The sequence below is a fragment of the Aquarana catesbeiana genome, linkage group LG13, assembly GCF_042186555.1.
Source record: "Aquarana catesbeiana isolate 2022-GZ linkage group LG13, ASM4218655v1, whole genome shotgun sequence".
NCBI classification, from domain to species: domain Eukaryota; kingdom Metazoa; phylum Chordata; class Amphibia; order Anura; family Ranidae; genus Aquarana; species Aquarana catesbeiana.
The window spans coordinates 237,929,569-238,001,657 of NC_133336.1; the positions used below are offsets into that span (position 1 = coordinate 237,929,569).

The 72,089-nt window shown below is 44.3% G+C and overlaps 1 protein-coding gene across 1 annotated transcript; it reads left to right on the top strand.

The window, feature by feature from the left end:
- The first annotated feature begins 1,923 nt into the window (after positions 1-1,923).
- On the top strand, positions 1,924-56,398 carry LOC141117036 (transgelin-2-like). The gene is made up of 5 exons (XM_073609617.1): positions 1,924-2,021; positions 50,217-50,425; positions 52,059-52,224; positions 54,572-54,674; positions 55,550-56,398. Exons 2-5 carry the CDS (start codon positions 50,243-50,245, stop codon positions 55,689-55,691), a joined length of 594 nt encoding a protein of 197 aa, XP_073465718.1. The 5' UTR covers positions 1,924-2,021; positions 50,217-50,242; the 3' UTR covers positions 55,692-56,398.
- Positions 56,399-72,089: the final 15,691 nt, after the last annotated feature.

The window sequence follows — 72,089 nt, forward strand, 5'->3', positions numbered from 1 at the left end:
AGACCTGTATCTTCTTCTTTAAGAGGCTCCTCTGTCCTCCACTCATTACCTGTATTAATGGCACCTGTGTGAACTTGTTATCAGTATAAAAGACACCTGTCCACAACCTCAAACAGTCACACTCCAAACTCCACTATGGTGAAGACCAAAGAGCTGTCGAAGGACACCAGAAACAAAATTGTAGACCTGCACCAGGCTGGGAAGACTGAATCTGCAATAGGCAAGCAGCTTGGTGTGAAGAAATCAACTGTGGGAGCAATAATTAGAAAATGGAAGACATACAAGGCCACTGATAATCTCCCTCGATCTGGGGCTCCATGCAAGATCTCACCCTGTGGGGTCAAAATGATCACAAGAATGGTGAGCAAAAATCCCAGAACCACACGGGGGGACCTAGTGAATGACCTGCAGAGAGCTGGGACCAACGTAACAAAGGCTACTATCAGTAACACACTATGCCGCCAGGGACTCAGATCCCGCAGTGCCAGATGTGTCCCCCTGCTTAAGCCAGTACATGTCTGGGCCCGTCTGAGGTTTGCTAGAGAGCATTTTGATGATCCAGAAGAGGATTGGGACAATGTCATATGGTCATATTAAACCAAAGTAGAACGGTTTGGTAGAAACACAACTCATTGTGTTTGGAGGAGAGAGAATGCTGAGTTGCAACCAAAGAACACCATACCTACTGTGAAGCATGGGGGTGGCAACATCATGCTTTGGGGCCGTTTCTCTGCAAAGGGAACAGGACGACTGATCCGTGTACATGAAAGAATGAATGGGGCCATGTATCGTGAGATTTTGAGTGCAAACCTCCTCCCATCAGCAAGGCCATTGAACATCAAACGTGGCTGGGACTTTCAGCATGACAATGATCCCAAACTCACCGCCCGGGCAACGAAGGAGTGGCTTCATAAGAAGCATTTCAAGGTTCTGGAGTGGCCTATCAGTCTCCAGATCTCAACCCCATAGAAAACCTTTGGAGGGAGTTGAACGTCCGTGTTGCCCAGCGACAGCCCCAAAACATCACTGCTCTAGAGGAGATCTGCATGGAGGAATGGGCCAACATGCCAGCAACAGTGTGTGACAACCTTGTGAAGACTTACAGAAAACGTTTGACCTCTGTCATTGCCAACAAAGGATCTATAACAAAGTATTGAGATGAACTTTTAAAAATTGACCAAAAACTTTTTTTCCACCATAATTTGCAAATAAATTCTTTCAAAAATCAGACAATGTGATTGTCTGGATTTGTTTCCACATTTTGTTTCTCATAGTTGAGATATACCTATGATGACAATTACAGGCCTCTCTCATCTTTTAAAGTGGGAGAACTTCCACAATTGGTGGCTGACTAAATACTTTTTTGCCCCACTGTATATATATATATATATATATATATATATATATATAATTTGTTTTAAAAAAATCCCCCTTAAAAGAAAAAAAACAAAACAAAAAAATGTAAAATAAATTTGTGTGTTTGAGTTCAGCCTAGAGTTGCAGCTTTAACTATTATCTACTGTAGCCAAAATGAAAAAAAAAAAAAAAAGGAAATAAAGTTTTAGCTTTAAGTATACTTTAACGGTTGCATCCAAAATCTGCTAATGATAAAATTGTATAAAGTTATAAAAAAAAAAAAAGTGGTTAAAAAAAAAAACAACAAAATCCCTCCCCGCAAAGAAAAACCCACAAAAAAAACAAAATTGAAAAAGCACATCCTCAATCTGCATGCAGTTTGGTGGACAGATGTGCGAGTGGCCCCTTGGCGTGAAACGTTCGACATTGATTATTTTATCAGGTTGCATGACATTTAGTGATTCATACAGCAGCCTTGGAATCACAGGCAGGATTGTAGTACAGTACTCATTCTCTACACACACACACCCTTTTTTCTTTGATTAGGGCTGATGTCATTGCTTTCTTTTTTTTTTTTTTTTTTTGGGGCAGGGCTGAGCTCTAGAGAGAGACTCAGACACACAGTCACTCCAGTGCTGTTTCCTGCTGCCTGGGATCGAGTCAAGGTAAGGCGTGTTGTCGCAGATGTCGTTGTACGCAGACGAACCATTTAGCATTGTGTCGTGTATAGACTGCCCCAGGGGTGCTTTATTAGCTGTCCCTTATTGTAGCCGCATTAGTCCACTTGCAACAACACAGTTGAGTACTGTCTGTGATACTTTTTTTATTTGCACTAACAGATAAATTATTAGGACAAGCTTTCAGGGATCTACCACTACAAGTATCAGCACGCCGTCTAAAACTGCGTGTTACGGTCTTTTTTTTATGATGTGACAATGTAATATATGGGGCGGTGATGTAATCACAGTTTCAGATTGGATGGAATAGAGTGTTGAATGGGATGGGGTGGGAAAATGTCTGAGTATCAGCAAGTATCAGCATGGTTTTGTAGGCTCCTGAAGCTCCAGAGCTGACCACTTGTGGTTGCTGAGCTTCTGATATACTACAAGTATCAGAATGCCTTTGCTGCTTTACCAAGCTGGGGGGCATGGAAGTTCCTCTGGGACTACAAGTATCAGCACTGCCCTGTAGGTTCCTGGAGCTCCAGAGCTGACCACTCATGGTTGCCGAGCTGCTACTGAACTACAAGCATTAGAATGCCCTTGCTGGTTTACCCATCTGGGGGCTTGGAAGTTCTTCTAAACTGCAAATATCAGCATTTTCTGGTAGGCTCCTGAGGCTCCAGAGCCAACCGCTTGTGGTTGCTGAGCTTCTGGTGAACTGCAAGCATCAGAATGCCCTAGCTGGTAAACCCAACCAAGGGCTTGGAAGTTCTTCTGAACTACAGGTTTCAGCATCATCTTGTAGGCTCTTGAAGCCTCAGAGGTGACCACTTGTAGTCGCTGAGCTTCTGATGAACTACAAGCATCAGATAGCTTTTGCTTGTCTACCTAACTGGGAGTTTGGATGCCCTACTGAAATAAGTGTCAGCATTGTCTTGTAGGCTCCTGAAGCTCCTACGGTGAGCACTTGTGGTCACTGAGCTGCTGAAGAACTACAAGAATCAGCATGCCTTTTCACCCCTGCTGAGGTTCCTGGTGGTTTTATGGGTTTTGTGGAAGTATGGGTTACTCTACTGGCTTCTGACGCTCTGGGAATACTGACCTACTAGTTGTGGGACTAGAGGTCCCAGCAAGCCTTATCCATCTACTTTAGCAAAATCCTTCATAATTGGTGGCTGTCTGGCTCTGGTTTTAAGATGACTAATAGCAAATATCTCAAGCTTTTGGATCTCCAGTCATCTGGTGGTCTTCCAATTATTGTATGACTACCGCAACAATCTCAGTTGGTGGCTGTCTGGCTCTGGTGACCTAGGCGTAACACCAAATTTCTCAAGCTTCTGGATCACTGGCTGAGTCATCCATTTGCTGTACGACTACCAGCATGGCCTACTGGGAGCTGGCTGCATAAGTTAGGGGCGCTGCTTTACAGAAGTCTCAGCATGCTTTGTGGAATTTCAGGTGGCCAGCTGTGACTGTCTCTGGGCATCAAGATGCTCTAGAGCTTTGTTAATTCATGGATGTCTACTTCTTATTGAACTACAAGTATCAGCATTGCCGAGCTGCCAGAGCTAGAGTTGTATGCCCTTGTAGTAATCTAGTGCTTATAGAACTAAAAGAAACAATATGTTCTCAGCACGTGTAGCTGGCATTATTTCTAGTTCCATGGTTGTTATTCAACCACAATCATCAGCATGCATTATGTAAGCCTTGACTATCTTGTCCAGCAATCATCAAGATCTTGTGGGACTACAAGTCCCAGCATTCTTGAGGAACCTTGGTTTTTCTTGCTTGTGTGGAACCACGAGTTTTACCATAACTTGCCTGGCGTCTGGTGTTCCACCTATCTCAGTGTGCTGCTATCTGTTAGAGAACAATACGTTCCAGTATGGCTTACCAAGGTGGAACCATCAGATCCACCATGGACAAGAAGGCCTACAGCTCTCATGGTCTTCATGGTTGTCTACTTCTTATTGAACTACATGTATCAGCAGCTAGAGTTGTATGCCTTTGTAGTCATCTAGTGCTTATAAATCTAAAAGAAACAGCATGTCCTCAGCACGTGTGGCTGGGATAATTTCTAGTTCCCTGGTTGTTAATATTTAAGCAAACATCAGCATGCATTTTCTAAGCCTTGACTATCTTGGCCAGCAATCACTAAGATCAGCATTCTTGAGGAACCTTGGTTTGCTGGCTCATGTGGAACCATATGTTTTACCATAACTTGCCTGGCATCTAGGGTTTCACCAATTTCAGTGTGCAGCTATCTGTTCGAGAACGATACAATCAATTATGGCTTACCATGGTGGAACCATCATATCCACCATGTACCAGAAGGCTTACAGCTTTCATGGTCTTGAGGAAATACGAGTTCCATCATGGCCTTTGGAAATTGGGTATCATTAGAGAAGGTGAACCTTTCAATACTTATTATCACATAATGCTCCGGTGGGCCTTCCAATGCAAGTTATCACATAGTCCTCTGGTGGACCTTCCAACGCTGATTATCACATAGTCTTCAGATGCACTTGCGTAATCAAGTAATCAAATTTCCCTGGACTATAAAAGCCTCCTTCAATTTAGATTTCCAATAGAATTGCCTACATTACTTGGTTGCTATCCTTTTAAAATAAGTACCAACGATAGTTTGTTGCTCAACCATCTCTGGCACCTCTTCCACTGGCTTATAGAGTAAGGTTGTGTATTGAGAACACTCATCTTGGATAATTATTACTTTAAAAGCCCCAAGGATACTACAAAAAAAACAAAAAAAAATATCATTGCCTATCTATACTTTCTGCTGCCCTAGGCCAACTGTGTCATCCCTTCCCCCACCCACTCAATTGATTGTTCTCCTGTGACCCCCCCCTGCTTGTTTTTTTAAAGGTCAGTTGTGAGGGGGGGAGGGGGATCTGGGGGAGTGGGGGTGGCCATCCAAACATAAAATATTCATGCATAAACCTGGTTGTTCGACTTTGCATGGAATTGTTTGAGAAGGGTAGGTCTACTGGGGGTAGCATTGTTGAAGATGTGGCCAGATGATGATGGGCAGGGCAGCAAGCAGGAACCTTTTATTACACCTAAGGATGCATCACTTTCTGTCCATGGCATGATGCTCAAATAAATGGGTGTTGCCTCTGAAGGCTATGATGCCCTAAGCCACTGTCTATGTTGCCTTTTGAGAAATTCTGCTCTGAACAGATTGTAACATACAGGAAAAGGGGGACTTTATTATACCACTGGTCATAATGGAAAAATAGGGAGGTCTCCAGGGACAAAGTGGAAAAATCCTGGAACAATCCCCGGAAATTAAGAATAGTTGGAAAAAGTCTGAATTTAAAGGATACTTTTACTGAGGGGGAATATGTCAAATTGTCATCAGAGACCTAATGGTCCGATTGTGTCTGGCTTCCGAATTTACTGACTTTTCTTGAACACGCCCATATGTGATGTTCACAAAGCAATACGCCACTAGGGGCGGTTGAATATGAAAATTGTCTTGCAACATCATTTGCTGTTCCTGACTTGTTCTGATGTTGCATTTGGCCTAAGCAAAGGAAATAGTATATAGTATAGTATAAAAGTAAATAGTCAAGAATCAGTCGTTGATACTTTACTGTGCCGAAGCTGAATGCAACGTTAGAATGAATGGGGAACAAGGACTGATTGTTTCGACAATGGTCAATGAGTGTGCCATCTACAGCTTTCCAAGACTACCAAATGGCAGCTGCTTGACTGTACAACAGACAGATACACTTCAAGACAGAAGATACTGATAGGACAGATTTTTGAAAAGGTGGCCAAAGGTCGAGCTCATCTATAGCTTCCCAAGACCACTAAATGGAAAATTTTTTAATGTAGGACAGACAGGTATGCTTTAAGACAATGGGTACTGATAGGACAGATTTTTTCTATGGCGGTCAATAGTTACGCCAATCTGTAACTTCCCAAAACAACTAATTGGTAGCTTCTTGATATGCTTTATACCCAGAGGGTGTGGATAGAAGAGATTGTTTCAATTGTGGTCAATTGTGGTCAAAGATTACGCATCTATAGCTTCCCAAGACAACTCAATAGAGGCTTCCACCACAGGACAGACAGGTATACTTTATTGGTAGTAGTCAATGGTCATGGCTATCTATAGATTCCCAAGACCATTAAATGTCAGCTTCTTGACCGTACGCAAGACAGGTACATATCACGTTAGCTGGTATGGAAAGGACAGACTGCTTTAATGGTATTTAATGGCCATGCCCATCTATAGCTTCCCAAGGCCACTAAAAGTCAGCTTCTTGACTGTACATAAGACAGGCACACTTTAAGCCAGTGGATATGGATAGGACCTATTGCTTCAGTTAGGTCAATGGTCACACCAATCTATAGCTTCCCAAGACCACTAATTGGCAGCTTCTTGACTGTATGACCAACAGGTACATGTCAAGCCAACAGGTAAAGATAGGACAGATTGTTTCAATGTTGGTCAATGGTCACCCCCCATCTATAGCTTTCACAAGTCAGGTACACTTCAAGCCATTGTGGGTAGGGAAAAATTCTACTGTGTACAAGTAAAGGAATGAAACGTTCTTTTTTTTTTGTTATACACATATGAACCGGATATTACTCAAAAAATGATGTTTAACTATCTCTTGAGGCATATGCAATTCAAACCGTTATCTGGCCCCCTGGCTGCTTTAGGGACAGTCTCTATCTGGAGTCTAGTTGTTGTGGTTTCCCTGTTTCGGCTTCTGTGCTTTAGGAACTGACGTGTCTGCATTTCTTTCTTTTGTGTGAATGTTTCAGTAAGAAAATTCTCAGGCGCTGAGCTATCCATAGGTCCTCTGACATATTTTTGGGTTGAGGAAAGCATTTTTGGTATGTGACTGGACCGCGGTTATTCTTCCTCCCTCCCAAGGCAGGACACGATCCCCTCCTTTAGGCTGTGTGATTAATAATTTAAAGCTGAAATCCTGGCAGATATAAAGACCCAAATGAATGTAGGCCTGTATTCACTCATACATCATTAAATGCATTTTTAATTGGAGTATTCGATCAAGGTCATTGACTGAAGTTGGCCAATAGATTTTCTTTTTAACATTCTACCCAAAATCCTAAGAAAAAACAGTTCTTTAGAGCAGCTATTCTCAATTAGGGTTATCTATATTGTAAAGTGGTGCATAAACTGTTGGCGCTATATAAATCCTGTATAATAATAATATAATAAGGTGGAACTCTGGGCTTCCTTCAGAGATTGCTAGGGGTTCCTTGAGTCATGGCTGATTGACCTCCCATCTGATGGTACTTGCATAGTTCTGGGTCTGATTCCCCTTGAGAAGGCCAGCAGCATGACCTCAATGGTCTTTTTAACTGTCTATAAGGGTGGCAATTGTAAGGGAGCCATTCTTCCTACTGACCAGTGCAAGGGGTATTCTTCACATAGAATCCAAGGATTCCTCCAGAGATTGCTAGGGGCCCCTTGAGCCATGGTTTATAGACCTCCCATCTGATGGCACCTGCATAGTTCTGGGCCCAGATCCACTTGGCAAGCAGCATGACATCAATGATCTTTGTTAGCTGTCTGTGAGGGTGGCATTGTGGCCACCCCTGTAAGGAGGCCATTCTTCCTACTGACCACCATTACAAGGGGCATTCTTCGCCTAGAACCCTAGGGTTCCTCCTGATGTTTCTAGGGGATTACTTGAGGTGTGGCTTCCCGATGGACCTTCCCATTTTTTGGGGCTGGCATAGTTACAGGGCCAATGCCACTTGGAAGTGTCAGCTGCATTAACCCAGTGACCATATTAGCTGTCCAAAGTAGGGGCATTTTCTCAGAGACCCCAAAGAACTGGTTTTATCAAGGGCTCTGAAAATTATTTCAAGGGTTTCTCTGGGGTAAAAAGGTTGAGAAATGCTGCTTTAGAGCATTCAACCTTGCCTTAATCAAGTCAACTAATTTTGTTTGAAAGCCTTTAACATTTTGCCCAGACCCGCTACTTGAATGGGATCCCAGATGTATAAAGCAGATTTATTTTGTGCCTTACAACATGTATGATTGTCACCGAACGAAAACCAAATTCGCAGTTAGAATTTTATTCATACGAGAAAAGAAATCCATCTTGCTCCTTCAAACTTGCTCGTCACTTACCCTTAAAAAAACAAAACAAATGAACATTCCCAAAAGGAACATTTTTCCAACATATGGCCAGCTAAAGAAGAGTTTAAACTACCAGAACTTCTGTTCATGCTTAAAAATCTGATGAACTATGAACCCTCATGAACTATCTCCTGCAATCATCTTGATCAATTACTAGTTAAAATTCTTGCAGTGCATGGCAAGGCCAATTGGGAAGGTAAGCTCGTGGGTGTGGCAGTGTGATAAAGAATACAATGGAGCATAATAGAGATAGATGTGGGTGTGGTCAGAAGATAAGGGTTGTCAACAGAGGAGAAGAAAAAGATGGCTCCATTCCAAGGTTTTCTCTAATCCCTGTACACCTAAATCCCCAAAACTACTCAGAGGACACATTCTTATGTGCTGGACACAACAAAGGCAGGAAAACATTCTGGAGCGTAGTGTTCCTTTAAGGTCGGGCTGACATGTGTGATTGGTGTTGCAGATAATGAGGTAATCAGGATGTGCAGACAAGCATGCTGGGACTTATTGCACAATCTCCGCAGGAATTCGTCTCTGCCTGTCAAATTTCCTTTCTTCCAGGCTGCGATTACACGCTGGACAAATATTAAGCTACCCAGCAGCTATTCTACAGGTCTTATTGTCCAATAACAAAGCCAAACCTGGGGCCTTCTCTGCTCCCTAGTTGGGAGTTGGCTACCTAAACCCTGCTCGTCAGATTTGTAGCAAATTCTTTAGTTGCACAGAGTTGTGTAAGAACAATTCTTAAGCAACAAGGAGAGGAAATCGTCTACATATTACGTACGATTGTGCGATAATCTAAAGATGGGGGGAAAAAATGGCAGCTTAAAGTGGTTTTACTATGAAAAGTAAGGCAACAGGTTCACTTTATTGCGAGTCCTGGAGCTTCTTATTCCGGTTGCCTGCACGGTGCCAGGAAAAGAAGCCCTGTGCAAGCTCCAAGTTGGAATTAGAAAACACATGGGCTGAATATTTTTTTTTTCTGCCCCCATCCAACAGTGATGGGCAGCCATCTCCAAAGAACAAATTGGCCCACTCCAATGACATCACTTTATTTAGTCCAAACAGTCATTTACCAAGTACCAGTGCTGCCACGTGGGAGAAAAAGTAGTCACTACATGCTCCCCCATACCCAGAAGTATGGGGTAGGTCACTTTACTCCCACAAACGCAGATCGAAGAGAAGTATAAGAAGCCGACATTAAAGTTAAGTGTTGCTTTGCCTGCATGGGAAGACCACTTTAACTTAGAATGATGGTCGGTGGTGAGGAAAATTTTACCACAATTTTTTGTTTTCCCACACATATGGTGGCAGAAAATCAATAGCTTTTAGCAAGGGTGTCATTAGAAATCACAGGGCCCTGTACAGCCTACCCGACAGGGCCCCCCTCCAGTGCTTTGTGTGATGGGAGGTGCCAGTGTGTGCAATGCGCAGGGTGTAGAAGCAGCATTAGCGACATTGGTGTGGGCGTGATGTGAGAAGATCATCGGCCATGGCAGCACCATTGCCCCAATAAGCTTCTGACTCCTGCACAGTGCTTACAGGGAGGATCAATCACATAGGGGTTGATTTACTAAAACTGGGAGTGCAAAATCTGGTGCAGCTCTGCATAGAAACCAATCAGCTTCCAGGTTTTAGTTGTTAAAGCTTAACTGAACAAGCTGAAGTTAGCAGCTTATTGGCTGCCAGGCGCAGCTGCACCGGATTTTGCACTCTCCAGTTTTAGTAAATCAGCCTTATAGAGTCTATTAGACTGACTGTTGGTAGCAGGTACAACCACCAAAAAGGTAGCTCCTGCTGGACCCTGCCCCCACCCGTTGACCTGATAGAGCCTGGGTTTTTTACTGGAGTACTGCCTGTTCCACCCTATTGGTAGCCCTGGCTTTTAGGACCGGTGCTTAGGGACCAGTGTGAAAGTGTAAGCCAGAACTTTATTGCAAGAAGGAACTAAGGAACCAAAAAGACCTCCAGTGAACCATTGCGAAGCACAGTAGAGCCTCCCTAGAACTGAGAGTATTTGCAGGTCTCGTTGTGGGTTACAAAGAACATTTGCCCTTGTCTTTTCTTGGAATAAGAAGGTGAGGCATGGCAAAAGAAAAGGCATTTAACAGCAGGGAGGACACCCCCAGGAGGCCCCTGCAGGACCTAGCCCCCCCGCTGTTGACCTGATGGGGCCCAGGCCTGGTAGTGGAGTACTGCCTGTACCTACCTATCAGCAGTCTTGGCTTTTAGGAGTGGGGCTTAGGGACCAATAAGAAAGTATAATCCAGGAGTTTTTTATGAGAAGGAACTACAAAGCCCTCCTCTGAACCAGTGTGTAGCACAGTAGAGCCTTCCTAGAACAGAAGGTATTCACATGTCTCGTTGTGGGTTACCCCAAATGAAGAACATCTGCTCCTTGCTTGAAATTTAGCATTTAGCAGTAGGGAGGACACCCAACGGCAGCCCCTGCTGGGTCCAGGCCCCCCTACTGACCTGATAAGGCATTGGGCCTGGTAGAATCTATTAGACTGACTGTTGGTAGCAGGTAGGACACCCACAGGTAGTGGACCCTGCCTCCCATGTTGACCCGATAGGGCCTGGGTTCTGTACTGGAGTGCTACCTGTACCACTCTATCTTGGCTTTTAGGCATGGGGCTTAAGGACCAATGAGAAAGTATAACCCAGAAGTCTATTGTAAGAAGGATTTAAAAAGGAACCAAAAAGCCCTCTACAAAATCAGTGCATAGCACAGTAGAACCTTCCTAGTACAGAAGGTCTTTACATGTCTTGTTCCTCACACCACCTTTGTGGGTTACACCAAACAAAAAACATTAGCTCCTTGATTGCAATAAGGTGAGGCGTGGCAAAAGAAACGGCATTTAGCAACAGTGAGGGCACCCACAGGCAGCCCTTGCCGGGCCCCCCTGCTGACCTGATGGGACCTGGGCCTGGTAGTACAGTACTGCCTGTATCACCCTATCGACAGCCTTGGCTTTTAGGACCAGGGCTTGGGGACCAATGATAAAAAGTGTAACCAAGTGGTATATTGTGGGAAAGAACTAAAAGGAACCAAAAAGCCCTCCACAGAACCAGTCCTGAATAACAAAAAAAGATGACCTCAGGTGTGAAAATTTGCCAAACAATTTTTGTTAGATAGGAAACTACAGGTGTTACTGATGATTTTTTTGAAGGCTGGTCAGTGTGTTTTCCATTAAAAATGATTGACCCTGCCTACCCTGTGGCTTTTCAAGGTCTGCTGGAGCACAGATAAAACTTCTAGAAGAACTCGTTTTAAATGCTAGGTATTCAAATTCCTTGTATTTGTCTGTCTCAATGGCAGATCATTTATGACGGTCAGGAAATAGCAGTCGACATTCTTTACAAGGCTCCATCTCCAGGGTGCGGCAGGAAAGTTCCTTCGAGCGTTTCCGACACAACCATCTTTCCATCTACAGCTATGCCAGCGCTGGATTATCTGCCCTCATAGGCCAACGTGTTACGATAAGCGCACGATCCAGCTAGGCTGCAGTCTAATTCAAAAGCCATGTAGTTTTTAAAAAGTGACTGCTGAAATCATGAAAGGGTTAATTTATAGAGGAGTTGGTCTTGGATTTGCAGAAGATTCACTAATGAATCTTTTGTCTGTTTAAAACACATACACTGCATCATAATTTGCCAAGCCAGGATGGCAAATGAGTTGCCAAACTAGACTGGCGAATGCGCCAGGATAGAAATAGAGGCTCAGCTTTTAGAAGGGAGGTAGAGCTTTTTTGTATCATATTTTTCTCTGAGGGCTTGTCCTCACTGGCTGCAAACAGAGCAGATTTTAGGGGTCTTTTCTGTCCCTGAAATGCCCCAAAACCGCCTTGTACAACCTTGACAATGCAATTCATAGGCACAGTACCCATGGAAGTGGCAATGTTGCGGCACCTCAAAAAAAACATACCAAGTGCACCATGGTTAGGACTGGAGACGGTGCTGGACTGACTAGATCAGTATCTAGTCGTAGGTAGGTGGCTATGTGGACAAAGAGGAGGAAATCACAGCCAGTGGGTTGAGTCCAATCAGTGCCGGGTCATCCAGTGCCCAGGGCAAAGATGTCAAACTGTGCCCCCACCCCATTTAAGATGTGCAAGCTTAGGGGATCCTACGCCCAGTACTCACTCGCTTGTTAAAATCACTGCCGCTATCACTACTCCTGTCAGCCTTGTAACAGAAGGCAACCCCATCCCTACAGTAAAACATTGCCCCCAGGGCAAAAATTGAACAAAAAGCTCTGGATGGCCGCACTCCAATAAAAACAATTTCTTTATTGTTATAATAAATCCATGCAGCAAGGATAAAACCACTTAGTGGTTTTATCCTTGCTGCATGAATTTATTATAACAATAAAGAAATTGTTTTTATTGGAGTGCGGCCATCCAGAGCTTTTTGTTCAATTTTTGCATATGGTTGCATATTGAGCCGCACCCACACCTGGAGAGGGGAGAGATCATTAGGAAGTGGACACCTGGAGCGGGTTCTTCTGTTTGTTTCAACTGCCCCCAGGGCAGCCGCCACTCCCGCCTACCCCTTGTCCCGGCCCTAAGCCCAGTGGTGGGTCGTGGTTGTGGGCTTGGGCTGCTGCCTTTCTGGTGCAACATTATGGTTGTTCCATTGAGGAGACTTGGGTGGGAGCAAAGACATCAGGCACTCCTTCCCTCTCACCCAAGTGCAGCACGGGCAACCTTCCAACTTTCCAAGCCATGGATGGTGACACATGTTCAAAGTCCTGTTGCAAACACTTAAACACTAGGCGCGGTTTCAAAGTGTTTGCGAGCGTTGAGGGACCAGGCACATGGATATATTGTATAATATTCCCAGTTGGTATCAATATTTCCGTGAAGTAGCAATAGAAACCTTTCCACATTCTATCCAAAGCAAGCCTACACACACAAACACACTTTAAAGCTGAACTCCAGGAAAAGGAAAAGTCTTGGTCAACTGCTCTATTGTGTCTAGGGGGCTGGGTATAGAAGTTTTACCTGATCCCCTGCTCCCATAGGCTCCTTTATGCTGATAGACCGGTCCCTGCAGCCTCTTATCTAGGATCCTCGGACCTCATTAATACCAAAGCAGAACCCATAGCCCTGCAATGGGCATTGGGAGATCAAGGGACAGTCCAGAGTCCGGAGTGTAGGGAAGCACCATTGGCGAGGGAGAACGAAGGACCAGGTAAGTGAATTGTGTTTCCTACCAAGACAATGAAGGGGTCTTGACCGGGACCATGACACCAGCCTTTGGCTTTGTGGTGGCCCCAATTAACAAGTCCCTGAGATATATAAAAAATGAAATGGTTGGTTTTAGCTGGAGATATCCTTTAACCCCACAATACACGACCATTTATTAAACCTCTGCAATAGCTGTCATGGTTGGATGTATTTAGTCTACAGCAGGCTCTTTGCTGCTCGGAGAATGAATCTTGACAGCACAAGCCCAGAGGTCTTCTCTTCACACGGTCACATGATATATCTGTTGAACTGAAGGAGGATGCATGGGTTATGTCAAGGAGAGGGCAATTGAGTAAGTATGACATTTGATTATCCATGGTTTTAAAGCAGACCTGTCTGGCCCCCCCCTTCCTTCCCTCTGCAGTAAAGCCAAGAATCAACACAGTGTGCATGCTAGGACTGCAAAACTTTCAAGACTTTAGCAAAGTAGAATTGAGTAGGACGGGGTTGTGGGAAAGAGTGGAAGAATAACTGTGATTGTAACCAGGTAGCTTTGTGTGCAGATTTATTTTACCGGTCTGCTTTCCCGAAAATACTGGCTGGTTTTAGGACCCCCAATTGTCAGTGCGTCATTGTTTTAGGACCCCCAATTGTCAGTGCGTCATTGTTTTAGGACCCCCAATTGTCAGTGCGTCATTGTTTTAGGACCCCCAATTGTCAGTGCGTCATTGTTTTAGGACCCCCAATTGTCAGTGTGTCATTGTTTTAGGACCCCCAAGTGTCAGTGTGTCCTTGTTCTGGGACCCCCAAGTGTGTCATTTCACTTGAACCACCAAGTGGTCAGTGTGTCATTCTTCTGGGACCCCCAAGTGTTACAACATTGTTCTGGGGCCTCAAAGATTTAAGAGAGTGGGGGCAAGGTTAGTCTTCCTGCAGGTATCACCCTTGGTTGCTGGGTCCAGCTCAACCCAAGCATTCATTGTGTTTATTGCTGTAAAAAAAAAAAAAAGAAAAAAAGAAGAAAAGGAAGGGGTCAGAGTTGACGCTTATCACAGCCATTTATCACAGAGTGGAACAATAGGAATCAAAACTTGTTTGCCAACTTGTCGCTCAGTCCTTGCTGTGCACAAGGCCCGCAGAGACACAGACAGTAAACGGTTATGTCAGCGCTCTGTGTACACTGAATAGAAGACGTGGTGAACGGGGGCACTTCAGGGGGGGAATCTGGAAGATTGCTCAATCACGTATCAAGCAGCAGAAGAATGTAGACGTTGGGTGAAATCTCTGAGCGGTAGGATGTGTGCCAATTGTGCGGTGCCATATCCTGGTTGGGTGTGTGTTTTTCACACATAGAAAATACCTGTGTACATGGGCAGTCACTAGAATATCATCACCGGGTGACCACACATTAATGACCGGATGTATTTGCACTGACACCTTTGTAAGATGCCTCCCCGTTGCTGTGGGACCAAAATCATGCACTGCATGGCAACCAAAAAAAAAAAAAAGGGTTCTCCAGAAATGCTGTTCACATCAGCGCGTTGCGTTTAATTTTCTCAGCACCAAAAAAAGTACGGCGTGCATTACTTTTTATGGCGCAGTTCAAATGCGCGCAAACATGCAATAATCACAACACACTGCAAGGCAAACAACGCAAAAAAACCCAAAACAATTGCAACGCATGTAAAATGCACGCCATCGCATTATAACACATTACAAAAAAAGGCAGCTCAAGCGTTAGTGGATGAGTTGTGGTGTGAATGAGCCCTAAATAGTTCTATGAGATCAGGTTTACCCAACAAAGGCTTTACAATTCTGTTCTGACGGTTTTATGATCCAACAAGAGGAATGGAAGCGCCACGCCGCTGTTCAATAGTCAACATACAATTGTCGGGGTCAAGAAACAATAAAAAGGGATAAATAATGTGTTTTCGGCTTCTAAAACTGTTGACTTCATAGGAGCTTGATAAAACAAATTTGATTATAAAAAAATAAATAAATATATCATTATAAATGGTTTATATTATAAATATATATTTTAATTATAAATATTATAAAAAAAGATTTGTGTGTGTTTATATGTGTATACATATATACACACACACACATAAATCTTTTTTTTATAATATTTGACAGAGAAAATTGAGTACTGTCCGTGATACTTTTTTTATTTGCACTAACATACAATTTTTCAGGACAAGCTTTCGGGGTATGTCCCCTTCTTCAAGGTCCAAGCAGTACCGCTTGAGTACTGCTTGGACCTTGAAGAAGGGGACATACCCCGAAAGCTTGTCCTGAAAAATTGTATGTTAGTGCAAATAAAAAAAGTATCACGGACAGTACTCAATTTTCTCTGTCACAATTGCACTAATACGGCTACAATCAAATCAAGTATTTTTATAATATTTATAATTAAAATATATATTTATAATATAAATCATTATAAATGTATATATACACATACACAAACACACACACACACATACATATATATTTTTTTAAATCAGATTTATAATTAAAATATATATATTTTTATATTTATAATATAAACTATCATAATAAGAAGAGTTAAATAACAAATAGCAAGTATATAAGGCCCTAGGGATAAAGAAAAATATATATAAGAACATTATTTATTTATTTTTTTTAACTTTGACCCTTATATACACAATATTACCTAAAGTATTGGGACGCCTGCCTTTACACGCACATAAACTTTAATGGCATCCCAGTCTTAGTCTGTAGGGTTCAATATTGAGTTGGCCCACCCTTTGGAGCTATAACAGCTCCAACTCTTCTGAGAAGGTTGTCCTCAAGGTTTAGGAGTGTGTCTATGGGAATGTTTGACCATTCTTCCAGAAGCGCATTTGTGAGGTCAGGCGCTGATGTTGGACGAGAAGGCTTGGCTCGCAGTCTCCCCTCTAATTCATCCCAAAGATGTTCTATCGGTTTGAGGTCAGGACTTTGTGCAGGCCAGTCAAGTTCCTCCACCCCAAACTCACTTCATCCATGTCTCTATGAACCTTGTTTTGGGCACTGGTACACATTTGGTGGAGGGGGCGATTATGGTGTGGGGTCGTTTTTCAGGGGTTGGGCTTGGCCCCTTAGTTCCAGTGAAGGGAACTCTTAAGGCGTCAGCATACCAAGACATTTTAGACAATTTTATGCTCCCAACCTTCTGGCAACAGTTTGGGGATGGCCCCTTCCTGTTCCAACATGACTGCACACCAGTGCACAAAGCAAGGTCCATAAAGACATAGGTGAGCGAGTTTGAAGTGGAGGAACTTGACTGGCCTGCACAGAGTCCTGACCTCAATCCGACGTTGCTATATATAGTGGCATGTCAGGATTTATTTATGCACATTTGTATAGTTACTGAGAGGTCCACTTAAATAGGATACACAAAAACGGCATGCATCGGGGATTGTGGGAATTGAAGCAAAGCTTTCGGCTCTGCAAGGCTGCAAATCGAAGAGCTGCCAAGCCGCCACACCTCCGCCAGCGATGCCCCGTGGGTATTGTTATGTAGGTGATGAGCGATAATTCCACTCGTCTTTCCAGAAAGCCTTTCTCTTACCGTCCCTATTGTTTTCCTAAAGGACAATAAGCAGAAGCCAAAGCTCGGAGGAGAGAGCAGCAGGCCCGTTCGTGTCTGGATTAGCCGAGGCCGCCTGTTTTCCATCTCCGCACGATAATTAAGATCTTTGCAAATTGTTTTCCCTGGCCGCCCTCGGTTAAAATTGGATAAGCACAGAAAAAAAACGTTAGCCTGACTCTTGAGCAGCCACCCCCTCATCTTTCCTACAATACGAAGATTTCACAAAGGCTGGGTAACAAGGTAGAAAAATTCAGTAAAGTTGGAAAAAATGTTTAACCACCAACCACTGGGGGAGAATTTACCGTCCAGTGAACGCAACTTTAGGGATTTAGGCCAGGTTTACACTGGTACGACACGACAGTCGTAACACTTTGGATCCAACTTTGCCCTGTGAGGTCCGACATGCGCCCGACTTTAATGAACAGGGATCCCACTTTGATCCCGACAATACCAGGCACGGTCTGGTATGAATCTTTAGGGGGAACTCCACGCAAAAATGTTTTAAAAAAAAAAAGGCATGGGTTCCCCCTCAAAGGGCATACGAGGCCCTTCGGTGTGCAATGGATTTTAAGGGGAACCCCCCCCGCCGAAAAACAGAATGGGGGTCCCCCCCCAAAATCCATACCAGACCCTTATCTGAGCACACAGCCCGGCAGGTCAGGAAAGGGGGTGGGGACGAGCGAGAGAAGACAGCGGACAAGACTTGGCAAAAGAGCAAGAAGATAGCGGAGAAGACCCGACAGAGGCAGAAGACAGCAGATAGGGGGGGAAGAGCCAGAGAGGGCTAGAAGACATCAGCGGAGAAGACCCAGAGAGGGAAGAAGAACCGTCAGAGGCAGAAGACATCAGCGGAGGAGGCTGAAGAGCTGGAGAGGGGAGAAGAAATCAGAAGAGACGTGGGAGCTGCCTTAAAAACCTGTGTACTGCGTTTTATTTTTTTACATTTTTTTAGGTAAACGGGTAGGGATACAATGTACCCGATACTCATTCACATAGGGTGGGGGGCTGGGATCTGGGGGCCCCCTTGTTAAAGGGGGCTTCCAGATTCCGATAAGCCCCCCAACCGCAGACCTCGACAACCAACGACCAGGGTTGTCGGGAAGAGGCCCTTGTCCTCATCAACATGGGGACAAGGTGCTTTGGGGTGGGGGGTGCAGGGCTCCCTGCCCCAAAGCACTCACCCCCCCATGTTGAGGGCATGCGGCCTGGTACGGTTCAGGAGGGAGGGGGGCGCTCGCTCGTCCCCACCCCTTTTCTCAGTTGCCTGGGCTGTGTGCTTGGTTAAGGGTCTGGTATGGATTTTGAGGGGACCCCCACACAGTTTTTCGGCGTGGGGGGGTCCCCTTAAACCCATACCAGACTGAACGGCCTGGTATGCTCTTGGAGGGGGAACCTATGCCGGTTTTATTTTTTAATTTGGCGTGGAGTTCCCCTTCAAGATCATCAGAGCACAAGTCACTTGCCAAAGTCGGATCAGTTAGGATGGCGATCTGACTTTGATCCGACTTCAGTGATATTCAGTGGGCTGAAGTAGGATCAAAGTCTGTTCCTGAAACTTTTGGGTGTCCTTGCCCACCTTTGTGTGTCCTCCTCTTATATGGGCACATCAGGAGTATAGACTCAGAAACTCAGCACAGGAATGGTGGGAACCCTTCATAATGGGCACTGCAGGTGTACAGACCCAGGAACTCGGCACAGGGATGGTGGGAACTCCTCATAAAGGGCACAGCAGATGTCCCTGAAAGAAAATAGGAACCATCAAGATGCTTTAACTCTCCAGCAGCCAACAAAACCTGTAATGTTTTGGGTTACTCACTCTTTAAAGGATCAGTCCATCCAAATGGTGTATTTTACTTACAGGTCTGGTCTGGTCACCTGCTAAAAACCTTTATGGCTATGGAGACCATCAGATATAAACTGTGCTCCTGTGCACAAAACTAGCATTATAAAGCCATAGTTTAATGAGTTTTCTGTGGAGGAACTTCTGCACAGAGCCCTGACCTCAACCCTACAGACTACCTTGGAACGCATTGGAACCCCAATTATGAGCCAGGTTGTCTCATCAAACTTTACCTGACCTCATAAATGGTGGTCAGCTCCATCAAGACATGGTTTGAGGAGTTTGGCATGGAGGACCTCAAGTGTCCTGCACAGTGCTCCAAGCTCAACCCTACTCAACACCTTTGGAATGAATTGGAACCTCAATTGTGAGCCCGGTCTTTTCATTCAGCACCAGTACCTGACCTCATAAATGGTGGCCAGCTCCATAAAGACATGGCTTGATAAGTTTGGTGTGGAGGACCTCAAGTGTCCTACACAGAACCCTGGCCTCAACACCTTTGGAATGAATTGGAACTCCAATTGTGAGCCATGTCTTCTCGTCCAACATCAGTACCTGACTCCACAAAGGTTCTTTTGGCCAATGAGACACAAATTCCCATAGACACCCTCCAAAATCCTATGGGAAGCCTTCTCTGAGAAGTGGAGGATGTTATAAGGGAGCCAACTTCATGGGCTGTCCAGCAAGCTCATATTAGGTGTGATGGTCAGATGTTCTCAAACAGCCTTATAGTACAGTTCATCTTGCTATAAACTGGGACCTTAACTGTGAGCAGGATCTTCTCATCCAATACCAATACCTGGCCTCATAAATGGTGGCCAGCTCCATAAATACATGGTTTAAGGAGTGTAGTGTAGGGGATCTCAAGTATCCTGCACAGATCCCTGACCTCAACCCTACTGATTGCTTTTGGAATAAACTGGAACCCCAATTGTGATCCAGGTCTTCTCATCCAACATCAGTACCTGCCCTTTTAGCTGATGAGACACAAATTCCTATAGACACCCTCCAAAGTCTTATGGGAAGCCTTCCCAGAGAAGTGGAGGATGTTATTAGGGAGCCAACTTCGCGCCCATGGCTTTGGAATTGAATGTCCAACAATCTCATATAGCTGTGATGATCAGATGTCCTCAAACAGATCAGCTTGCTATAAACTGGGACCCTAGTTGTGAGCCAGGTCTTCTCATCCAACATCAGTATCTGACCTCATAAATGTTCCTTTGACACGCTCTCTAGAATCTTCTAGAAAGCCTTCCCAGAGGAGTGAAAAATGTTAAAGCCGCAAAGGGTCCTACTTCATATTAATAGCCTTGGATATGGATGTCCAACAATCTCACCTAGGTGTGAATGTCACGAGTCCACTAACTTTTGCCCATACAGGTCTAAGCTGTCCATACTCTATAAGAGATAAAATTGACTTAAACCCAATGACTTTTATTCAGTCGCTGATGTATTAGAATCTGTCTGAACTTGCTGCGCAATGTATAGTTAGATCCACTAATGACCTTAAATTACAGATTTCATTTCTAATGAGCATTAACAGCCTCCTATTACAAAAATGAAACCTTAAGCCCTAATACACCTTGACTGCCTGAGTCCTTTCATATGTGCCAAGACGCCCGGCGGGCAAATACAACTTTTAATCCTGCAATCCGCTTTCTACAATATGTACCGCTCGCTAACAATGGGAAATAGGCACTGCTGACGTCAATGGGTGTGTGTCGTCCCCCCCCCCCCCCCAATTTAAGTTAAGAATGTATTCACACCTCATTAATGCTCTCTGAGGGTTACATAGCTACAGTTTGTCCTCCTTTCCACACTATCGAAGCACCGTTCCTTTAAGATGCTTTCTTTTGATGTATACTGCTAGACCCGCCCACCTTTTTTTAACCTTCTGCCCATTGCCGAGCATTTTCTGTGCCCACATGGTGGCCTCCAAAAATGTGCTCGACCCATCGCTTCCCAGCTGCTGTTCAACTGCTCTTCAGAGGGCAACGCAACTGTAAGCAAGCCTTTAAGTGCATTGGGGTACAATTCAAAATGAGTGGTGACGCAACGTGTGTAACGTGCACTGCGAGTCACAGCAAGTCACAATGCTAGGTTCAGGCTTTTGCTTGCTCCGAAAATGCGCTCAACCTATCGGCTCCCAGCAACCGTTCAACTGCTCTTCAGAGGGCAAACCAAACAGTAAACAAGCCCTTAGTGCATTGGGGTGCAATTCAAAGTTATTGGTGACGCAACGCGTGTAATGAGCACTGATGAGGGTTACTGCTACTCACAAATCCAATGCTAGATTCAAAGCTTGGCGTGCTCCAAAAATGTTCTCGACCCATTGCCTTATTGCCTCCCAGCCACCGTCCAATTGCCCTCTGATGAATGAACCACCATGAATAGCTCACCAGAGGGTAACGTAAGTGTAAGCAAGCCCTTAGTGCATTGGGGTGCGATTCAAAGTGAGAGGTGGCGCAATTTATGTAACGTACACTGATGTGCGTAACCAGCTCACAAATCCAATGCTAGGTTCAGAGCTTGGCGTGCTCCAAAAATGTGCATTGGGGTGACGCAACATTTGTAATGTGCACTGATATGCTTTACGGCAAGCCACTGCTAGGTTCAGACTTGCTTGCTTCGAAAATGTGCTCAACCTTTTGACTCCCAGCAGCTGTTCAACTGCTCTTCAGAAGGCAACGCAACTGTAAGCAAGCCCTTAGTGCATTGGGGTGCAATTCAAAATTAGTGGTGACGCAACGCGTGTAACGAGCACTGATGAGCGTTACTGCAACTCACAAGTCCAAGTTTTGAATCTAGCACAAATATTTGATTCAGAGCTTGGCGTGCTCCAAAAATTTTCTCGACCTATTGCCTTATTGCATCCCAGCCGCCGTCCAATTGCCCTCTGATGAACGATCATGAATGGCTCACCAGAGGGCAACGCAAGTTTAAGCAAGCCCTTAGTGCACTGGGGTGCTATTCAAAATGAGTGGTGGCGCAACGTGTGTAACGTACACTGATGTGCGTAAACGCAGCTCACAAATCCAATGCTAGGTTCAGAGCTTGGCGTGCTCCAAAAATTTTCTCGACCTATTGCCTCCCAGCCGCCATCCCAACTGCCCTCCGATGAATGATAGACCATGGATGGCTTATCAGAGGGCAACGCAAGAGTAAGCAAGCCCTTGGTGCATTGGGATGCAATTCAAAATGAGTGGTGACGCAACATTTGTAACATCTACTGATGTGCTTTCTGGCAAGTCACAAATCCAATGCTAGGTTCAGGGCTTGCTGTGCTCCAAAGATGTTCTTGAGCTATTGCCTCCCAGCCGCTGTTGAACTGCCCTCTGGTGAGCGATCCACCATGGATGGCTCATCAGAGAGCAACGCAAGTGTAATGAAGCCCTTAGTGCAATGGGGTGTGATTCAAAATGATTGGTGGCGTAACTCGCGTAACGTGCACTGATGTGCGTAACTGCAGTTTACAAATCCAATGCTAGGTTCAGAACATGACATGCTCCAAAAATGCGCTTGACTGAATGCCTCTCAGCTGCCAATCAACTGCCCTCTGATGTGCCGTCCACCATAGATGGCTCATCAGAGGGCAACTCAAGTGTAAGCAAGCCCTTAGTGCATTAGGATGCGATTTAAAATGAGTGGTGCCGCAACATGTGTAACGTGCACTAATGTACAGTACGTTACCGCAACTCACAAATCCAACGCTAGGTTCAGACCTTTGCGTGTTGGAAAAAAAGGCAAAGTCACGCGGTTTCCCAACAGGCAGAGAAACGCACTGCCGTTTAATTGTTAATGGCGCCCCCACGCATCTGCACCAAACTGCACAGTTTCCATTTTTTGGAAAAGAGTCAGGGACTTTCTTTCCATGTTTTTTGCACGTTGCGCAACCCTTCGAAATAAATGGGCCGCCTTACATGTGAGGCGCCCGCGCTTCTTCGCACCCGGAAGGTGTGAACCAAGAAGAATTGAGCCCTTAAGAATCGGGTATACCTCCAAATAAATATTAATAAATTATTTTTATTTTCCTCAAGAGGATTTTCAATAAAATAGGTTGAGCCGTGGTTCACGGCCGTCTGGGAACACGCTCTCTCGCATTTAACGAGATTCGATTTGAAACAGCCCTAAAAAAAAAAAAACGGATCAGGACCCCCGCCTGGCGCTAATTCCACCACCTGGGCAGGATTCCGCTTCCAACATTTATTGAGCTATAAAAGTCGTCATACACATGTTTTATATAGTGGAATAAAAGTTACAATGTATCATTTATGGGAAATGAGAACTGTTTTGTGATTGGCTGCTGAGGACTTCGCTGAATATCAAACCTAAGTAACCCCTCAGTTTAGTGGAAGTAAAAACTTCCCGCTGCTGTTCTCGGGATGCGTCATCGGTCAAGCCATCTCACATTCCTAGAATTCACAAACCGGACATTTGCTAGAATCTAAATATCATTTCAGGGACCATTTTCAGTCTTTTTAAATCTGAAGCTTTCCTTAAAAAAAAAAAAAAAGATCCCTGCTGATTCCGCCATGAAGATCCCTTGTTTAGGTACTTCCTGTCATGGAGTGACAACGCTCTGTCAGTGTCTCCCAACTGTGCTCCTGCGTTGTCACCCTGTCACATGGGCTGCCGTTTCAACACACATGCATTGTCCACTGTGGTTACCAACAGGAAGGCAAGGAAGTGGCTGCAAAGAGGTTGTGGGAAATCAGCAGTGCTCAAATGCAACAAAGGATAAAAAAAAAGAAAAAAGCAACAAGTATTTGATTTAAATGCCATATATCTACATTAACATCTTTCCGCCCACGTAATGCATATAGGTAAGCATTGAGGGACTGGGGGACACCTGGACAGGAAAGCACAGAGAGAAATAAAACCTTTCCAGAACTTCTAACCGTTTTCCACTGGACTAGAATTTGTATTTTTACGACCATCCATGTTTTCCTCTCCTAGTAAAAACTGCACCTCCTATTTCTTGTATGGGTGTCACAGGGACAGGAAGTGAGGGAAAATCTTCCCGGGGGGGGGGTCACAGATAAAACGCTTTTCTTAGTAGTGGGAGAATGATTATAACTTCTGGTTCTTGTAGAATCAGTCCAATTGTGATCAATAAAGGCAAGTAAAATAAAAATTAAAAAAAGTTAAGAAAATGAATTTAGAATAAAAAAAATATATAATTATTAACTATACTTTAAAGGACACAAGGATATATATAAAAAGATATATATTAATAATAAAAACAACTAAAAAAATTATATATATATATATATATATATATATATATATATATATATATATATATATATATATATATATATATATATATTCATTAAAAAGATTATATATGTATATGACGATGTAAATAAAAGTGCAGAAAATGTTTGAAGACCCTTCATATATATATATAAATATATATCATATATAAAAATGTAAATCATTAAATAATATATATTCATAATTTTGAGGCTTGACATTTTTAGCAACTATTTACTCGGCACAACCTCATCTTTTATATTTTACAAAAAAAAATTGGGTATTATATGGTGTTTGCATGCAGTAAAATTGCTTTAAGTGTATTTTTTTACTTAAAATATATGATAAAATATAGCATAAAAAATTGCAACTGCAATCATTTTATTTTACACATCCTATTTGATTTTGGGGTTTAAACATATTTTCATGTAAAAAAAAAAAAGTGTATATTAATATGTGTGTGCAAAGCGAAAAATAGTTTTCATGGGGTGTGAACAAGCCTCTGCAAGTGGAAACCTCCTTTAAATGACAGTAAGCAGTGACAGTGATATCTGGATAGAACGATCTTAGCGTGGGCGTGAGAGACACATGAGGTCACCCGTCTGCTTGGAACGCGTCCTGTCTTATCCGCCAGCCGCAAACAACAAACAAAAGTGGTTTACAGGGGCGGTGGCGGGCACGATTGCTGCTAATCCCCTCGACTCTTTGTGGCGCTAATAATTTTTTCATGTGCTGATTACAGCCCTGCGGAGACAAATCCGTATTCTGCATCATTTTCCATGATGTCAAAGACCGTTCATCTGGCGCCGGCTCTGACATCCTTCAATATTCATAGCCTGTGATCACTAAAGTATATTGAAATTACCATTCAAATCAGTTCTAAAAATGGACTCTGGGGACGCTTCTTATCGTTGGGTGACCAGCTGTATAAGAGACTGGCCATATAGATCAATTCTGAATTATCTCAGAGGACATGGCTCACCAGTTGGTGGCCCCAGCATATCCCAGTTGAGTGACCAGCCATATAAGGGACTGGCCATACAGACCAATTCTGAATTTACTCTAGAGAACCTGGCATGTCCCCATTTGGTGACCAGCCATATAAGGGACTGGCCTTACAGGTCAATTCTGAAATTACTCTAGAGAACCCGGCATGTCCTCGTTGGGTGACTAGCCATATAAGGGACTGGTCATACAGATCAATTCTGAATTGACTTAGAGGACATGACTTACTAGTTGGTGGCACGGCATGACCCAATTGGATGACCAGCTGCAAGAGGGACTGGCCATACAAATCAATTCTGCATTGACTGTAGAGAACCTGGCATGTCCCCGTTGGTTGATCAGCCATATAAAGGACTAGCCATACAAATAATTTCTGAATTGATTCTAGAGACACGACTTAATTGTTGGTGGCCCCAGTATATCCCTGTTGGGTAACCAGCTGTATAAGAGACTGGCCATATAAATCAATTCTGAATTGGCTCTGGGGATCAGGCTTACCAATTGGTGGCCCCAGCATGTCCCCGTTGGGTGACCAGCTGTATATAGGGATTGGCCACACAAATCAATTCTGAATTGACTCTGGGGACCCAGCATGTCCCCGTTGGATGATCAGCCATATAAGGGACTGGTCATACCGATCAATTCTGAATTGACTTAGAGGACATGGCTTACCAGTTGGTGGCCCCAACATGTCCTCATTGGGTGATCAGCCATATAAAAAGGGACTGGCCAAACAAATCAATTCTGAATTGGCTCTGGGGACTTGGCTTACCATTGGGTGACCAGCTGTCTAAGGGGCTGCCCATACAAATCAATTCTAAATATTCTCTGGGGGCATGGCTTAACTGTTGGTGGCCCCGCATTTCCCCATTGGGTGATCAGCCATATAAGGGACCAGCCTTACAAATCAATTATGAATTGCTTCTGGGGATATGGCTTAATTGTTGGTGGCCCGACATGTCCTCATGTGGGACCAGCTGTATAAGGGAATTGCCATACAAAACCAGTTGTGCGTGGATCTGGGGACATGGCTTACCAGTTGGTGGCCCAGCATGTTCTCGTTGGGTGGTCAACTGTACTGTACAAGCTGCTCTGGCCATTCACACAACAATAAAAGATCAATAACAATTGCTTTCAAAACTATTGAAAACCAACAAAGAACGATCAACGTGGGCAATGGAGACTTTATATCCTAAACCCCAAAAAATTGGAAGCAATTGGACACTCAGGTGTCCTCCAAACTAATTTCTAGCCAAACTCTCCCTCTTTTTTTTACTCCACTGATCTACAGGTTAGGTCCTTCTCTCCTTGAAGCTCACTAAACAAAGAGGTGGGAATGACCGGGCCTGCAGCTCACCGGAGCAAAAAAAGAGCACAAGTTCAGCTAGAGATGAGGATTTTGGAGGACGCGCAAGTCACGTCCTAGTTTTTATTGGTTTGTGATCCCATGGGGGGGTCCCCTCAATTCCTGTTCTAGGAACCACACGACACACAAAAAATAAAACACGTTAAATTAAATAAAAAATAGCCTAAATAGCCCAAAAATAAAAGCGAAACATCTACCAAATTTTACAAAATTGAATTTTCCAAAATTTCAAGATTTATTTCGATATTGCACATTGAGATCTATCAAATTTTGCCAACAATGGGTCAGCTCATCCTTGTCTATACAGGACTGTCCAGTTTATTTATCCTCCTCTGTAAGGAGGACTCATCCTGCTGGTGTTTGGCAGAGGAAATTGCAGTGTTGTTTGTGTTGACGGCCATTGACAGGGGATGGCCAAGGAGGCCCAAATTCCTGGGGAAGACCCCCCTCAGGGACAGGATGGGTGGTAATCAGACACAGATAACCATCTAGTGTGGAGTAAATAATTAACTCGCCCCTTCAGCGTGTGATTGACAAAGAAAGAAAGCTTAAAGGGAATTCTTGGCCAGATCTGGACACCCTTCCAACAAAAGATGTGCAATTGGGTAAATAGCTGGGGGGAGGGGTGGGAGTCCTGAGGGCTGAAAAAGAAGCATCGCCAAACATCGAAACTTTTGATCAAACTGATGCGTTGCAGTGGCGCACTTTTTACACCGTAAAAATGCACACAACTAAGTACAGTGCATTGCATTGCCATTCAATTTGAATGGCAGCCCCAACGCCAGCATACCACATTTATGCAATTTCATGCTCCAGTGACAATGTTTTTGATCGCACTGATGCGTTGTGGTGACTCGCTGTTTAATACAACGCTCCTTAAAAACGTACGCAACTAAATGCCATTCATTTTGAACGGCAGCCCCAACGCCGGCATACATTTATGCAATTTTGCGATCCAGCGACAATATTCTTGATGACACTGATGCATTGCAGTAGCAAGGTTTTTGATCACACTGATGTATTAAAAAGTGTGATCAAAATCATTGTCGCTGGATCACGAAATTGCATAAATGTTGTATGCCGGCGCTGGGGCTGCCATTCAAAATTGAATGACATTTAGTTGCATGCGTTTTTAAGGTGCGTGTATTAAACTGCGTGTCACTGCAACGCAACGCACCTTAGAAACACGTGCAACTAAATGTCATTCAATTTTGAATGGCAGCCCCAACGCCGGCATACGACATTTATGCAAATTTGTGATCCAGTGACAATGTTTTTGATCACACCGATATGTTGCTGTAACAGGCGGTTAATTGCAACACACCTTAAAAACGCACGCAACTAAATGCCATTCATTTTGAATGGCAGCCCCAACACCGGCATACAACATTTATGCAATTTCGTGATCCAGTGACAATGTTTTTTGATCACACAATAATTAGATCACACAGTAATTAGAAATGCATGCAACTAAATGTTATTCAATTTTGAATGGCAGCCCCAACACCGGCATACAACATTTATGCAATTTCGTGCACCAGTGACAGTAGGAAAGAAAAAAAAAAAAGTAAAAAGTAAAATAAGATGTAAAAAGAGTAACAGAAGATAAAAAAATTATGTAAAAAAAAATGTAGGGAAAAAAAAAACGTAAAATAAGATGTAAAATAAAAAGTAAAATAAGATTTAAAAATAAAAGTAACATGAAATTAAAAAAAATGTAAAAAAATGTAGGGAAAAATAAAAATGTAAAATAAGATGTAAAATAAAAAAGGGAAATAAGATGTAAAAAATTTAAAAAGAAAAGTAACATAAGATAAAAAAGATGTAAAAAAAAAATGTAGGGAAAAAAAAAACGTTAAATAGGATGTAAAATAAAAAGTAAAATAAGATTTAAAAAGAAAAGTAACATGAGATTAAAAAATGTAGGGAAAAAAAAATGTAAACTAAGATGTAAAATAAAAAAGGGAAATAAGATGTAAAAAATTTAAAAAGAAAAGTAACATAAGATAAAAAAGATGTAAAAAAAAAAATGTAGGGAAAAAAAACGTAAAATAGGATGTAAAAAAAAAAAAAAAATATATATATATATCTATAAACACAGCTCAGTCATATTTCTCTGGCTTTCTAGAAATTCAGGCAGTCGAAGTAAATCTCAGAATTGATGACCGCGATCTCTCGCCCACACGTTTGTCCAGTTCACAGAAATATGTGGAAATAAAAAAAAATAGGGAAAAAAAAAACGTTAAATAGGATGTAAAATAAAAAGTAAAATAAGATTTAAAAAGAAAAGTAACATGAGATTAAAAAATGTAGGGAAAAAAAAATGTAAACTAAGATGTAAAATAAAAAAGGGAAATAAGATGTAAAAAATTTAAAAAGAAAAGTAACATAAGATAAAAAAGATGTAAAAAAAAAAATGTAGGGAAAAAAAACGTAAAATAGGATGTAAAAAAAAAAAAATATATATATATATATATCTATAAACACAGCTCAGTCATATTTCTCTGGCTTTCTAGAAATTCAGGCAGTCGAAGTAAATCTCAGAATTGATGACCGCGATCTCTCGCCCACGCGTTTGTCCAGTTCACAGAAATATGTGGAAATAAAAAAAAATAAATAAAAATTGATGACAGGCCCTCTTGGTTGGGAAGCAGAGTCTGGAGCGCGTCCAGCTGCCATGGAAATTCTCCTAAATTCCCGCAAAAGAATTTCTCAATCCTCAGTAATGGACATCACGTGAGGAGAAGAAGAGTCCTCCTGGCAGAGGCAAGAATCCTGACCCATCAGCCTGTGGGGGTGGATAAGGAGGCCTCTACCACCTCTACCACCCCCACCCCCCTGGGCCCTTCTCGGGGGTGTCTCTAGGGCCACAACTTTCCAATATGGAGGAACACCTTTAGAACGATGTATGTAGGAAAGGGACCCACCTCCAGCACACAGACATGGAGCATGAAGAATAAATGAATATCCATTAATGGTTGTATAAGATGTTTAGGACAGTCTAACACTTTTGGTAGTTTCCTATAGGGTGTATTTATAAAAAAAAAAACATTACCTAGCAAAAAACTGCAAGTACATTTGTTCTCAGTGAATGAGGGCAAAATCGAATGTCATTAGACTATTTTCTCTCCAGGTCGAATGTTATTCATTGATCAAGTGTACCATGAAAAATAAAGCATTATGGCCACTAGATGGAACCAATGATGATATAACACCTTATTTACTATGATCACCAGCTCCATCTAGTGGCCATAATGCTTTATTTTTCATGCAACACCTGATCAATGAATAACATTCGACCTGGAGAGAAAAGTGGCCATAACGCAAATAAAGTTTTCAAATCGGAACAGGTCCTGTCCAAGGGGGATAATTCCACGGGGCACGTCCTCTGAAAAGCCTCAGGGACTTCTGTTTTAACCTTTGAAAGGCTGCAGCACCATCCATCATACTCAGTTGTGGTGCGTGCCCCATTTCACTTGAATAGGTCATGTTCAGATGTAGTACCGGTGGTATAATTTTTGGTCTGAGGTATAGACCTCTACCCAAATAAATACACAATAGGGGTATATTAATGGAAAAAAAAATTGCAGAGCTATTCTAACAAAAAAATATAAATCCTGTATAATAATAAAAGAAAAAAACATATTTACTATGATCACTAGCGCCATCCAGTGGCCATAAAAAACAGTATTTTCCTGATTCAGCTTTTTCTGTATGAATGAATAACGTTCAACCTGCAGAGAAAATAGCCCTATAACATTCCATTTTGTCACCATTTGCACAGAACGAATGTACATCCAGTTCCTCAGGATGAACAGCTCTGCCATTTTTTATAAATTCACCCCTAGAGGGTTTTTTTTTTTGGGTACAGGTCTATACCTCAGACCCCCAAAAAAAATGATACGGGTCGAGTTCAGTACCACCATCAAATGTGGCCCATTCAAGGGGCGCGGCACAATGCACGTGGTGCTGCAGGCTTTCAAGGCATAAAACAGACGGCCCTGGGGCTTTTTAGAGGCGTGGCGAGCCCTAAACACGCCCCCTGGAATTATCCCTCCTCAGACGGGGGGCCTCTTCCAAACTAACCAACTAAACGTAAACAACTAAAACCATCGCAGACCATGCTGCATTATGGCCACTAGATGGAGCCAGCGATCAAAGCAAATAAGTCGTTACAGGATCATCAGCTCCATCTAGTGGCCATAGTGCAGCATTTTCTTGCTGCGCTCTATCAATGAATAACATTCGACCTGAAGAGAAAATAGTCTTACGACATTTGGATTTGCCCCCATTCACATGGAACAAAAATGTAGCTGGTGCTGCAGCCTACCAAGGGTTAAAACAAAAGTCCGTGGAGGCTTTTCAGAGTAGTGGTGAGCCCCCAAACATAGCCAGCGGGGGGGGGGGGGGGGGATTATCACCCTTTTGGACAGGGCCTGTTTTCCGATTAAAAACCATCAAAAGATTTTGGCTGACCTTATTCCAGATTACTAATCGAGCGGCCAGATGTGGGCCCGGCACGTTACAGGGATGCTAACAATGCCTCTTGTGTCTCCTCGCCATCCCCCTCCCCCCGGGCCAAAGAGACGCAGATTAGAGCGGGCGCTCTGGTGACTCATACCCCCCCGACAACCTCCATCTTTCACAGAGCCAACGTGATAATCTTCCTGTCACCTCGCCGGGTCGGCGCTGATTCATTTTGGCATTTGCCAGGCCTGGACCTTTCAATTACGTGTGGGGGCGAGGGGCGCGTTGGGGGGGTGGCGGTCTGGCCTCCGAATTATACCTTTTACATGTAGGAAAAGAAAAATACGGCGGGCTGAACTTTCTCCCAAAAATGGAAGAATTTGCGAGTGACTCGATCCTCGCCGTGCGCTAATTTGAGGTCAATTCTGCAGTTAAGCCGCCACGCCATGCGCAGTTTACATGAGCTAATGCCTCTAGATTGATGGCGGTGGTGAAAAGCGTGAGCCGCGGTCTTAAGGGTTTATTTTAACACCCGTTCAGGCCTGAGCGTTATTTATATGGGCGACTCTACAGGCGACAAACTCAGCAAAAAACGCCCAGAGCCTCGGTTTGGGAGCAGCGCGATTTACACGTGGTTTTACTGCCACCCCTCCAGCCAATCGCGTGAACGCATCATCTCCGGAGCCCATTATTCCCAATGACTCCTATCAAATATTTCAAGGTAGACTCCGTTAAACCGCAGCTACTTGTAATAAGGCGATGACGATGGTGCGGGATCTCTCCCTACCCCCCATGTGACATCCCTGGGTGGCTGAACGGCCAGTCACCAGTGTTGCCACAAGCGAGGAAGTGTGGCGAGTCACGTGCCACCAGTACCTGGGATTTCCCTTTACTCCAGTAGAGCATGTGCAGCTGCAGAGGGCGCAGGTAAAGTTCCAGCCAAAAATTAATAGTTCGTAAAAAGATAAAAATCCGCTTTTGCTGCAATATTCACCTTCAATCTAGAGATGTCCCCTGCAGTACCTTTATTCTGCCACTAGATGTCTTCAGTTTGATGCCCAGCAATATTCACCTTCAATCCAGAGATGTCCCATGCAGTACCTTTATTCTGCCACTAGATGTCCTCAGTCTGGATTCACCTTCAATCCAGAGATGTCCCCTGCAGTACATTTTTCAGCCACTAGATGTCCTCAGTTTGATGCCCGGCAATATTCACCTTAATCCAGAGATGTCCCCTGCAGTACATTTTTCAGCCAATAGATGCCCTTAGTCTGATGGCCAGCAATATTCACCTTCAATCCAGAGATGTCCCCTGCAGTACCTTTATTCTGTCACTAGATGCCCTCAGTCTTCTGGCCAGCAATATTCACCTTCAATCCAGGAGATGTCCCCATGCAGTACATTTTTCAGCCAATAGATGTCCTTAGTCTGTTGGCCAGAAATATTCACCTTCAATCCAGGAGATGTCCCATGTAGTACCTTTATTCTGCCACTAGATGTCCTCATAAATATTCGCCTTCAATCCAGAGATGTCCACATGCAGTACTTTTTTCTGTCACTAGATGTCCTCAGTCTGCTGGCCAGCAATATTCACCTTCAATCCAAAGATGTCCCCTGCACTACTTTTATTCTGCCAATAGATGCCCTCAGTCTGGTGGCCGGTAATATTTACCTGTAATCCAGAGATGTCCCCTGCAGTACTTTTTTCAGTCACTAGATGTCCTCAGTCTGATGCCCAGCAATATTCACCTTCAATCCAGAGATGTCTCCTGCAGCAATTTTATTCTGCCACTAGATGTCCTCAGTCTGATAGCCAGCAATATTCACCTTCAATCCAGAGATGTCTCCTGCAGTACTTTTATTCTGCCACTAGATGTCCTCAGTCTGCTGGCCAGCAATATTCACCTTCAATCCAAATACGTCCCCTGCACTACTTTTATTCTGCCACTAGATGTCCTCAGTCTGGTGGCCAGTAATATTCACCTTAATCCAGAGATGTCTCCTGCAGTCATTTTTTCAGCCACTAGATGTCCTCAGTCTGATGGCCAGCAATATTCACCTTCAATCCAGAGATGTCCCCTGCAGTACTGTTATTCTGCCACTAGATGTCCTTAGTTTGAGGGCCAGCATTATTAAAGAGACTTCCCCTGAGCCCAGGTTGACCCGCCCCGCAGCCTTAAACAGGGAAAGCAGCATAGTAATGAGCTCATTGCTCTGTCACTCTGCTCTCTCCTCCTGCGTGCTTCTTGTCAGCACATGAACAGATTTGCTCCTTGTGCTGCTTCTCACTCACCAGTCTGAGCTCTGCTGTACAGGGACTGGTACCTAGTCAGATTCCGATACATTCACTGCTTGCATTTTAAACATTTACAGTAATGAATGATGCGGTAAAGATTACAGAGTGGCATTATTTGGAGGTCAGGTGGGCACTAGGGCCGCATAGGGGCTACCAGGTACCCAACATGGTGCCTCATTGGCTCCTCCCACCAGGAATATTGACCGACGAATGGCTCTACAAGAACAAGTTCTCCATTCTTTGCCTACTGCATTGCTCTTTGTCCTAGGCTGCACTTCCCACGTCTTAGTATAGATTTCATACTGTCTGCGCCGCCGGCCCCTCAGGACCCGGCGAACGTGGAAATCCAGTCGCGTTCGCCCGATCCGTCTCTATTAATAGCGAGATCCAAGTCTCCTCCGGGACCCCGCCAGAAAGACTTAAAAAAAAAAAAAATCAGTTTTATTCTTAGAGATGTCAGATCCGGAAGAGTTACAGTTTCATGGCGAAAATCTCTTCTCCCCTCTACCGGGGCCCCAAACCACCGAAGGCTTCCAAAAAAAACGCCGACCACAGCTGTTCTGGCAAGGAGCAGCAGCCTCTCATGTTTGAGATATGATGAGCTGAGCTGGACTTCTGACGAAGCAGCAAAGATCGAAGCCGTGAGAGGAGCCGCTTCAGGAGAGGGCCAGTCCACCCAAAACTGATGTTTTAGTGTTTGCTGGACACTGGAGAGATCCTTATATCTCTTGGAGGCTCTATTGGGGATATCTCTGCACCAAGTTCATAGGTTCACATGTCGACTGTGCCCATCATGAGGGGTTCCCACCATCCTTGATCTGAGTTCCTGGGTCTGCATACCTACTGTGCCCATTATGAGGGGTTCCCACCATCCCTGTGCTGAGTTCCCAGGTCTGTACACCTGCTGTGCCCATTATGAGGGGTTCCCACCATCCCTGTGCTGAGTTCCCAGGTCTGTACACCTGCTGTGCCCATTATGAGGGGTTCCCACCATCCCTGTGCTGAGTTCCCGGGTCTGTACACCTGCTGTGCCATTATGAGGGGTTCATTTAGTTTATTGAAAAAATCTTACAAACAACAACTTATATACAATAAAACCATAATAAATAAATAAAACATATTTACAAAATAATTGAATATGATAATACAAAACAAGAACATAATAAATGGTACAAACCAAATTGCGCACAACACAATCCCTACAGGAGAGCCAGACTAAGGAACATCACCATCACCATGCATGTAGCCTTTTATCAAAAATATATTTGATCTTGAAAATCTAGGGGAGTGAATCAAGAATACAAAGAAAAGCCGCACACCCCGAGATCAACAGGCAACAGCTACAGAGTCCTGATATTCCTCCACGCCCTTATCCAGGCCTTCTGCTGCCACCTGCCTTTCTCAAGACCCTGAATCTTCCCAACCTCACCCAGAATGTCCTGCACCACCACTTCCACAGGGAGGATTTTACTCCGTAAGGATACCTGACACCGTGCACTCCACGTGAAATAACAGACTACTAGACTAACTAAAAAAAGTGTTTCCAAATCATAATCCCGACGAGTCTGGAATGCCCCATACACCCACTCTGCATAACTCATATGGGGGGAGGAAGGGTATACTCAGAGCCCTCCCCACCCTCTTGTACACCATTATGAGGGGTTCCCACCATCCCTGTGCTAAGTCCCTGTGTCTGTATACCCGCTGTGCCCATTCTGAGAGGTTCCCACCATCCCTGTTATGAGTTCCTGGGTCTGTAACCTGCTGTGCCCATTATGAGGGGTTCCCACCATCCCTGTGCTGAGTTCCCGGTTCTGTACACCTGCTGTGCCCATTATGAGGGGTTCCCCCCATTCCTGTGCTGAGTTCTCGGGTCTGTACACCCGCTGTGCCCATTATGAGAGGTTCCCACCATCCCTGTGATGAGTTCCTGGGTCTGTACACCTGCTGTGTCCATTATGAGGGGTTCCCACCATCCCTGTGCTAAGTTCCCTGGTCTCAGTACTCCTCTCAGCCCTGATGGAAACAGCGGGCCGGTTCTTGGGAGGAGTTATGCAAATATCAAAATGCCTTGATGGGTAGGTGAAATAGGCATCCCTGGGGCAACCTAAGTTCTGAATTCCATCTCCATTGCACCTTGCCAGCTGATGTGTCTTGCAGCCTAAAATGCTGCATGCTCCGTCTTTGGCCTGTTGGTGGTACATTGGGTGGCCCATTCAAATCAATGAGCTGACTTAATGCAATGCTGGTCGATGCCCCACATGGGCCCAGGCTGGTGTGAATGGGACCTTAAGAGGTTGGGGAATGCCCGTTCCGGAGACAACATCTCTTTAACTGGGGACATGGTGACAGTTTCTTCTTTTAGCTGCTGCGTGAAGTTAGTCTTATTTTTCTTGTTCCTCCCTTCTCTGGAACGTCAAGACCAACTCTCGGCGAAGGTACAAAGTACGACTACAAAAGGGTCGCTTTTAGCCTTCTGCATTCCAAAACAATGTTTTTATTCCGCTTCATTGATTTTCTTAACAGATTCTGCAACAGTTTTTTTTTTTTTTTAATCTTGAACCTATTCTAAGGAGGTTGCTGCTTTTACGAGATTCCTCTGGTGTGGTTTGTGTCACAATGGCCACGATTGACTTCCTGGGAGTGCCTGTTTACTTTGGTTGCTACGGCGAGGGCCAATTCAGTTGCTGCATTTACAGCTTCCTCCTCATATTTGTTTGTGTTTTGTACGGGTTGTCATGGCGAGAGGTCGCAGGTGCAAGTGGTGGGAAAGTCATTCTGGCGAGGGAAGGCTCTGCTTAGGAGGTTACTTTGTAGGCCAATTCAATAGCTTCCAAGGTGCCGAGTAGTCTTTTGGAAGATGATCAATATAATCAAAAGTGCAGGGAAGTATTTTTGAAGATATTATTCATCTAGCATATTCTGGGCCCTCAGTAGGCATAGAAGCTATGAGGAATTTGAAATTTTACGGTTGTCTCCATAACAAGTAGTAAGGGTATTCTTCCAATAGTGGTGGGAAACTCCTTCTGTTAAGGGAAAACTTAGCTTAGGAGGCTACTTCATAGGCCTAAATCAATAGATCTCAAGATGCGGAGAGGTTTTTTTTAATGTTATTATTCCTCCTTCATGTTCTTGGTCCTCAGTAGGCGTGGAAGTCATGGGAAATTCAAACTTTATGATTGTCTCCAGAATGGAAGGGGAATATTCCAATGGACCAGTTTCTAAGCAGGAACTTACCCTCAATTGGAGAGGTATCCCTCTTACTTTCTGATGCGTCAGTGATGGTGTGTTAACTATTCTGTATTCTATCCAAAATTTTGACCTCAAGACCAGCAAACTTATGTTTTTTCGCAATGTCTTGGTGATGCAGTAGTTCTTTTTGAGCAGTTACATTTTCAGAACTACAAAATGTCTGACTAAGGTAAAGGTTCCTGGGTGAATTAGTAGACTGCACCCTTACGAATATTTGGATGATAATAAAACGTTATTATATCAATGGGGTGCATTTATTAAATAGTTGGAAAAGGTGGACTGTGCCTTTAAGTGGCCTCAGTATTATAATATGTTCGTTTAGTATGTTTTATAATCTACTGCAGCTTAATGAATCAGGGCCGTAGAATATAGTGAGCCCACAACAGGCAAAAATAGGGCCTTGTGATTTCAAGTGTCCTGGAGGTACCGTTTCCTCTTCCCCCCACAGCTTATGGCTGAAGGAACAAAGTCTCTTCCACTGCTGAACATACAACTATGGAGACCCAAATGCATAATCTTAATAAATTAGTGTGAGCTAATGGCTGAGCTCTTGACAAACACAAAGATAAAATGGTTGAGGAAGACTCCCGTGGGTTCTTCCGTCATCTTACATTAATGAATGGAACGGCGGAGTGCTGTTGCCAGGCCTGGGAGCGGAACCGCCGTTCCATCTAGCTGTCTTGGCAATGACACATTTTCATAATTCATAAAACTGGTAACTCTATCCTTCTATCTTGAAAATTCCCAGACATCCTGCTAGTTGGCTCTGCCAAGATATTGCGAGCTTAAGTATTCGGTCTGTACCAAAGACGCCAAGGAGACTTACTTGAATGCCTCTTTCTGCTGTCCTTATTTAAGGTGGAACTTTACAATTCCTAAAATGTCCCTCTGTACAATGACAGTATAATGTTTCAGAGAAGCTCCACCTTTTACCAATAAAAAGCCTCAAGTCTGGTGACTTTGCCTAGGTTGAGATGATGTCATCAGTTGGCTGATGTCATCAATCTTCTCTCCCCAAGCACCAGGATTTACATGATTGTGTCATCTCTGAGCTGGTATCTCAGTCCCAATTTAGAGGGTGATCTTGGATGATCAGGAATAAGGGAAAAAAAATGACCTCATGAACCAATAGGGTTACTCTAAGCTTCAGGTCTGCATGTGACTGCATGTCACCCCGAAACACACAGACTCTGGGAACCTAGGACCTGGATACAGATTTGGGACCTTTTTGCCCAAACAAGCATTGACTGCTTCACCCCTTCCTAGACTGTGAGACTCAAATCAGATGTTAAGATAATCAGCTCAAAACAACCTGATGCTGTGGACACCTGCTATAATCTGTTTACTAAAGATGTCTTTCTCTTATGGTATCATTTCCCCATTGTGTGCCTCCTAGGTGTGAATTCCCATTGTTAAATGAGTCACCTATTTTTTCTGTCTGCTAATCCTCAGAGATTTGGATAGTCCTAGGTCTTCTTACTGTGGAATTGGTTCAGAACAGTCTAGGGGGGCAAGGAGTCACCTAAGCAATTGCATTGAATTGCACATGTCAACATATAACGTGTTGCGGTAAAGCCATATTATGGACACAATAGGTAAACCCTATGGGGGCAGCCACATACCTGAAATATTTTTGGTTGTGTCCATTTTTTTCCGCTCAGATTGAATTCTGCCTTCAGTATGAGGGACCTCTTGAAAAGTGGATTCCTTTCATACTACACTTCAACATGCTGCATCCAGGTTCAGCAAACACGCTCCATATGTTTTATAGAAGAATGAAGGACACTAAATGGGGAACAAATGTAGAGCTTGATGTCCATCCAATTTTAAGAAACCTAAACATATTGATTGCGTTCAGTCCTGGTCTATGCTGCTGCGGGTTCCGGCTTTATACACAAATTAAGAGTTTATTTACATTGATTACGCTATGACATTCCAGTCGTGGTTAAGGGATTAACTGTGATCACAGACTTGGTTCTTCCCTTCAGACGTAGGATAGTGCTCTATCTAGAACTAGTCCCATTAGCGAGCCATGTCTTCTCCTCCAACATCAGTACCTGATCTCACAAATGTTTATTTGACTCAATGGGCACAAACTCCTCTAGACACCCTCCAATATCTTGTGGAAAGCCTTTCCAGAAGAGTGGGGGATGTTATATCCTTAATAGGGGTGCAACTCCATTTTCAGGGTCATGGTTTCGAAATAAGATGTCCAACAAGTTCACCTAGGTGGGATAGTAAGGTTTCCACAACCTTGTGGCCCTAAAGTTCTAAGCTTTTCCATAAAAAAATCTCGACTAGAGGTCCACTCAAATACAATTACTTTTTTTTCGTGTGTTAAAGATGCAGAGTCTGTCTGAACTTGTCGTATAGGCGAATCCACTGAAGGTTTTGAATTACAGATCTTATTTCTAATGCGCATTAGAAAAATAAAAACCTTAAACCTTTAACAACTTAAATATACCTTGGCTGCTAAAGCCCTTCCATACATGTCAAGAAACCCGGCAGGCAAATTCAACCTTTATGTAGACAGCCCACTCAGATCAGATGTTTCCAGTGAAAGGTACAGTTAATACTACATCATAAAAATACATTTTATACAGTTGTGCACTTCCAACTTTGTGGGAACAATTTGGGGAAGATTCTCTTCTGTTCCAGCATGACACAAAGCCAGTTCCATAAAAGATATGGTATGACCAGGATAGTGTGGAGGAAGTCGAGTGTCCTGCACAGATCCCTGACGTCAAACCTATTGGATACCTTTAGAATTAATTGGAACTATGGTTGCAAGCCAAGGCTTTTCATACATCAGTACCTGTCCTCATAAATGGTGGCCAGCTCCATAAAGACATGGTTTGACTAGCTTATTGTGGAGCAACTTGAGTGGCCTGCACACATCCCTGACCTCAACTCTACTGAACACTTTTAGGATGAATTGGAATATTGATTACAAGCCAGATCTTCTTATGCAACATTATCAAGTCTTCTCATACATCAGTACCTGACTTCACAAATGGTGGTCAGCTCCATAAAATACATGGTTTGACCAGTTAGATGTGGAGGGCCTTGAGCATCCTGCACAGAGCTGAGACCCTACTGACCACCTTTAGAATGATTTGGAATTATTGCAAGCCAGGTCTTCTCATCCAACATCATCCAACATCAGTACCTGCAATCATAAATGGTGGCCAGCTCCACAAAGACATGGTTTGACCAGTTTGGTGTGAAGAAACTTGAGTGTGGACACCCCCTCTAAATGATTGAGTTCAGGTGTTTCCCGTTCTGTTAATTCTATAGAGTATTAAAGAGGAAGTAAACCCTTATGGGTTTTACTTCCTCTTTATTTCCCTGCAAGGGTAAAGCATAATTGGCTACTATGCACTGCATAGTAGCCCATTATGTGTCACTTACCTGAAAACGAAGCCTGCAATGTCACTGCTGTCCCCACTAGCAGCGAGCGTCCATCTTCACCCCTCTTCCTTTCGGGGCCGCGAACTCCAGCTCTGTGACTGGCCAGAGTCGCGTGACGTCACTCCCGCGCATGCGTGCGGGAGCCGCTAGTCACGGCGTGACCCCCTTTAGAATTGGCACGATCAGCCCTCTCTAAAGTGCGCATGCACCGTAGACATCGGTGCACGGCTTTATTGTAAATATCTCCTAAACCGTGGAGGTTTAGTAGATATTTGCAGCACCTACAGGGAAGCCTTAATATAGGCTTACCTGCAGGTAAAAGTGGTTGTACAGGGTGTACAACCACTTGAAGACATTTTTAGACAATTGTCCTCTTCCAACCTTTTAGTAACAGTTTGGTGAAGGCCCTTTTCTCTTCCACCATGACTGTACCCCTTCGTACAAAGCCATAAAGACATGGTTTAACCAGTTTAATCATAAGGAACTTGAGTGGCCTTCACAGAGCCCTGTCTTCAACCCTACTGAACTAAAACCCCAATTGTGAGCCAGGTCTTCTCATCCAACAATACCTGACCTCATAAATGGTGGCCTGCTCTATAAAGACATGGTCCGACCAGTTGGGTGTAAAGGAACTTGAGTGTCCTGCACTAAGCCCTGACCTCAACCCTACTGAACACCTATGGGATGAACTGAAGCCCTAATTCTGAGCCAGGGCTTCTCATCCAACAGTACCTGACCTCATAAATGGTGGCCAACTACATAAAGACACAGTTTGACCAGTTTGGTGTGCATAAGCTTGAGTGTCCTTCACAGAGCCTACTGAACACCTTTGGGATTGGCTGAAGCCCCAATTGTGAGCTCATAAATGGTGACCAACTACATAAAGTGGTATGACAATTGGGTGCAGAGGAACTTGAATGGCTTCACAGAGACCTGACCTCAACCCTACTGACCACCTTTGGGACGAATTGGAATGCTGACTGCAAGCCAGGTCCTCTCATCCAACATCAGTACCTGACCTCACCAATCTTCTTTAGGATCAATGGGCACAAATTTCCCCAGACACCCTCCAAAATCATGCGGAAGGCCTTCCTAGAAGAGCAGAGGCTGGTAGACCTACAAAGGGGGCTTGGAATGATATGCCCAACAAACGCATAGATTTGAAAGCCAGATGTTCACAGATCTTTGTCTGTATAGTATACAGTAAATACACTGTATGCTGGTGAGGAGGAAAATGGACAAGGGGACTGTTTTTTTTTTTTTTTACATGACCAAATCTGTTCCCTTTAAGAAAACCTTGAAGTCTTTACTGGTGGAAGCACATGTTGCGTTTTCTTTGAAAGTCCTCATCTCGCTCACATACCAACTTCTGTTTCTCAACTGCAAAACAAACACAGCCGAGTCAGAGCCAAGGTCCCCGCACTGAGCCGTCTCAGTACTTTTCCACCACTCGTCCGGAAATCAGCCAAGATCTCGTCATGTACAGGCCATAACCAGCCAGAGGGTTGCTAAGACAAAGGGCTGCAGCCTGTACGCACTTTTCTCATCCTGCAATGAGACTTCTGTTTATGATGTGACTGCGCGTGCCCACCGACAACAGCAAAGTACCCACAAATGAGCTAAAATACAAATCTGTGCACCCGTACACAGCGGTGAAACTAATACCAGTAATGTTGTGATGACGAACGCATTTGAGAGCGTTATCAGCTTCCATATTAAATCTGACCTCCGGCCTTCCCTCCAGTTCCGGGTCCTCTCCTGGACTTAAATGGCTTACTCTGATTTCACTGCACACTGTGAGCTTCTTACAATGTGCATTAGAAGCTGCAGCAAGTCAGAGCCTGCCTCATTTCCTGGCTGGAGGACGTCTGACATCATTCTAGCCCTTTCCTCCCCAGCCTGACCGGCCCTGGCCCGCCCCATTCATTGGATTTCAGTTTTTCCAATCATGAAGGTTCAGCATCACATGTGGGCGTTACCAATACAGCCTAGGAATACCCACTCCTCCAGGCTGACATCCACCCCAATAAATTCATTTTAATATTTACATAACTCCTCCCACTGCTTGCATCAGGACTTTCCTCCTCAGCCTGACTGTCCCTGGCCCGCCCCGTTCATTCATTGGATTTCAGTTCTTCCAATCATGAAGGCTCAGCATCACGTGGGCAGGGCCATCTTTAATATGGATTGGACCCTGAGTGAAAATTTTCTTGGGCCCTCCCAAATCCAAAAATTTTAAATTATTTGCAGGCAGTGCTGGGCTCAAGGGGCAGCTGCTTTGGCGCCATAACAATGACTGGACCGGGGGCAGCTACCCCTTTTGTCCCGTGTTAAGGATAGCTCAGGTTCTCCCTCTATTCTTGTTCTGGTGACCACTCAAAATATTGGAATTTCCCTCACTTTTATTCCAGGTATTTCCATTCTGTATGCACGCAGGCAGATCATAGCTGATGGGAGGGGCTGGCAGGATTCTGTACATGGCTTCCTGAAAACATCACAGCACCCTGACTCAGTACTCCACCCAAGAACCCTCAGCCCTGATGCAAAGAGTGGGAGGAGTTATGCATATCAAAATGCCATTGATGGGTGGGTGTCAGTCTGGAGCAGTGGGTGTTCCTAGGCTGGCTATATCTGGACACAGACCACCCACATGTGACGCCAACCCTCCGTGATTGACAGAACCGAAATCCAGTGAATAAAAGGGGCGGGTCAGGGACCATCAAGCTGGGGAGGAAAGGGCTCAGGGATATGCAAACTGTGGACCTCCAACTGTTGGAAAACTACAAGTCCCATCATGTCTTTGCCTCTGGGTTTCATGCTTGTGGCTGTCAGAGTCTTGCTATGCCTCATGGGATTTGTAGTTCTGCAATACCCAGAGGGCCACAGTTTGCATATCCCTGAAAAAAAAAAACATCACCAGTACTCCTCTGCGGAGCTCACAGCCCTGATGCAAGCAGTGGGAGGAGTTATGCAAATATCAAAAATGCTTTGATGGGTGGTTGTCAGCCTGAAAGAGTGGGTGTTCCTAGGCAGGGTGCATTTGCATAGGGAACACCCACATGCAGGGCTCGTCTTTAACACCAGGGCCCCGGGCCCAGTCATTGTTGTGGGACCCAAAGCAGCTTCCCCTTGAGCCCCCACTGCCCGCAAACAGTTGATAAGCAGATTTAGGAGGGCCCAATCAATATTAAAGATGGCCCTGGCAGGGCCATCTTTAACACAGGGCAAAAGGGACAGCTACCCCAAGCCCAGTCAGTCATTGTTGTGGGGCCCAAGGCAGCTGCCCCTTGAGTCCGCACTGCCCGCAAACAGTTGATAAGCAGATTTAGGAGGGCCCAATCAATATTAAAGATGGCCCTGGCAGGGCCGTCTTTAACACAGGGCAAAAGGGACAGCTACCCCAGGTCCAGTCAGTCATTGTTGTGGGACCCAAGGCAGCTGCCCCATGAGCCCGCACTGCCCGCAAATAGTTGATAAGCAGATTTTGGAGGGCCCAAGAAAATGTTTGCCCAGGGTCCAATCAATATTAAAGATGGCCCTGGGGGAAACCATCCATTGGGGACACCTGTTCCACTGAGAACTGACTAACTTTGTGTTGTGTCTGGCAGTGGTTCTAAGGAAAAAAAATAATGGTTCTTTATGAACAAAGTTCACACCAGCGCGTTGCATTTGCCCGGCACTGAAAAAAAGTACAGCATGCGCCACTTTTTTCAGCGCAATGCATTCACATTACCGAAAACGCAACGCGCAGGTGTTAACGGATGTGTTGTGGTGTGAATGAGCCCTACATAGACACAGCCAACGTCTTTCTTGGGACAGTAAATCAATATCTAAAAAAAAAAAAAAAAATAAGGGGAAATCTCCACCTTTTCAAACATTACTCCACCCGATGATTAGACAAAGGCGTCTGAAATCAGTTTGGTAGCGGCTCCCCTCAGCGTGGTGTGAAGCCGGCCCATCACGCCTGTCAATGGCAAACACGGCCGTGCCCAAAGAACATACAGAGGAACTGATTACCCAACCTGTGCCAATCTTCCTGGCTGTGTGACCGCGGGGACACGCCCGCCCCATTGTACGCAGCTGACCGGCCAGGTGATGAATAGCTAAAAGTACAACATTCAGATTCCATTGTTACCAGGAACACTTTGTCCTTTTAAGTGTTTTTTTTTTGTTTTGTTTTTTATGTATGTAAATGCCATTAGCCTAAATCATCTTATTAACCACTTCCATACCAGGCCAATTCTGGCACTCCTCTCCTACATGTAAAAATCAGCATTTTTTTTGCTAGAAAATTACTCAGAACCCCTAAACACACACATACATTAATATATATATATATATATATATATATATATATATATATATATATATATATATATATATATATATATACACACACACACACACACACACACACACACACACACACTTTTTTTAGCATAGACCCTAGCAAATTAGGCTGGCGACTGTTGCAATTTGTTATATCACACGGTATTAAAAAAAAGAAAAAAAAAAAAACACTTTCAGGAATTAAAAAGAAAACAAAAAACACAATATTTACCCCAATTTGCGCATGCTTGTGGAATGGCGCCAAACCTACGATACTTTAAAATCTCAATAGGTTACGGTTTAAAAATGTTCACAGGTTACCAGTTTAGGGTTACAGAGGAGGTCTAGGGCTAGAATTATTGCTCTCGCTCTAACGTTCGCGGCGATACCTCACATGCGTGGTTCAAACACTTTTTTTTTTTTTTTTTTAAAAAAACAAAAATAAATCTTATTAACCACTTCCATACCAGGCCAATTCTGGCATTCCTCTCCTACATGTAAAAAAAATCATCATTTTTTATTACTAGAAAATTACTCAGAACCCCCAAAACAATTATATATATATATATATATATATATATATATATATATATATATATAAAAAATCAGAGAGCCTAGTCAATAAAATGGCGATTATTGCAATTTGTTATGTCACACAGTATTTGTGCAGCAATTTTTCAAACACAATTTTAAATAAAAAAAACACACACACAACACTTTTATGAATTAAAAAGAAAATAAAAACACAATATTTACCCCAATTTTTTTTATAATGTGAAAGATGATGTTACGCTGAGTAAAGTTTTTTTTTTCCCTGTTTCTCCTTACTTCTAACAGAAAGTGGAAGAAAATCCCTACAAATTGAGGGGAAATGCAAATTTAGTTGTCACTGGGACAGGTGACCCCGGTGCTACATTTCCTCTCAAATCCTGTTTTGGTGACAAGTCTAACATTTAGGATTCCCCAAAGATTTCTGTCCTGGTAACAATGATGACTAGGAGAAATAGTAAGGGAAATAGGAGAAATAGTAAGGGCGAATCTCCCCAAAGGAAGAGGTGTTAGTAATGGTACCAGTGGGTATTAAATGTTTTTTTAATACCCCAAATATAGGTGCACCTCGGGGAGAGCCATATTTGTTCATTGAACAGACAGGCTCTGCTTCTTGTGTGTAGCTTTGCAGGGCGATAGGACTTGACTGTTCCTCTCTCCTAATGCACGACAATGAAAGTACTTTATAGTTCCGATTTCTCAGGGAAAAAAATATATAAATATATTAAAAAAATATATATAAAATAATATATATAAAAAAAAAAAAAAAAAAAAATTATATATATATATGTATATATATATATATATATATATATATATATATATATATATATACACACACACATCAGAGATTTATTCATACAGGCTTGTATTTTAGCTGAAATGTAAAGAAAAAAAAAAAAAACCTCGAACCATGTTGTACTTTCCCTTTAAAGGGGCACTAAAAGGGGAACACCATGCCAAAAGTAAACTTTCACTTAATCCATACATTGCACTTTTTTTTCATTGAATTCCTAAAATGATTTCATACTTTGCCACATGTAATGGCCTGTATCCCTTCCCTAGATATGCAATTCTTATCATATACATCAGGGGGCGGGGCAATACCACCAAAAAAAATTCCAGCTTTAGAAATCGGTGTTTCCGCCTTTAGGATAGAGCGATCGTATAATACTGGGCACGCCAACAGTAGCAAAACCGGCTGTGCAGACAAAGGGGAAGATATTACAGAGGCAACTGGCATTAGAATTGTTTTATAGGAATATTTTTGAGTGGGGCATTCCCTAAAAGGTCCCCATACTGATCAATGCAATGCGGAATCTTGGTAGCAAGCTCTTACCTTTATGGTGCTCTTTGGATGCCCCAATCTGCTTCTAGAGGGCCAGAACCTAAGCAAATGCTGACTTTCTGAAAGTCATTATGTATGTAGGGCAAGACACGCCTTCTACTCTCTCATGTGGCAAGAGATTGGGTGAAGCTATTAGGCGCTTAAAGCAAGGCATGCCTTCTGGGCTTTTATGTGTTGGTAATGGCCATTTAATATTGGATTTGGCCATCAGGCCCCCCCATGCCTTGGGTGTGGCCACCGGGTCCCCATGTTGTTGGGTGTGACCATCAGGCCCCCCCATACCTTGGGTGTGGCCACCAGGCCCCCATTTGTTGGGTGCGGCCACCAGGCCCCCATGCCTTGGGTGCGGCAATAGGGCCAACATGCTTTGGGTGCGGCCATAGGGCCAACATGCCTTGGGTGAGGACATCGGGCCAACATGCCTTGAGTGTGGCCATCGGGCCCCCATGCCTTGGGTGCGGCCATCGGGCCAACATGCCTTGGGTTGGGCAATCGTGCTTCCCTGCCTAGTGTGTGGCCATTGGGCCCCCATGCCTTGGGTGCGGCCATCGGGTCCTCATGCCTTGGGTGCGGCCATCGGGCCCCCATGCCTTGGGTGCAGCAATCGGGCTTCCATGCCTAGGGTGCAGCCATCGGGCTTCCGTGCCTTGGGTGCGGCCATCGGGCTTCCATGCCTTGGGTGTGGCCATTAGGCTCAATAGTATGGGTGTGACCATTAGGTGCTCAGAGCAGGACACGCCTTCTCATCTCTCATGTGATAATAGTCTGGGTGTGGCAATTAGGCGCTCAGTTACAGACCATTGCAGTGCATCATGCATATTGCTGTGTGTAATAGACATGCGCCTCTTACCTGTTTTTTTTTTTTATTCGGGGTTCCACTTTAAAATGACTTCATATGGTTTATGCCACGTGCGGGGTTCCTGTAACAGAGAACATCAGAGGAAGTGGTGACCTCAGCGGATAATACAGAAAGGATGTGGAGCGCATACAGATGGTGAATCTCTTACCGAATGAACTCTGACAGCCCTCAAATGCCTTTGCTATAATGAAGAGGTCAAATCTCGTACAGCACTGCAAATCTCTTACAATTACTCATCATTTGTCATTAGGGATCATTTAAAAAAAAAAAAAAAAAAAAAGATAGTATCTAAAGGCCAAAACCTTTTTAGCTATAGATAGAGTAAGATAAGGGTGAATGTGCTTTCAGATTTCTTTCTGCTATCTGTGCCTCTGTTGGGAAAAATTTCCCTCACTTCCTGTTCTAGTGACACAACAGGAAGTGAGGAAAGATATCCAAAAAAAATGAGGGAAATCAGAACACTGAAACAGGTGTCCCCCATTGGAAGATGTCCCCTTTCTTCCAGCTTTGGTGGTAACTGTAAAATGTTGGCCATAATGTGGTATTTTATCCACTTACATTTGATCCTCAAAGAACATCTGAGAACATTCGACTTTGCCCTATTTGCACAGAACAAAATTTACGTACAGTTTCAATGGGGGAGCAGCTATGTTAATTGTTTTTTGTTTTGTTTTGTTTTTTATTATAAATACCCCTAATTGTCCAATTGATCTAATCTCAGCAGTCATTTAACAAGCTTGATAGGCAGAGACATCTTATTTTTATTAAAAATGTAAAAAAGCGAAAAGCATTTTCAGTGCGTAGGGCACATCAAATATAATTTTAAGTATAAAAACCATACAGGATAAAAGATACAATACAATATTATACAATAAAATAAAATACAATAAAAAAAAAGACACAAAAAATAAAAAAAATAAAATACAATAAAACATGACACAAAAAATAAATAAATTAAATAAAATACGATAAAGTACAATAAAATATGCAATAAAATGTGATAAAGTAAAATACAAGAAGATAAAATACGATGACATAAAATACAATAATATAAAATACCATAAAGTAAAATACAATGCAGTAAAAAAAAAAATCTGATACAATAAAATATGACACTAAAATTAAAAAAAAAAATACAATAAAATACATTACAATAATATACGATAAGATAAAATATGATAACATAAAATACAATAATATAAAATAGAATAAAATAAAATATGAAATCATGTACTCATTGAATGCTGTAAACTCCCAGAGGAAGAATAGGACAGTGCCCCCATCTCTGTGGTCACAATGTCCCTCCCTGTTCCCCAGCGTGTAGGCCAGGGAGCGCCCCTCCACAGCTGTGCTAACATAAGAAATATCACACAATCCGCGCCTCGCGTCCTAGCGACAAATGTACCCCGGGGGCTGTTCGGAAAAACTCCTTTGTTTGTAGGATGTAAAAAAAAAAAAAAAAAAAAACAATAATGAGCAACATCTGCTCCACAATCTATATACTGTCATGCTGTAAGAACACACGCAAGACTAAAAAAAAACAGTTGCTTGATTTCAAGAAATAAAGTAGACGTAAACCCACTAAAATAGTAAAAATCTTATACATTTTAACATGTTCATGTTACTTCGAAAAAAAGTAATTTTCAATATTTTTTAAAATTTACAACTTTCATTCAAATAAATCCCTGGTGATCCCGCCTCTCTCTGACAATTCCTGTTACAGGGTGACAACGCTTTGTCATAGTCTCCCAGCTGTGCTCCTGGGTTGTCACCTGGGCTTCCAACGGGTACCATGATTGACCATTTCAATACACATTACACCGACTTGATCCACTGTTGTCAGGAAAGCCACTCTGAGAAACACCATGTGGCCATCATCACTGGAGTACATGTAGCCGGGAAGTGGCTGCAAAGAAGCTGCAAGGGATCAGCAACACAGATGTAAAAAAATAATAAATAAAAATATGTTAAAGCTCTCCCCTATTTTTGTTATACAGTAGATGGGTGTTCTGGGAACGGTTTGTGACTGAAGGGTTAAGTAGATCAAAGGCATGCCCTTGGGGCGCCCAGGCCTGGTGTTCTGTATCTGAGAATACCCACTTCCTCTAAAACACAAATAGGATGTGGCAAGGAAGCTCCTGCGGGCGCCCAGTTTCCGGGTCCCTCAGAGTTGAAGCTTTAAAAAGGTAAAAAAGAGGTCATACGACAGCGAGCTTTAAATAGGGGGAGCTTAGGGAAGACAATCTGAAAGCGGAATTGAGCAAGAAATATAGGAATATAGGGGGGGAATTTTTGATTTAAAGGGGAACGATCGTCTTATTGAGGTCTTTGTGATAAACACGTGAAAGAGTTCATTATGCTGTAAAATTGCTGTATCAGCGTATTTAAAGCCTAGTTTCCATGTACAGTGTATAAATTATATGTAGGCAAAAGAGCAGCCATATTTGTTCATTACATATTATGGCTCTGCTTCCTTCCTTAGCAGTGCCGTACAATGGTTGCACCTTGTTGATCCTCTGATCTCATCGCAAGTCAACCAGTCAGGGTTTGTCTGGTTGAAAACAAAAAACTCTTTCTTCTACGACGTTATTAAAGCTCCTTCCACATAAACCACCACGAGGGGGCAGTAGAGCCACATATTTACTGCCCTTGATGGCCCACAAACAAGCGAACATTGGACTGCTTGGATGAATACACACATACTTGCCAACTGTCCCGGATTTGCCGGGATGGTCACGCTTTTTAGTAAGCTGTCCCGCTATGGCTCAGTCTTGGGATCCTGTTTCCTGGTAGTTGAGTGTGAGCTGTCCATGACAGCTTGGTCACAGTACTGGGGATGCCAATGGAGTGCACCCCAGGATAAAAAAAAAAAAGAGACGCTTATTTGTGGCAATTTATCATTAGGATCTGTGCCTAGGAATTAGGTCATGTGGGGGAGCTCAAAACATAAGAAAAGAAGGGGCATCTCTAGGAGTATCAGGAAAACATACTTTGGACCTGAAGTCTTCTGATTCTTGGGTGGGACCAACATGGTGGCTTCCTTGAAGACTTATCAGGCACTATGGTCCCAGGACCGAATAACTATGCTTCCCTCTATTTTCAGGGGTTTGAATGTGCGGGGGAGCATAATTTTTTTTGCACTTTTTTACTTAAAATAATGGGATTTAATAAGGAGGACATTGTTCCTGCTGGCTTGTGGAAGCATAGAAAAGTCTACTTTAAGAAGCTTGTTATGTGATCATCGAACTGTAGTAATATTTGCTTCAATGTTTTTTCTTGCAGAAACCCCAACTACCAACACTTACAAAATGGCAAACAAAGGACCATCCTATGGACTGAGCAGAGAAGTCCAGTTGAAGATTGACCTGAAGTACGACCCGGAGCTGGAGAACATCCTGGTGCAATGGATTAGTGCTCAGTGCGACAATAAGGTTGGCGAACCAGAGGAGGCTGGGAAAATTGGCTTTCAGAAGTGGTTGAAGGATGGCGTGGTGAGTAGACTAGATCGATGATGGGTCTTTTACCTGTCTTTGTGTAGGGAGGTTGTTGGAAGTTTGATAGAGCCAAAAGTAATCAGCAGTATCCTTTTGGTGGGACTCTTGGAATACAGACTGGGACAGAAGGTAGACCATGCCTCCACAACTATTGTAGTTGGAGGACCTGCCTTTCCAACGTGAAATAGGTATTATGGGTATAAAATTAATAGTGGATTAACGTTTTCTATTGTGGTGAACTTCTAAAGCCAAATCACGCATTGTTGCCATAGACCAGTGGTCTCCAAACTGCGGCCTGCGGGCTGGATGTGGCTCTTTGCTTGCCTTTATCTGGCACTGGAGGGAACTTTCCTCCCACTGATATCAATGATGGGGCATCATTCTTCTCAAAGGGGATAAGACAGGCTTTCCCAACTTGACGATCCAGATTTCCCCTTCCTGGCCAGACTTGGCTGGTGGTCTCCTTCAGTGCCCCATAACCATTAGATCATCTCATGATCTGCTGGAAATTGGCTGAATTAGGATACTATCATCTAAGGCAGGACTACACATCCCATGAGGCATTGTAAAACTCTGACATTCACAGACATGACTAGGCATGATGGGAATTGTAGTTCCTGAACACCTGGAGGGCCACAGTTTGAAGACCCCTGATCTAAGGTCTATAGTCATAATTGAAATAGTTGCTTGACCAACCTTCCATTGCTTTAAAAAGTCAATCTGGTTGGAGCTTACACAGGTCTAATGTCTAACCCAACCTCCAATTGACTGCAGTTGGGCGTAGTGATTGGCTATTCAGATATTCAGGGCTATAACATGGAAGAAAGGGGAAAGAGTTACATGCTTCTTCCATACCGGGTATTTCTGTATGTTCTGGGGCAACTGAAGATGTTGCCTTGCCTTACATGGGCAAAGCAAAGGTTAACGGCAATGTAAGCTTGTACTTAGCTATACCATTATTTATGCCCAGATCACCCCATTTGAAGCCCTGAATCTCCAGAACTTAGCCACCCAAGCAAGGCCTTTGCCTTTTGTGACTTCAGGAGCCTTGGTCCAAACCTGCCACTCCTTTTCCAGTGGGGCAAATCTCATAATTGGAGAAAAAAATAGAATAGCAAATCTCACCACAGGATGGGCTGTGGAGATTCCATATATAGAGCAGTGCCAATGTCCCAAATCTACATTTACATTTAGTTGTATGATTGGTGCCTACAAAGTCCATTTTTCTACTCCTTTTGGTGTATTTTTGAGAAATCTCATAATTGGCCGTTAAGGTCTCTCATTGGATAACGGGACTGTAGGGGAATGTCAGAACTTAAAGCTGTACATTCAATGGTAAGGGTAATCTTGACAAAAAGTACATGACAAGTTGACTTTATGGAATCCATTGTTATTAGAGGTTTACTTAACCTATTACAAAGAAGACCAAAATCCCAACCATGAGATTCATTAAAAGCACAGCAGGTCAGTGATGAGATTTATAAAGAGTAGAAAGTTTAACAGGTGATTGGGTGAACTTGCACCTTGAGAAACGCAGTTGTTAGGCAGGTCAGCAGAAAAGAAGAGGCAAACCTTAGCCTGTACAGAGTGTTGGTGAACCTCACCAAGTTCCCTTCTTCTTCCTCTACAGATCGTGTGTCATCTGATCAACTCCCTTGCTCCGGGTTCAGTGGGCAAAATCCAGTCCTCCAGTATGGCCTTCAAACAGATGGAGCAGGTGTCCCAGTTCCTGAAGGCCTGCGAGAAATATGGAATACCGCCTTCTGACCTATTCCAGACCGTCGACTTGTGGGAAGGTGAGAACCATAAAATAATGTCCATGTTTGAAGCACTACAACACTTTTCAGCACCTGTAGTTCTGCAGAATCTGTGTCCCCTCCCCCCATCCCCCCCCCCACACACACACACCTTTCGACTACTTTTGAGCCCATTCTCAGCTTTCTCCCTTCCGTAAGCCAACTAGGCATGTGCAAAAACCAAAAAATGTGTTTTCTTGTTGCGGGTCGATTTTTTAAGTTACTAATTTTGTTTTGTTGCATTCATAATGAAATTCATTGTGTCATTTCATTTTGTTTTGTTTTTGATCGGATTCAAATTTTTTAGATGGATTTGAAGTATTCAAATCAAATTGGAATAGAAAATTTTGAATCCATCCAAATACATTGTGAAGAATAGCTGGTTCTATTCTATTTGAAATTCGAAATGTCGTTCTTTTTAAAAGTCGAACTTCGAAATTCAAATTTTGGAAGACGGTTATATTCTATTTTTTTCTGATCTATTCCTTTATTTTCTATTCTATTCTATTGTTTTACTCTATTCTTTTCTATTCTGTTTTATTCTACTTTATTCTTTTCAAAATCCAAATTTTGGAAGACAGCTATATTCTATTTTGTTCTATTTGTTCTGATCTATTCCTTTATTTTCTATTCTTTTATTTTCTATTCTATTCTGTTGTTTTACTCTATTCTTTTCTATTTTATTCTGTTTTATTATTTTCAAATTTCGGAAGAGGGCTATATTCTTTTTTATTCTATTTTTTTCTGATCTATTCCTTTATTTTCTATTCTTTTCTACTTTATTCTTTTCAGAATTCAAATTTCAGAAGATGGCTATATTCTATTTCATTCTATTCGAAAAACGGCTATATACTTTTTGATTCTATTTTTTTTATTCTATTTTTTTCTGATCTATTCCTTTATTTTCTATTCTTTTCTACTTTATTCTTTTCAGAATTCAAATTTCGGAAGACGGCTATATTCTATTTCATTCTATTCGAAAAACGGCTAAATTCTATTTTATTCTATTCTGTTCTAATCTATTCTTTTTGAATTTTGGAAGCCAGCCATATTCTATTTTATTCTATCCTAAATTCGAATTATGAAATTCAAATTTTGAAAGACAGCTATATTCTGTTTTATTCTATTTTTTTCTGTTCTATTTTTTTTTTCTATTCTATTTTTTTCTATTCTATTCTCTTCTACTCTTTAATTTTATTTTCTGTTTTATTCTATTCTTTTCGAATTTCAGAAGAGGGCTGTATTCTAACACTAATACACAGAGTCTTTGAAGGAAATCAGCAATATGCTTTGCAATTTCAAATTTCGTATTTGAATCTAATTTGAAACCAATTCGGATAATTAGCTTTTCTGACAAAATTTTGTTTCATTATTTCGGATTCGTTTAAATTCATTACTAATGTAATTTGGAAATTCGGATACATCTGAGTCTCCGAATAGAAAATTTTGTCCGATTTTTGATTGGGAACGAAACAAACCACACGGTCTAAAGCCCACTTCTTTATAAAAAATAAATCTGCTGTGCTAATATCTCAAGCATTCACACAGCTTTCACCAATCTCCAGATTTTGCCTAATATGATTATTTCCTCCTAAGATCATCAGCTCCATCTGGTGGCCATAATGCTGTATTTTCCTGCAAAACCTCAAATCAGGAAAATACCATATTATGGCCACTAGACGGAGCTGACACTCATAGGTTATAAACATATTAGTCTGTTTATGAGAATTATTTTTGATTTTTTTTTTTTATAAAGACCCCTTTAAGTGGGCCTACAGAAGGGACATATTTAAAGGGATTTTTTTTTAAAGACAGACACCAAAGGATATGTATAGTCAAAACTTGTTTAGTGTGAATGGTGTAGTGAAGGTTTACAGCCCAGGGGTTATTTTTTGCTGCGGGGGGCCCTTTCGGGAAATTTTTCTTTTTCTTTTTTTTTTTTTTTACTTTTTACCCCAGACATGCAACTGGAAGTGAGGAAAAATAAATAAAATAAAAAAAAAAATTAAAAATCAAGGGAAATGAACAAGGAAGGTTTAGAACTTCTGTCCGTTTTTGGCACCCACTGGGGAAATTTCCCACCACTCCCTGTTCCAATGACACCCTGTGTGTGAAGGTGGGACAGGGTAAAACAGGAAACTAGGGAGAAAATCTCCCCTATAGGGACCCAGAAACACAGCAACAGGTTCCAACTCTTCCTCACTCCATTGAAAACTTAAAGAAAGAAAAAATATTAATATCACTTTTTAGTAGTCTTATCGAGTGAAGATTTTTTTTTCTCAACAGTCAAATGCAACAAGTCGATCGATAAAATTACAAAAAAACTGAACATTTATTTATTTCACAGGAAAAGACATGGCCAGCGTCCAGCGGACTTTGATGAACTTGGGTAGTTTAGCCGTTACAAAGGGCGACGGACATTTCAAAGGAGACCCCAACTGGTTCCCCAAGTAAGTTATTCTTACCTTTCACAAGTAAAACCAAAGGAGGTTCAAATAATACATTTTCAAAACAAGTTTCTTTATTCATACCATGTGACTGAAATTTAGACTTGACGATTTAATGTTTGAGGAATTCTTGGAGAGTTAATGTCCCTGATAGCTTCTTCTATTTCTTGGGGATTATAGATCCCTTAACTGAGTTCCCGGGTCTGTATACCTGCTGTGCCCATTATAATGGGTTCCCACCATCCCTGTGCTGAGTTCCTCAGTCTGTGCACCTGCTGTGCCCGTTATGAGGGTTCCCACCATCCCTGTGCCGAGTTCCCAGGTCTGTACAACTGCTGTGCCCATTATGAGGGATTCCCACCAGCCCTGTGCTGAGTTCCCAGGTCTGTACACCTGCTGTGCCCATTGTAACAGGATCCCACCATTACTGTGCTGAGTTCCCGGGTCTGTACACCTGCTGTGCCCATTGTAAGGGGGTCCCACCATTCTTGTGCTGAATCCCATCCCTGCGCAGAGTTCCCGGGTTTGTACATCTGCTGTGCCAGATATGAGGGGTTCCCACAAACCCTATGCTGAGTCTCCAGTCTTGCACACCTACCGTGTCCATTATGGTTGGGTTCCACTAGCCCTGTGCTAAGTTCCTGGATGTGCACACTTGCTGTGCCCATTGTAACGAATTCCCACCATTTTTGTGTGCCCGGGTCTGTACACCTGCCATGTCCATTATGAGGGGCTCTCACCATCCTTGTGCGGAGTTTCCGGGTTTGCACATCTGCTGTGCCAGTTTTGAGAAACGTAACAGGGGTAACTGGGGCATACAAAAATGGTGAGTGAAAAAGGACGCAGCTAAAAAATACATTTTTTCTCTACCACTTTAGGAAATCCATGGAGAACAAGCGTGGATTCACTCAAGACAAACTAAAAGAAGGGCAAAGCGTCATCGGTCTACAGATGGGCACCAACAAGGGCGCCTCCCAGTCCGGAATGACCGGTTACGGCATGCCCAGGCAAATCCTCTGAACGCCAAAACCACTAGAACCCCCCTGGCCAGAATCGGGACACGTCAAGCACTCATCTCCTAGCTGTCTCCTTTCTCTGCTCTCCTCTCTTATCCTCCCTGGTCCTCGGTACCCAGAAATCATCAAGGACAGCGTCTAGGCCCCTGCTCAAAGTGATCGGCAAGACGGAAGAGTCCAATACTTTCTCATCGGTTGTCCTCCAATGCATGTGATTGTTTAGACCAGGATCAAAAAGAAGCCTGTGTTTTTTTGTTTTTGTTATGTCCATCAGGGGGAAAATTATTTAATTGGGGGGGGGTGTAGGAATTTTTTTTTAACGTTTTTTGGGTGTTCGGCAATGCCTTAACATTCCACATGTGCCTGCTACTTTTTTATAGTCTTGTGACCAAATTAAGCCTTGAGATAAAGTTGTGTTTTTTTTTTTTTTTGTTTTTATTTTTTTTTACGATTTTGTTTGGTTTCTGATTCTGTGGCTGGTGATATTTCCCATGCTGCTTTACAAGCTTATTGCGGTTGCTGGTGATTAAACCATCATCGGCGTAAATAAAAGAAAAAAGAAGGGAACAAGAGTTTTAGCTGTAGATTCATTCTTAATAAAAGGACTGGGGTGGGACCTTTGCATCTTTTTGGCTCTGCTGTCTGATCTCCAGATCCGATACTGAAAAATATATTTCTGACCTGAATAAAGACCAATCTATGTTTATAAAATGTGAGTGTTGCCATGGACAGGTTTTCTTTTTTTGGGTCCTTGCAGCCGTTGAATTTCAAAGAGATGGTGACGTCCTCCTCATATGATAATCCTGATGACCAGCCACTCATGTTAGAACACCTTTCATGGAAGGAGGTTTTACTTCATCCTCAACACACTCATACTCAACTCCTTCCATACTCCTCATACACTCCATCTGTCTAAATTTGTGTAAGCATTTGTTCGTTGGATGGCACTGGAGCTTACACATGGTTACTGACATCCTCCTCACATGGCGATTGGCTGCTCATTGTATCACGGAAGGTGTTTTTTGGTCACACGTGGCCCTTTTGCCCCCCCTTCTCCTTGTGGCCTTCGGTGGCTTAAAGAGACTCTGTTGCTTTGTCCTAATAGCTAGTCCACCCTCAACCTACCCAGACTCACCCCCCTCCCCAAAGCTCCCCAGAACCCAGTCACTCCATTCCTCCAACTGTCAAACCTTGTGTAAGCTCCATGTTGGATGGAGTGGCAAATCGCCATATGAGGAAAATGTGATCCACCTTGTGTATGGTCTGACATCATCCAACATGAAGCTTACACAAGGTTTGACAGTCTGAGGAATGGATTGACTGGGATCGACCCAGCATAAGCTCCTTATTGGATGGCGTTGGAGCTTAGACAAGGTTGAGGACGTCCACTTCACATGGCGATCTTGGACATTGGCCACTTGCTCTCAAGCACTGTATCACGGAAGGTATTTTTTTGGTCATGTGTGGCCCTTTTGCCCCATCCTTGCAACCTTCAGTGGTTTGAGAAGCAAAACTGACTCTGTAGCTTTGCCCTGAATGCTAGTCCCCCCTCAACTCACTCATACTTACCTTCCCCCATGCTCTCCAGTCAATCCATTCCTCAGATTGTCAAACTAGTGTAAGCTCCATGTTGGATGGTGTCAGACCTTACATAAGGTTGAGAACATTCTCCTCATGCCACTAGCCACTCCATCCAACATGGAGCCTATACAAGGTTTGAAAGTTGGAGTAATGGAATGACTGGGGAGCATGGGGAGGAGGTGCAGGTTGAGGGTGGACTAGCTATTAGGACAAAGCAATGGAGTCTCTTTAAATTCTCAAGCCACTGGAGGCCATAAGGAAGGGGGTAAAAAGGCCACACTTGACCCAAAAAACACCTTCCATGAGACGATGCTTTAGCATGACCAGCCAATTACCATGTAAGAAGGACATCATTAACCTTCCATAAGCTCCAACACCATCCAATACGGAGCTTACATGAGGTTAGACAATTGGAGGAATGTAGCAACGGAGGAGCATGGGAGGAGGCAAATAGGAGTGGGTTCAGGGTGGACTAAATCAGAGCACTGTAATATGAAAGGAGGTTTAAGAGTTTAAGGAGACTCTGAAGCTTTGCCCTGAATTCTAATCCACCCTTGACCCACCCATACACCCCTCCCCCAATTCTTCCCAGTTGGGCTATTCCTCTGAATGTCAAACCTCTATAAGCTACACCTTGGATGGTGCTGGAGTCGAACTTACACAAGCTTGAGAGCTTTCTCCTCATGTGGAGCTCTTGGCAAGTGGCCACTCATGCCAGAGCACTGTATTATGAAAGGAGGCATTTCCGATGGCTTTAACAAAGCAGTACATCGGTCGAGAGGTAGCCTAGCAAGACTTTTCACAGAGTGGGTAAAGTGACAGGGTCCTCCAGATGTTCTCCCAATGATAAAAGCTACACTTCCTTGTGTAATAGTCCCGGAGACCCAACAGGAGACAAGAGGAAATCTCTCCAAAGTGAAAGAAAATTCCCTTTTAGACAGTTGACCCCACTGGAAGAGTCTACCCTATCCCTTTTCTAACGAGAACCATAACATTTAGGGTTCCCTTTGCTTCTGGTCCTTGTGACAGTAGCCTCCAGGACACATGTCAGATCACCTCAACTTGGACACAGACAACAAAAAGAAACCCAACATGGGTTCTAACAACTTCCTACTCTATCCAAAATAAAAAAAAAAAAAGTTATGGGAGTTATACTTTAAGTAGGTGTGCTCCTCGGTAGTCGTAATGTAGCCACCTTAAAGAAAGATTCCATCCAGGTCGACCCACTGTTTTAATGGAGTTTGACATGCCTGCTGTACAGAGACAAATATTGGGGCTCCCATTACTGAACTGAAAATACTGTTTTCCTGGCTCTCTCTGGCTTGAATACTTTGAGCCACCCACCTGGCATGCAGATTATAAAGTTACTTGGAGATAGAAGTCCAGGGATTTCCACCAAAACCGAAATATTACTTTTTGACAAACTGACAACTGACCCCCTTTAACTACTACCCAGCTTAAGAAAGACCCAGAAGCTTTGAATTTGCATCCATCAAGATGAAGCCAAAAGCAGGAACTTTGCCTCAATCCTCCAAAGTCACTCAGGCAAACCTAAATATTTTATGTAGCAAGCTGCCAATGTATACAGGGGGGAGACGGATCGGTGGGGGTCGTGTTCGACAAAGAGGATCAGTTACTGCGCACAATGAGCGGCCGGCATGGAGAGTATTATAACAAAAACCAGGGATTGTTTTGGTGTAGTAAATCCTTTTCCTAACATCGGGAGCTGTCCTGACTGCCTGAAATTGTAGGGCAAATTGTAGAAGAAATTAAAGGTAAACTCCAGGGCAACAGGTAAATACGCAGATGAAATACATATATGGGAACGGTTTTATCTACAAAAGGATTTAAAAATTTCTGTACATCCAGTCCTATATTTTATACTGCTCTGCCACTCCTTTTTTCTTCCACATGGCTGTCCAAATGCTCAAAAGCAGTTCAAAATTAATAACACCGTGGTTATTGGGTTAAGGTGACAGGGTCTCTTTAAACAAGACGCAGGAGCATACGAAAAGCCTTTCTATCTCTTGGCTGACCCCTCTCCCTGTATTCCATCCCTCCTCCTCGGCCTCTCATGTTTTCTTTTGTAAGTGAATAAAGAATGTATGTTTTCCTTCAGCCGGCTGTTCCTGAGAAAAACGATTCTGAGAAGAGGCCTGTTCTCCCTCAACCCACCGATGCCTGATGAGGAACACACGCTGAAATACGTGGCCCATTCAGAAGATAGGCCTTATCTGGGTCTCCTAATCATGAGGGCAGGAAAAACTGTACGACCCTTGGCACAGCGCAGAGTTGTGTTATAGATGTTCAGGGCTCATTCATACCAGACTGGCTGGTTGCCCAACCCAAAGTGCAGAGGCAGTCCAGACGCAGTCCCAACTAAAAGTCCAGACGCAGTCCAAATCAAAGTGCAGACACAGTCCCAATGCAAAGTCCAGACGCAGTCCAAATCAAAGTGCAGACACAGTCCCAATGCAAAGTCCAGACGCAATCCCAACACAAAGTCCAAACAGTCCCAACTAAAAGTCCAGACAAAGTCCCAACTAAAAGTCCAAACGCAGTCCAAAACACAGTCCAAAACACAGTCCAAACGCAAACCCAATGCAAAGTCCAGATGCAGTCCCAACCAAAGTCCAGATGCAGTCCCAACCAAAGTCCAGATGCAGTCCCAACCAAAGTCCAGACGCAGTCCCAACCAAAGTCCGGATGCAGTCTGAACACAGTCCCAACCAAAAGCCCAGACGCAGCCCCAACCAAAAGCCCAGACGCAGCCCCAACCAAAAGCCCAGATGCAGCCCCAACCAAAAGCCCAGACGCAGCCCCAACCAAAAGCCCAGATGCAGCCCCAACCAAAAGCCCAGACGCAGCCCCAACCAAAAGCCCAGACGCAGCCCCAACCTAAAGCCCAGGCGCAGCCCCAACCTAAAGCCCAGGCGCAGCTCCAACCTAAAACCCAGACGCAGCCCCAACCTAAAGCTCAGACGCAGCCCCAACCTAAAGCCCAGACGCAGCCCCAACTAAAGCTCAGACGCAGCCCCAAGCAAAAGCCCAGACGCAGCCCCAACCAAAAGTCCAGACGCAGCCCCAACTAAAAGTCCAGACGCAGCCCCAACCAAAAGCCCAGACGCAGCCCCAACCTAAAGCCCAGGCGCAGCCCCAACCTAAAGCCCAGGCGCAGCCCCAACCTAAAGCCCAGACGCAGCCCCAACCTAAAGCTCAGACACAGCCCCAACCTAAAGCCCAGACGCAGCCCCAACCTAAAGCTCAGACGCAGCCCCAAGCAAAAGCCCAGACGCAGCCCCAACCAAAAGTCCAGACGCAGCCCCAACCAAAAGTCCAGACGCAGCCCCAACTAAAAGTCCAGATGCAGCCCCAACCAAAAGCCCAGACGCAGCCCCAACTAAAAGTCCAGATGCAGCCCCAACCAAAAGCCCAGACGCAGCCCCAACTAAAAGTCTGAAATGCAGTTCCAATAAGAAGTCCAAACACAGTCCTAAGGAAAGGTCCAGGTCCAAACCAAAGTGCAGATGCAGTCCCAACGCAAAGTCCATATGCAGTCCAAACACAGTCCCAACTAAAAGTCCAGACACAGTCCCAAGGAAAGGTCCAAGTGCAAAGTCCAAACGCAGGAATTGTCCAGACGCAGTCCCAACACAAAGTCCCATCGCAAAATACCAATGCAGTTCCAAGAAAAAGTCCAAACGCAGTCCCAATGCAAAGCTTTGCATGGCATAGGGCCAGGTCTGCCCACACTAGCGGGGTGCAATGGTGCGACACAATAAAATGATGCAGGCATATATTTTGTTGCAATGCACAGAATTACCATTGTGAACCCATCAACATGTAAGCTTTGCACTGTGGTGCGGTAATACACAGGAGCAATGCACATTATGGCATGTGATGTTATCCTGCACTGCGGCACTCCATTCATTATGAAGAGGTTTGCCAGTGCGGTATACATCTGTGGTAGGAATCATTTCTGTATATATTTGGCAGCAGGTCCACCTCCTTGCTGCAAAATATTTGCACACAGCTGGAATTATGTAGTTAACTAAAATGTCATATAAACTCTAACAGGTTAATATTTGTAAATCTGCAGTTTACATTAAAATGATCCCCGGTGATCCTGCCATAAAGGTTCTTCCTGTTATAGGGTGATAACACTCTGTCCCCGTCTCCCAATTGTGATCCTGTGTTGTCACCCCGTCACACAGGCTTCCGATAGAGACTACAAGAAGCCCTTTCAACACTCACTCTGGCCACCAGGGCCGGGACAAGGGGTGGGCAGGAGGGTTGGCTGCCCTGGGCGCAGCGGTTTACTGTATGGATGGGGGCGCCACTGAGTTCATTCTGACACAAGGCAGATGACTGCTGGGGGTAGCCTCCCCTAAGCTCACACGTTCCGGCAGCTGCCCATTACTGCTCCACAAAGTCCCTGTGGGAAAAACTAAATATTTATGAATAAACACATGGAGAGAGCGAGGAAGAGGATTCTAATCCCGGGAAAATTCCAGCTCAATCCCAGATATTTATAATTGTTTTTACATTTTACCATAGAGACAAATACAAGCAGAATAATTGGCGAGCCAGCCGGAGGACTGCACAGAGGCCAGAGGTGTTGGGGGGGTCTGGGACAGATGGAGGCAGCTGGTTACTAGGGGGGGGGGGTTACTAGGCACAGCTGGGGTTTGAGAGGAAAAGAAAAAAAAAAAAGGGAAGAGCCTTGAGAAAGAGGAACTCCGCTCCAAACAGAACCTTATAGTCTGTAATGGAAAGATTGATTAACCCTAAAGTGGAACTCCGGCCTTCCCTTCAGTCGTGCACAGCTGTACTGGATCCTCCCCTGGACTCTGATGCCACCGCACACTGTGAGCTTCTCACCATGTGCATTAGAAGCTGCAGCAAGTCAGATGGAGCCCCACCTTATTTCCTGGCTGAAGGACGTCCAGCATCATCTAGTGCCTTCCTCCTCAGCCTGACTGTGCCTGGCCCGCCCCTTCCCAGCCTAACTGTCCCTGGCCCGCCCCTTCCCAGCCTGACTGTGCCTGGCCCGCCCCTTCCCAGCCTGACTGTGCCTGGCCCGCCCCTTCCCAGCCTGACTGTCCCTGGCCTGCAACTTCCCAGCCTGCCTGTCCCTGGCCCACCCCTTCCCAGCCTGACTGTCCCTGGACTTCCCCTTCCCAGCCTGACTGTCCCTGGCCCGCCCCTTCTGAGCCTGACTGTCCCTGGCCCGCCCCTTCCAGCCTGACTGTCCCTGGCCCGCCCCTTCCCAGCCTGACTGTCCCTGGACTTCCCCTTCCCAGCCTGACTGTCCCTGGACTTCCCCTTCCCAGCCTGACTGTCCCTGGCCCGCCCCTTCCAGCCTGACTGTCCCTGGACCGCCCCTTCCCAGCCTGACTGTCCCTGGACCGCCCCTTCCCAGCCTGACTGTCCCTGGCCCGCCCCTTCCCAGCCTGACTGTCCCTGGCCCGCCCCTTCCCAGCCTGACTGTCCCTGGCCCGCCCCTTCCCAGCCGGACTGTCCCTGGCCCGCCCCTTCCCAGCCTGACTGTCCCTGGCCCGCCCCTTCCCAGCCTGACTGCCCCTGGCCCGCCCCTTCCCAGCCTGACTGTTCCTGGCCCGCCCCTTCCCAGCCTGACTGTCCCTGGCCCACCCCTTCCCAGCCTGACTGTCCCTGGCCCGCCCCTTCCCAGCCTGACTGTCCCTGGCCCGCCCCTTCCCAGCCTGACTGTCCCTGGCCCGCCCCTTCCCAGCCTGACTGTTCCTGGCCCGCCCCTTCCCAGCCTGACTGTCCCTGGCCCGCCCCTTCCCAGCCTGACTGCCCCTGGCCTGCCCCTTACAGCCTGACTTTCCCTGGTCCGCCCCTTCCCCGCCTGACTGTCCCTAGCCCGCCCCTTCCCAGCCTGACTGTCCCTGGCCCGCCCCTTCCCAGCCTGACTGTCCCTGGCCCGCCCCTTCCCAGCCTGACTGTCCCTGGCCCGCCCCTTCCCAGCCGGACTGTCCCTGGCCCGCCCCTTCCCAGCCTGACTGTCCCTGGCCCGCCCCTTCCCAGCCTGACTGCCCCTGGCCCGCCCCTTCCCAGCCTGACTGTTCCTGGCCCGCCCCTTCCCAGCCTGACTGTCCCTGGCCCACCCCTTCCCAGCCTGACTGTCCCTGGCCCGCCCCTTCCCAGCCTGACTGTCCCTGGCCCGCCCCTTCCCAGCCTGACTGTCTCTGGCCCGCCCCTTACAGCCTGACTTTCCCTGGTCCGCCCCTTCCCAGCCTGACTGTCCCTGGCCCTGTATGCAGATACAGCCAGCCTGGGATCGCCCACTCCTTCAGACTGACACCCACCCATCCAGGTATTTTGATATTTGCATAACTCCTCCCACTGCTTGCATCAGAGCCGATGGGTCAGCTATTTACAGCACACTGCCGGCCCCTCCCACCAGCCATGATCTGCCTGCACTGCATAGAGAAGCGCAGAGGCCCAGTGATGACATCACTCAAATGTAAAATACAGTATGTATTGGACACAATTTTTTTTATAATTAAAAGGCATGGGGGGGGGGGGGTATCCAGGGAAGGGAAAAAAATAGAAGATTTCCTTTACTACGTTGTCACTGGAACAGAAAGTTAGAAAAATCTCCCCAATGGGGACAAAGACAACAATTCAATCCTGACAGGGGTTCTAATCAGCCCGTATTCCTACCAAAATAAAAATGTTTTGTCTGGAGTTCTGCCGTTGTCTCTAACATTGCCCGCTATTATGCAAATGAGTTCCTCCTTTGAACCCACCCCTAAGTAGTCAGTGCCCACACAGGTTTAAAGATAGACTGGGAGTCACTATGGGCCATGTTTGTGCCTATGACCAACCAAAACTGTTTTTCTATAGGTTATAAAAGAATGGCGAAGTGTTAGAACCCCTGCAAGGTTTTTACTTGCATCCGGAGCTCCATTAGAGAGATTTCTCTGCACTTCCTGTCCCGGTGACAACATTTTACCAGACAGGAAGTGAGGAAAACTCTCCAACAGCAATACGTGAGCTTTAAAACAGGATGGTTCCTATGAACTTTATTTGGTGACAATTTTCCCTTTTGTGGTACTTTGTCTCCCTCTGCTGGAGAAATGTCATAACTGCAGGGTTCACAAACTCGCTTCATCCAACAACAGTTTGTGTTTTCCTGAGGACCAAACAGAAGCCGAGCTGTGGGGATCTGCAGGTAGGACATAAATCACAGGTGGGTGCGGGGGTGGTGGTACAACGTCTCTGGGGCCCCTGGAAGTCAGAGGGCCCGACCACAATTGACCCACATGTACGCTACTACTACGTTCTGCGGAAAACACTCCGGTCAAAGGGGACTTTTCCATTTTAGTGGCGGGTCGCAGAAGTCGCACTTGCGACCGCAGCCTATTGCTCCAGAATGCAGTCAGATGCCATGATGTCAGGAGGAAACTGGAGCAGAAAGTCAGCTGACGGCCAATAGAGTGAAGGAGGGGGAGGAGCTCTCCGCTCTGCAAGGAGCCCCCATGTCAGGAGAGGCGTCACTGGGGGGCATGTGTAGGGAGCAGAGACAAACAGAGCAGGTGAGTGCCACTGATCCCACCCCTCTTCCCATCAGTGTCATCCCGATCCCCACCACTGCCACCAATGTCATCCCAATCCCCACCACTGCCACCAATGTCATCCCACCAATGTCATCCCTATCCCCACCACCGATGTTATCCCTATACTCACCAATGCCACTAATGTCATTCCTAACTTCACCACTGCCACCGATGTCATCTCGATTCCCCATCACTGTGACTAATGTAATCCCTATCCCACCACCGATGTCATCCCTATCTTTACCACTGCCACTAATATCATTCCTATCCCACCACCGATGTCATTCCTATCCTCACCACTGCCACCAATGTCATCCCGGTCCCCACCACCACCTCCACTGATGTCATCCCGATCCCCACCACCGCCTCCACTGATGTCATCCCTATCCCTGCCACTGATGTCATCTCTATGCCCACCACTGATGTCACCCCTATCCCATCACCACCACTGCCACCAATTCCCCTCCCCTTTCCCCTCCAACACCCTGCCCCTGATCTCATCCCCGCCACCAATGGACTGATCCCACCCCCCTCACCACCACTGCTGCCACTGATCCGATTACCCCCACCACCCTCAGTGAACTTATCCCATCCCCATCACCACCACTTTCGCTAATCCAATTCCCCCCCCCCATAGGGTTTCCACATTGGGGGGGGGGCTTTATAGTTTTTTGCAGCAGGGCCCTGAAGGTTCTAGTTACGCCTCTGGGTGGAGTCCTGAGGATTTGCCCATTGAAGAGAAACGGTTGCGGGTAGGAATATACAACGTTGTAGGCGCCGTGCATAGGCTATGGCTGCCCATGGTTGGGGAGGGGGTCCTGCCTGCCTGCTGGACCTCTTTCCTGGCTGAGAGGGGCCCCTTGGTTTGAGCATTACAAATAGGCAGCTGCAACCTCAATGTGACCTACAATACTCCAGCCTCTGGGCTGAAAGGCACTACTTGCCCACACATGTACTGAGCCTGTATCAGATTGGGTGTCATGGGGGGGGGAAGTAGATGGTCATATAGATGGGATCAGAGCTACCAACCACATGTGTGCTGAACCTGTATCTGAATGGGCATCATGGGAGTTGGGCATGTAACTGATCAAGGATCTGAGCCTGTAACTGATTGGGCGTCATGGGGGGCGGTGGACATATGAATGGGATCAGAACTACCTACCGCTGCTCTCTCACATGTGTGATGAGCCTGTTTATGATTGGGCATCATGGGGGGGTGTTGGCATGTCGATGGGTACAGGATCTCAACCACTGCCCAGACCCGAGGATCGAGCCTGTATCTGTTCAAAAGTTCCCTCAAAAGGAGGGGACCCATGGATGGGAGCAGAACAGCTAACCACTGCCCCACCCACATGTGTATTGAGTCTGTATCATATTGGGCATCACAGCGGGGCACGTGGAAAGGATCAGAACCGCCAACCGCTGCCAGCCCGCCCCAGTATCCAGCCTGTATCTGATTGGGTGTCACAAGGGGGCACGTGAAAAAGGATCAGGACTCTCAGCCAATCACCTTGTTTAAACTTTATCCCAACAAAGCCCCACCTGCTAATAAATTACAGCCAGGAACAATAAGAAAATAAAAAAAAAAGTCACAAAAGTATTTTTTTACCCAAATAAAAAAAAAAAAAAAAAAAAAAATATCACAACAAACCAAAATGTATAACAAAAAGCAAAACAACAGTAAATGTAAAAATGACAGTGAATGGAAAAAGACCATAAGGAATACAATCAATCTACACATAGAAAATGTATAACAATAAACAAAACAACAATAAATGTAATAATGAAAAATGAATATAATAAATCAATAAAACATATAGAAAATGATCAATAAGGCCCCATTCACAGGCATGCGACTTTGGACTCCAAAGTCGCATGACAAGTCGTACCCCACGTTTACCAATGAGTACCATTCATATCTGTGCTACTTAAAGTTGCAGCGACTTCAAATGCTTTCGTGCGAAGTGAGGGCCATAGACTTCAAAAGTCGCGCCTGAATGACATGCATGCGGCTTTGTAGTGCACACACAGTCACATGGTCTAAGCCAAAATTGCACTTGTCTAAAGTCACAATGGAAATCACACGAGTGTGAATGGAGCCTTATGTAATGAATGTATAACAATAAACAAAACAACAATAATTGTAATCATGAGAATGAACAAAAAGGAACATAATAAATCAGTAAACAAATAAAAATGAATAAACAAAAACAAAATAAAAATACATTTAATAATAAAAATGAATGAACAAAAATAATAAGGAATATAAACAATAAATGTATAACAATAAATAAAACAAAAAGGATTTGTTACCTTTTCTGAGGTCTTGGGTAGAGAATTCAATTGCTGATGAACACCACGTAGGACAGGTGATTGATCAGGTGACTGATCCGTGGCGGATCAGGTGACTAACCCGAGGCCAATCAGATGATTGATCAGGTGATTGATCAGGTGACTAATCCGAGGCCGATCAGGTGATTGATCAGGTGATTAATCTGAGGCCGATCAGGTGATTGATCAGGTGACTGAACTAAGGCCAATCAGGGGATTGATCAGGTGACTTATCCAAGGCCGATCAGTTGATTGATCAGGTGACTGAACTGAGACCGATCAGGTGATTGATCAGGTGACTTATCCAAGGCCGATCAGGGGATTGATCAGGTGATTGATCAGGTGATTGATCAGGTGACTGATCCGAGTCCGATCAGGTGATTGATCAGGTGACTTATGCAAGGCCGATCAGGTGATTGATCAGGTGACTAATCCGAGGCCGATCAGGTGATTGATCAGGTGACTGAACTGAGGCCAATCAGGTGATTGATCAGGTGACTTATCCAAGGCCAAACAGGTGATTGATCAGGTGACTGAACTGAGGCAGATCAGGTGATTGATCAGGTGACTTATCCAAGGCCAATCAGGTGATTGATCAGGTGATTGATCAGGTGACTGATCCATAGCCAATCAGCTGTTCCAATAATCAGCAATCTACTGTTAAAGGGCTGGTGAACCAAATTTGTAACAGATACAATTTTAGGGCCCTTTTAGATCTATGAGTGTGCATAAAGGTGCGTTTTTATTTTTTTTGTAACCTAAAGCAGATGATCATAGATGAGCCTGTTTTTGGACGTTCAACCAGAGGGTAGAATGTAAAAACTGACTGGATTCCCCATTCACACATTTGATGCAGATGGGGGAATCCTCACCGCAAGTTAAGATTGCCATCGTCCCCGCTGGAGACTTTCTGCTGTCAAAATACAAAGATCAGCTACAGTGCCTACACAGTGTAAAATTCCAATCTCTCCCTGCTCTGCACATGCTCAGTTGCTCTCTATTCCTGGCGCTGTGCCTAAAATCAAAGCCATCAGAGGCTGATCGGCTGACAGCTTTAAGATTTACCATTGCTGAAGGGGGAGGAGAGCAGCAGGAATGACACAGACTGTGTGGAGGGAACACAGATTGGGGAGAGGGGGGGCAGGGGAAACGACAAAGCTTCTGTCCACATTCCTCGCCAGCTGAGCCAATACATACAATCAAACGCTCTGGAAATGCACAGATTTTGACTACAGAAAACAGAAAATTAGAAAATTTATACTTACCTTTCCCTAATTTTCCTTTCCTAGTGCCTATCCATGACAGCATACGTTTGAGCGGGGACGGAGCAACCAACCATGCGTATGCTGCCATGAAGGCACCAGGAAAGTGACAAAATTGAATACTTACCTTTCCGTAATGTTCCTTTGCTGGTGCCTATCCATGGCAGCATACGCTTGGTCCAGGGCGGAGCAACCAACAATGCGTATGCTTGGGGCGGAGCAACCAACCATGTGTATGCTGGCATGAAGGCACCAGGAAAGTGACGTAAAGTTTTTGAGACCAAGGAGAGGGGAAGAGTTTCGAAGAAGGAAGTGACTGTTTTGGGCTTCAACAAAATGGCGGCCTCCAGCAAGAAGAAAGAAGAGCTGGAGTGAAGGTAAGCATAGCCATTGACCAAAGGTTGTTGATTCCCGTTGCCAACGCATCAAATCGCGTGTTGCCTGCATATTAATGCGTTGCCATTGACTTCTATGAGCCTCCCGACACAAAAAAACACCCCAAAAAAATGAACACTGCTAGACATGTGCACTGCCGAAAAATGTGTTCGTTTTTGTTTCATTCATTTTATTTTTTTTTTCATTTTTCAGGTCAAATTCGTAAATTTGAAAATGTAAAAATATGGAAATTTGGAAATTCGAAAATTTGAAAATTCCTAAATGTGAAAATCCAAAAATAAGAAAGAAAATCTAAAATTCGAAAGAATAACTAACTAATTAACTAATAAATGATATTAAATTATATATAAAATTATTATTATTATTATTATATTAACTATTAAATTATAGGTATTGGAATTTTCTTTCAAATTTGTCTGTTAGTGAACATAACGAATACGAATTTATCCAAAGTTACGAATTATCCGAAATAACTAATGTTGTTTCTAAACAAATGGAATGTAACATTTAATAATAAATAATAATAATAATAATAATAAAAAGTTTTTATTTTTATTATTGTTATTTATTATTATTAATTCATTACGTTCCATCCGTTTAAGATATAGCATTCGCTATTTTTGGATAATTCGCACAGGCGAGCTGGAGAAGTAATCCGGCAGCGGTGGAAAAATCGGCTTAGGCATGAAAGGGTTATACAAAAAAAATTAGGCTAATTTTAGTGTTTTTTTTTTTTTTTTTTAATTCATGAAAAATTGCTGCGCAAATACCGTGTGACATGAAAAGTTGGAACGACCGCCATTTTATTCTCTAGGGTCTCTGCTAAAAAGAAAAAAAATTAAAAAAACATATATCATGTTTGGGGGGTTCTAAATAATTTTCTAGCAAAAAAAAAAAAAATATATGATTTTTACCTGTAGGAGAGAGGTGCCAGAATTGGCCCAGTATGGAAGTGGTCAACATTGGGTCCCATTCATATCTATGCAGTTTCCCTCCAGTGCGTTTTTTTTTTTTTTTTTTTTTGGAAAGGCGCAGGGACTTTTTTTTTATACAAAGCACAGTGTGTTTTTGGCTCTGTAGACTTTAATGGAATCGCATCAAAAACACATGAACGTGCATTTTTGGTGCATTTTCCTGCATGGCAACAAACACCACCTCCTACCAACATCAACACTTCCCAAAAACGCAAAATGCATTAAACGCATTAAAAACGTGCATTAAAAAAAAAAAGCGCGCATGAAAAAAGTAGGATGTGCTGAAAAACACATCATCCACACATGCATAGGTGTGAACCTAGCCTAAGAGAGGGTTATAACCCCTGTCAGGTTTTTTTTTTGTGTGTGTGTGATCTGTGACACATTGAGGAGATTTCCCTTCACTTCCTGCCCCATAGCCAAACAGGAAGTGAGAGGAAATCTCTCCAAAGTGAAGGAATCCCCTGGTTGTCACCAGAACTAGTGTGCCCCATTGGAAGATTTCCCCTCTATTACTGTTCTGGGGACAACCCAAAATTTGGTATTTTCTTTTCCTTTTGGTGACACCAGGACAAATAGAGAGGGTGAATCTTCCTAATGGGGGGCACAGACAGCAATAAAAACCCAACAGGGGTTCTAATTCCTCTCCACTGTGTCACCAAAAAAAAAAAAAGTATTGTCTTTAGTTCTACTTTAAAGTGTAACTTCAGCCAAGATGATGCGTTTTAGTGAAGAATTAGAAACATCTGTCAGGCTTTTTTGGGTTTCTGTGACCCCATTGGGAAGATATTCTCCACTTCCTGCCCCTGTGACACCAGCACAAGCATTAGGGGGAAAGGTTGTTACTGGGACAAGAAAGTTCTCATTTTTCTCTGCTCTACTAACAATGTGTTCTTGTCAGCTGTAAAAGTAATGGTGGGAAGTGCTTTGAAACCCAGTCAGGGTTATGTTGCAGTCTGTGTCCACTTTAAAGTGATTTCTCAACTTCCTGAGTGGTCACAGGAACAGGAAGTCACAGAAAACCGCCCCCAACGGGGACACAGAGGGCCAATAAGCACCCAGACATAGGGTGACCACGTGTCCCGGATAGCCCGGGATTGTCCCTGAATTCATATTTGTGTCCCGTATCCCGGGCACCTTCATTCCGGGACAATACAGTGTCCAGGAATGAAATAAGGACACACAGCCACACTAATAAACGGCACGGACGGGGGGAGGATCTGCTTGGCTCCGGCCGTTTGATGGGCACAGTGGCAGCTTTGATGGGCACAGTGGCAGCTTTTGAGGGGCACAGACAGTGGCTGTGTGTGATGCACAACTTGAACATACTTAAGTAGACAGTGTAAGAGCCCTTGCACACTGGGGCAGGGGCGGCGTCGGCGGTAAAACGCCGCTATTATTAGCGGCGTTTTACCGTCGGTATTCGGCCGCTAGCGGGGCGGTTTTACCCCCCGCTAGCGGCCGAGAAAGGGTTAAATACCACCGCAAAGCGTCTCTGCAGAGGCGCTTTGCCAGCGGTATAGCCGCGCCGACTTTTTTTACCGTCCTGCCAGCGCACCGCTCCAGTGTGAAAGCCCTCGGGGCTTTCACACTGGATACACAGCAGCGGCATTTTCAGTTCGGTTTGCAGGCGCTATTATTAGCGCAATGGCGCCTGCAAACCGCCCCAGTGTGCAAGGGCTCTTTGACTTATTAGAGGCCGCCGGCTTCGTGCAGTACAGTGTGTCACTCACAGCAGCAAGGAAGCGCCAGCTATCAAGGGCCATCTTTCCGCTTCGCTCTCTCTCCACGCTGTCTGAAGAACATGGCAGAGGTGGGCGGAGCTTGTTCACTAGCAGCTGGGGCAGCCGCGGCACGCTATGAATGCTAGGGGCAGCCGCGGCCTCTGACTGACGTCACTGGTTGCTAGCTAGACGCCGGGCGGCCGGCAATTCCAGCAAGTGAGCAACCAGTGCAGTCAGTCAACTTAAGCAGCAGATTGCAGCACTGTGGATCGGCCCTGGATGGGGCCCTCCAGACAAGTGGGGCCCCCGGGCAACTGCCCAGTGTGCCCAGTGGAAAAAACTGCCCTGCCGCCTCCCCCACCCCAGTCATCTCTATGGAGGGCTCCGTGTGCCTCGCTTCTCACTGACATGGCAGACAGGAGGCGCAGAGGGGACACTCGCCTTGTCCCAGGACAGCAAGGAGGAAGAAGAGTCCGGCAGGGAGAGTGCAGGCTTCAGGGAACAGCCTACTAGGAAGAAGTGAGAACCGAGAGGTCGGGGAGACAGTC

Bases quoted from the DNA above. Each gene is read 5' to 3' on its own strand.
- LOC141117036 (XM_073609617.1), top strand. From the start codon at position 50,243: ATGGCAAACAAAGGACCATCCTATGGACTGAGCAGAGAAGTCCAGTTG. The intron at 50,426-52,058 runs GTGAGTAGACTA...CTTCCTCTACAG, and splicing joins AGTGGTTGAAGGATGGCGTG to ATCGTGTGTCATCTGATCAA. The intron at 54,675-55,549 runs GTAAGTTATTCT...CTACCACTTTAG, and splicing joins GACCCCAACTGGTTCCCCAA to GAAATCCATGGAGAACAAGC.